Below are 72,089 nucleotides of genomic sequence, written 5' to 3'. Positions count from 1 at the left end.
TGGCTCTACAGATCAAAGGATAAACTTACCAGGTCAGGCCTCTTCTCCTGCTCACCCTCATCCCGATAGTGTCATCAACATCCTCACTTGTGCTGATGTTAAAATGGCAGTCATCTCTCAATGACATCATGTGGACCCTGTTGAACTGTTTTCTTGCTCTTTTTTGTTCTGTTGCTTTAAACGTCAGATTACAGACATACTCAGTTGCAGTAATGGCAGAATCTGGTCTGTATTTAAACTTCAAACTACACAAAAAAATGTATGAAAGTTACTAAGACATACACTTCGATTCCAGTGCATGCTGCTTGCTCATGCGACACACACATACCAATTCTACTCCCTGCTCAAACAGTGTTACAAAAGAACATAAGGACATAAGAAATAGGAGCAGGAGTAGGCCATACGGCCCCTCGAGTAGAAAATGTGGCTGTAGGATGAACCTTGAAACAGAGCTTGCATTGCAAGATACTGTGTGTTTCTGTGCTTGTGTGGGAGTGAATGAGAAGGGGAGAAGACGTAAGAGCTGGGGTTAAAGGAAACTTGCCATATACACTCAGTTTAGAAAGAAAGAAAAACTCACAATTATTTAGCAGCTTTAATGACCACCAGATGTTTTGAAGCGCTTTACAGCCAATGAAGTACTTTTGAAGTATAATCACTGTTGTAATGTGGGAAAAACGGCAGCCAATTTGCGCACAAGGTCCCACAAATAGCAGTAATATAATGACCAGATAATCTGTTTAGTGATGTTGGTTGAGGGCTGAATGTTGGCCAGGACACCCAGGGAGAACTTTGGCGAGTGCTGTGGAATCTTTTATGTACACCTGAAAGTGCTCCTTGGTTTTATCATCTCATCTGAAAGACGGTTAGACACAAGGAGGTGCTCAATGGCCTCTTCCAAGGAAGTGAAGGACAGGTAATATTTGAGTCATCCTATTCCCTTGTATTAATGTGCCATCTTAACTGCAAGCAGAGTAGTTGTCCTGAGATTTTTGTAAGTTTAAAGAACATATAGTGTGATAGATATGTGCCCAAAATGTAGCCCATCCTTGGTGTCAGTAGGGGACCAATAATATGGTCCTTGTGATGCATGTGCCTGCAGTGCAGAGAGCTGATCTCATGTTATAAAGTCAGGTCAACTCATCACCATGTTATTGTAGTGCTTTTGGAAGGAGATTCTCTTGCCATGACCCATTAAATGTGGCAAGCAACAGATATCAAGCAGGCTGCCAGCACGAGGCACCTGCACACTCTGTTCACAGACTCAGAAATGGTCTGGCCACCTGGGTGATATACATTTCTCATGGTCCTCATTCCAATCTCTGTTCCTCATCTATCTATATGTAGAAGAAGACTGTAAATGGATGGAAAGACTGTGGAGGACACCTTCACCATTAACAAGGAGAAAGCCCTGGAGATTCAGAACCAGGAGGCGATAGAGAAAGTGGAGGAGAGTGAGATCAGATGTCTCCTGAAAACCATATGGCTAGTGTCTTCTTCTGCTTTACATTCTTTATTTCCTTATTCACTCACTCACTCTCTCCCACACAGATATAAACCGAGGTGTCCCAAAATTTAAGTTGCAGTGCCTCCTGCTGGAATACGGATATGCATGATAAGCAATTAAAGAGATATAAATATTTTCTGGAGACTTTGCATGTATCCTCAGTAATGGTGTAACAATTCAGAGAAAAGTATTTGTAGCTGGCAAGCTTTGGCCAAGAATCTACTTGGTACAGGAATACACTAGCTAAACTTTCCTTGGTTACCTGCTTCAGGTCAACTTGTTTCAATAGGTAGTACTCTTGCCTCTGAGTCACAACTTAAGGTTTTGGATTCTAGCCCCCCTATACACTTGAGTATATAATCCAACACTGACATTGCAGTACTGAGAAAAAGCTGCAATTTTGGAGGTGCTGTCTTTTAGATGAGATGTTAATTATGGCCTGCCTGATTGGTCAGGTGGGCAGAAGTGATCCCATGGCATTATTTGAAGTTCTGTCCTGGCCAACTTTCCTCCCTCAATCAAAAACTGGTCAATTATTAATTTGCTGTTTGTGGGACTGATCTGTGTGCAAATTGACTACTGTGTGTGCCCATATGACAGTCACTGCCTTTGAAGTAACTTATTAGCTGTGAATTGCTTTGATACGCCGTGAGGAGGTCAGAAAGCACAATGCTATGCAAGTTCTTTCTTTCCGCTTTCCTGAAGCTATTAAACTTTTTCCTTATCTGTTATCTGTGCTTTGGGAGTAGGGTATGACATTAACCTGTTGGGTCACCTCCTCACAAGCAGAGTGTACACTTCTTCTGTGGAAGATTGTTCTGTGAAAGAATATGTAAATGTTCTCCAGCCATCTATACTTTGCTCCAGCAAAATTTTCTGGCCTACAATATCCTCAAGAAATTGCAGCTGGCCATGATTCCCCAAATCCTATTAACAGCGAGCTTCTGCTGGCAACCTTAATCCATGCCTGGAGCTCATTATAAACGTTTATTTTGACGGACTTCAGAAAACTCTGTAAAATGTACCCTCATTTTACACTGATAGAATAATAACACTCTCCTCTAACCTCAGAATTGATGATAGATGCACAAAAGGCTAAATGAGTGCATTGTGCCATGCCATGCACCTTGGAGATGCCTGCAATCAATTTGGCCTGAGCTGCTTCTATTTTTTTGGAGCAACTAGTTTAGAATGGAGCATCTTAGAAATTGCAATTCTCGGCATTTAGTTTGCTCCAGTTCTAGTGAGTTAGAACAGATTTTTTTTTTCAAAAGGGGGTGTGTCCAGCCACTTATGCCTGTTTTACAAGTTTAGGCAGTAAAAACTTACTCCAAACTAACCTAGAATGGAGTAAGTGTAGATTTTTGTACGCTCAGAAAAATCTTGCCTCCACTCATAAATCAGGCATAGGGAACGAGAGATGGTGGGGGTGAGGGGGTGGTTGGAAGGGAGGTTTACAAGCATTAAACACTTCACTTTCACAAATAAAGAACCATCATCAATAATAAATGATAAATAAATCAATAAATCAACCAATAAATCAATCAAAAAAAATATAAAATAAAAAAACTAATTAAAAAATCAATCAATAAATACAAAATTAAGTTTCTACTTACCTACTGTAGCATCCAAAAGCGTGCTGGGACAGGGCCTCGCCAGTGTCTCTCTCTCTCTCTCTCTGTCAGTGTCTCTCTGTGTTTCTGACAGCGAGGGATGGGGGAGAGAGGAGGCGCAGGGGAGAGGGGGAGGGGGAGGGAGTGGGTGGAGGAGGGAGGGAGGGAGAGGAGGGAGAGAGAGAAAGGGGAGGGGCAGAGGGAGGAGAAGAGAAGGGGAGGGAGGGGGAGAGGAGGGGAGGGAGGGGGAGAGGAGGAGGGGAGGAGGGGGAGGAGGGCGAGGAGGGATGGAGGGATGGAGGGGGGAGAGAGGGGGGAGAGAGGAGGAGGGGGGCTGAACGGGAGGGAGGGGGGGCTGAATGGGAGGGGGGTGGGAGGGGGAGGGGGGAGAGAGGAAGGGGGCGGGAGGGGCTGAAAGAGGGAGGGGGGCTGAAGGGGGGGTGGCTGAATGGGCCCTGCTGACGCCTCCACCGCCGGGCCGCCACGGAGGACTTTGGGCGGGGCCCGCCTCCAGTGAGATGCCGGGCAGGCAGGTTCCGCCGCCGGCGAGGTAAGAGGTGTCAGGCCACTCGGCTCGGGATAAGGGCGACGTCCCTTCAGCCTGGGATAGGGTCGTCGCCCGGAGACAGGACGCGCTGGGAGGGCCAGGAGCTACTGCGCATGCGCAGCCTCCATTGCGCATGCACGCAGCTGTCGACATTGTTTTTGGTGCATTGCTGTAGCTCCACCCCCAACAGCTCCTGCTGCGCCGTGCCGAGCTGTAAACGGGTCTACAGCTATCGGAGAGTAATCGGCGCAATTTTTGTTCTACAAATTAGGCAGGCCTTTCCGATGTGTGCCGTTCTAGCGGGGGTCTGAAACTTGAGCCCATAGAATGGTTACAGCACAGAAGAAGGCCATTCGGCCCCTCGAGCCCGTACCGGCTTTCTGCAAGAGCACTTCAGTAAGTCCTACTCCTCCGCCCTTTCCCCGTAGCCCTGCAATTTTTTTTCCTTCAGGTACTTATCCAATTCTATTTTGAAAGCTACAATTGAATCAGCCTCCATCATGCTATCAGGCAGTGCATTCCAGATCCTAATGACTCACTGCGTAAAAATTTTTTCTTCATGTGGACTTTGGTTCTTTTGCCAACGCCTTAAATCTGTGTCCTCTGGTTCTCGACCCTTCTGCCAATGGGAACAGTTGGTCTCTATCTACTCTGTCTAGACCCCTCATGATTTTGAACACCTCTATCTAAGATTCCCAAAATTATCGCCGGCAAAATATTCCCCTCAAAAAAGAAAAAAATCCGGCCAGTGAAAAAAATGAGTGTTGCACCCCAATTCTCAGCGAAAAAATGGAATCTTAGGCCGATTGGGCGGTTCTTTAAAAAAATGGCGATAGTTACTTAAATTACTTAAAATTTACACCTAGGCTGTGGGTTGGGCATAGGAGGAGAAAAAATCAAAAAATATTTTTTCAAAAAACATAAAATAAAAAATCATAAAAACATTTTCAGGACCCTTTTCACTTAAATCACTACAAGAGAATTTAAAAATAATTAGTAAAAAAACAATTACTTACCATTTTCTTGCAAGGCTACTGCTGATTCTTGTGGGCTTTTTTTCTCAACTTACCTACGGGTCAACGTTGAGCCAAATATCTCGCCAGGGTGATCTATGGACAATGCACGCCAGAGGTACGCTCCCCAGCAGTACCTCAAAACCGGCAGCGGAACTCAGCTGGGGAATTTTTCGCCAACCCGGTTCTCGCCCAAAATGGCCAATACCGCCCAGAAACCGGGTGGTGAAGCATTGGAAATTCTAGTCCTATGCCTCTATTTATGAAACCCAGGAACCTGTATGCTTTTTTAACCTCTTTCTCAACCTGCCCTGCCACCTTCAATGATTTGTGCACATATGTCCCCAGGTCTCTCTGTTCCTGCACCCCCTTTAGAATTGTACCCTTTAGTTTTTATTGCTTCTCCTAGTTCTTCCTACCAAAATCTATCACTTCGCACTTTTCTACGGTAAATTTCATCTGCCACCTGTCTGTGCATTCCACCAGCCTGTCTATGTCTTCTTGAAATCTATCACTAATCTCATGATTGTTCATTATACTGTGTCATCTGCAACTTTTGAAATTGTGCCCTGTACACCCAAGTCTAAGTCATTAATATATATCAAGAAAAGTAGTGATCCTAGAAAACCACAGTATACCTTCCTCCAGTCCGATAAACAATTGTTCACCACTACTCTATTTCCTGCCAATTTCATGTCCATATAGCTACTGTCCCTTTTATTCAACTTTACCGGAAGGCTATTATATGGCACTTTATTGACCGTCTTTTGGAAGTCCACGTACACCACATAAACCACATTGCCCTCATCAACCCTCTCTGTGAGTTCATCAAAAACTCAATCATAAGAACATAAGAAATAGGAGCAGGAGTAGGCCATACGGCCCCCCGAGCCTGCTCCGCCATTCAATAAGATCATGGTTGATCTGATCATGGACTAAGCTCCACTTCCCTGCCTGCTCTCCATAACCCCTTATCACCTTATCGTTTAAGAAACTGTCTATTTCTGTCTTAAATTTATTCAATGTACCAGCATCCACAGCTCTCTGAGGCAGCAAATTCCATAGATTTACAACCCTCTGAGAGAAGAAATTTCTCCTCATCTCTGTTTCAAATGGGCGGCCCTTTATTCTAAGATCTAGTGCTAGTCTCCCCCATCAGTGGAAACAGCCTCTCTGCATTCACCTTGTCAAGCCCCCTCATAATCTTATATGTTTCGATAAGATCGCCTCTCATTCTTCTGAATTGCAATGAGTAGAGGCCCAACCTACTCAACCTTTCCTCATAAGTCAACCCCCTCATCTCTGTAATCAACCTCGTGAACCTTCTCTGAACTGCCCCCAAAGCAAGTATATCCTTTTGTAAATATAGAAACCAAAATTGCACGCAGTATTCCAGGTGTGGCCTCACCAATACCCTGTATAGCTATAGCAAGACTTCCCAGCTTTTATACTCCATCCCCTTTACAATAAAGGCCACGATTCTATTGGCCTTCCTCATCACTTGCTGTACCTGCATACTAACCTTTTGTGTTTCATGCACAAGTACCCCCAGGTCCCGCTGTACTGTGGTACTGTGGCACTTTGCAATCTTTCTCCATTTAAATAGTAACTTGGTCTTTGATTTTTTTCTGCCAAAGTGCATGACCTCACACTTTCCAACATTATACCCCATCTGCCAAATATTTGCCCACTCACTTAGCCTGTTTCTGTCCTTTTGCAGATTTTTTGTGTCCTCCTCACACATTGCTTTTCCTCCCATCTTTGTATCGTCAAGTTAGTTGAGCACGATTTGCCTTTAACAAGTCTGTGCTGACATCCCTTAATTAATTCATACTTGTACAAGAGACTGTTATAAAAAACAGAAAATGCTGGAAACACTCAGCAAGTCAGGCAGCATCTGTGGAGCGAGAAACAAATTGAACGTTTCACGTCGGTGACCCTTCATCTGAACAAGTGACTGTTAACTTTATCCCTGATTGTTGTTTCCCCACTACCGAGGTTAAACCAAGGTTTTTCTGCTGCTGCTGTTCTGGGTCTGTGCTAAAATGTTTACATTACAACAGTGACTACACTTCAAAAGTACTTCATTGGCTCTAAAGCACCTTGAGACTTCCAGTGGTCCTGAAAGGCGCTATATAAATCCAAGTCTTTCTTTTATTGCTGGTTGGCAATAAAAAAGGCTTCAGTAACTTTCTTAATTGATCAGTGCACAGTTTAGTCACTCAGTCCTGATATCTCCCCTGTGTTTACTTGCAATGAACCTTATGCATAGAAGCCGACCACAATGGTGACTTTAACTGCGAGAGGTAAGCCAATACAGATGCTGAAGGCCTTTTCAGATCTTCTAACAATAAATGGCAGATCTCTATGATGGCCTGGCTCCTGAACCTGATGATGTATTGTTCCTCTGACCAGCCCAATGTAGCTGATGTGATTACTTTCACACTGTAGACATGTGAGCGAAACAAAGAGCAGTATAAACATCAACTAATCTTTGTTTAAGTGCTTTGCTCTTGGATTTGTATAGTATATTTAGGGTTAATCTCCCATTTCTGCTAGTAGCACTGAGGAAATCTCTCTGCAACATCTAATATCTGTGAGCATTGAGAGATTTGGGCAGTAACTGTAACAGTTTTACCTGTAGCAAAACACCGTGATGGCTATGAGAGAAAAACAAATGGGGAGAAAGACAGACAATCATGAAAGGCAGACAAGCAGAAAGGAAGAAACTTGAAGAAGGTAATAGAGTGCCCAGGGGATGGGAAAGATGAGAATCCAATTGGTTGTTTAGTGAGCAGAAGGAAATGTATATTCCATTAATGTTAAAAAAAATAGCCTCTGCAGTGGCAATGAGACTTATAAACCATGCTTACAGAATTCAGTGGTAAACAGTTATATCCACTGTCTAGGTCTCTCGAGTCGAATTGATGTCAGATGCTCAATTGCTAAGAAGCTTCATATAAAACCATCTGTAGATTTTATATTACTCTGCAAAAAGACTTAAAGAAAGACTTACTTTTATATAGCGCCTTTCATGACCATTGGCATCTCAAAGCTCTTTATGGCAAACAAAGCTCTTTTGGAGTGTAGTCACTGTTGGAATGTAGGAAACGCGGCAGCCAATTTGCGCACAGCAAGCTCCCACAAACAACAATGTGATAATGACCAGATAATTTGTTTTATTGTTATGTTAATTGACGATAACTATTGGTCAAAGTTGTAAATTCTAAAGTTCTGGAGGAAAACAGTCATTGATATATAGGATACGGTAGCATGGTGGTTATGTTACAGGACTAGTAATCCAGAAAGCCCAGACTAATGATCTGGAGACATGAGTTCAAATCCCACCAAAGCAGCTGGGGAATTTAAATTCAGTAAATGAAATAAATCTTGAATAAAAGGCTAGGATCAGTAATGGTGACCATGTAACTACCAGATTGTTGTTAAAACCCATCTGGTTCACTTAGGTCTGTTTGGGAAGGAAATCTGCCATCCTTACCCAGTCTGGCCTATATGTGACTCCAGACCCACAGCAATGTGCTTGATTCAGCAGAGTGGGAATATTGGGTAAGTAGAAGCTGTACATAGTAAAATCTAGTTTAACATTTTGATTTAAACCTAGAACTTTAAAATTATAGGTAACAGAAGTTGTTTGCCAGTGGCAGTTAACTGTCAGTCAGCTGAAATTGTTTGTCTTGAATAGGTGTTAATCATAGACAAAAGGTGTGCTGAGTCAAGACTTGTAAATTGGGTGTGCCTTGAAAAATGTTTGGAGTGTCCCCCAGATCGGCGGGGGGGGGGGGGGGGGGCACTTAATTTAATGTTTACTTTTTGTCCCCAAAAGAGTTGTAAATTGGGTATAGCTCCTAAGGATATAAAAGTCAACAGTTTTTCAGTGCACAGAGTGATTTGCTTCCAGAGGTCTAAAACAGAGTGGTTTATTTAGGAATTTGGAAAGAGTGGGAATTTGGAGAAGAGGTGGAAAACTAAACTTGATTAAAAAAGTAAAAATAGGTAAGTGATATTTCATTAGCTGCTGGGTTGGTCAGTTTGGTTGATCAGTTTTTCTCTCTTTATTTGGGGCATTGGTTTAAATTAAAAGCTGGGATTATAAACTAAACGTTCAAAACTTCAAATCTTAACTAATTGAATACATTAGAGATGGCAGGGCAGTTGGTGTGTTTCTGCTGTTGCATGTGGGAGCAGATGGACATCATTGAGGTCCATGGCAACCACATCTGCAGCAAGTGTCTGCGGCTCGAGGAACTTCGGCTCCGTGTTGATATATGTATACACATAAGTTGTGGATGCTGCAACACATCAGGGAGGGGGAGAGTTACCTGGACACTGTGTTCCAGGAGGCAGTCACACCAATTAGATTAATTAGCTCAAATTGGGTTTGTGGTCAGGGACAGGAAGGTGTGACGATAAGTGAGGCAGGTATGGGGACCCAAAAGATAATCATGGAGGAGCCTCAGCCCTTGCTCTTGTCCAACAGGTACGAGATTCTCGTTCCCTGTGTGGATGAGAGCAAGGATGGCAGGGAGGATGAGCCAGCTGACCACAGCACTATGGTACAGGGGGCCATTCCAGTGGGGGGAGTAAAAAGGAATCTTGTGGTGGTCAGGGACAGTATCAGTAGGGGGATAGATATGGTTCTCTGCAGCTGAGAGCGTGAGTCAAAAAGGCTATGTTGCCTGCCTGGTGCCAGGTTTAAGGGCATCTCTTCTAGGCTGGAGAGGAACTTGGAGTGGCCGGGGAAAGATCCAGTTGTCGTGGTTCACGAAGGTGCTAACGATATAGGTAGAACAAAGAAAGAGGTTATGCTGAGGGAGTGTGAACAGCTAGGGATTAATTTAAAAAGCAGAACCACAAGGGTAATAATCTCTGGATTATTACCTGAGCCATGAGCAAATTTGCATAGGGTAAATAGGATAAGAGAGATGAACGTGTGGCTCAAAGATTGGTGTGGGAGGAAAGGGGTTCAATTCATGGGGCACTGGCACCAGTACCGGGATAGGAGGGAGCTGCTCCATCAGGACGAACTTCACTTAAACCAGGCTGGGACCAGTGTCCTGGCGAATTAAATAACTAGGGCTGTAGATAGGCCTTTAAACTAAATAGTGTGGGGGAGGGGGGGGAGTCAGAGAAAAGAGAATGCAAAAGTGCAGGGTAGCGATAGGTTTAATGATAACCAGAGTTGGACAAGTAGGGACAGAGCGTATACACAAGACAAAATGAAAAAGTCTATATCTGAACGCACAAAGCATTCGTAACAAGATAGATGAGTTGATGGCACAAATAGAAATAAATGGGTATGATCTGACTGCCATTACACATATGTGGTTGCAAGGTGACCAAGGCTGGGAACTAAATATTCAGGGGTATTTGATATTTCAGAAGAATAGGCAGAAAGGAAAAGGAGGTGGGGTAGCTCTGTTAATAAAGGATGAGATCAGTGCAGTAGTAAGAAATGATACTGGCTCAGAAGATCAAGATGTAGAATCAGTTTGAATGGAGATAAGAAATAATAAGGGAAAGAAGTCACTGGTGCGATGTAGTGGCAGCAATTTATTTCCCTATAAATGATCTATGGATGTGGATTCAGTGGTGGAATGTATTCCTGAGCCTATAATTTGTGCTCCTTCTCGCTGCTTCCCAGTGGAGTGAGCAAGTCAAATGCTGTAGGGTGTCCATGGGAGTAACTTGGGAATCAGATGGCCCTGTGGTCCCTGCTGGTCCCTGAATTGCTGCTCCAAATGTTTCTGCCGTATCTTATGCGGTGGAGGCTGGTTGATCCTGCTTTCATTCTGGTACATCTTCTGTTGCTTGAACAGTTAAACTAGATGGCCCAAAATTGCTGTTGCCCTGAGAGAAAGCAGCCTCATCTATCCGTGTCATATGAGGATATCTAGATGATAATCTCATCTATCGCCTGTCATCTAGATGTGTCAGCTGTGGCTCAGTGGCTCTTGCCTGAGTCAGAAGGTTGTGGGTTCAAGTCCCACTCCAGGGCCTTGAGCACAAAAAAAAATCTCGGCTGACACTCCCAGTGTGGTGTTGAGGGAGCATTGCACTCTTTTGGATGAGACGTTAAATGTTTGCTCTCTCTGGTGGATGTAAAAGATCCCATGGCACTATTTTGAAGAAGAGCAAGGGAAATATCTTTGGTGTCCTGGCCAAAATTTATCCCTCAATCAACATAACAAAAAAAGTGATTATCTGGTCATTATCCTTGAGAGCTTGCTAGTGAGCAAATTGACTGCCATGTTTCCTCCATTACAACAATGACTACACTCCAAAAGTATTCATTGGCTGTGAGATGTCCGGTGGTTGTGAAAGGCGCTCTATAAATGCAAGTCTTTCTTTCCGACACTTGCTGAGCCATCCCTTACCATGCCCAGTATGGGAATACACCTCAGGGCAGCAATGAGGTTGGCAAAGGCCTGTGCAATAGCTCTCTCAATTTGATCCTGCAGCATCTTGAAGCCAGACAAGGGAGTCTGCTGTACATCAGGGTGCAAGGCCTCCATGCCAGTAGTGTCAGTGTTCTCGAAAGACATTTCCACTGTGCACAAGATTCTGCTGTAGAAGCCCGTGGAGGTGCCACGGCTGTTTTGAGAATCTGGCGTGTGCACCTGGACACATGCTGGCAGTGGACTCACCCAGTCAGTGCTGGACCTTGCTAAGAGTTTCGGGCAATCTCAAATATATCCATCAGATGTCCATCTTTTAAGCTGTCAATATGGCAAGATTTTTTGACCTGACAAATTCTGAGCTACTTTGGTTCTGCAGCTGGTTAAAGATTCAATTTGCCCTCAGGGTGTCAGCTGTGGCTTAGCACTCTCTCCTCTGAGTCAGAAGGTTGTAGGGTCAAGTCCCACTCCAGGGACTTGAGCACAAGAAAATCTAGGCTGACACTCCAGTGCAGTGCTGATAAAACACTGCACTGTCGGAGGTGCCGTCTTTCCGACTGTTTAGGGGGTCGGGGAGGGGAGGTTGTTGGGGTGGAGGGATTTAGGGGGTTGTTGGGCGAGGGGTTTTTGGGGAGTTTGGGGGGGGGTTTAGGGGTTTGTTTGTGATGGGAGGGGGTTTAATAGGGGTCAATCTTTGCCCCTGTGAGTGGGCGGGTTTGCTGCTGTGATTGGCGGGTAGACAATAGGTCAGAATATGAGGTGCGGCGAATGTTTGTGGTGGAGGAGCGGTGAGAGATTGTGGCGGAGGTGCGGTGAATGAGAGTACGGGGCCCACAAGAGCCGAGGGCCCAGGGGCAGGACAGGCCAGCCCACACTGCGATATGTGTGCGCACTAGGTCCGTGCAGCAGAGCAGGTTTCCAGTCATCCTGGTTAACCCTTGCCTCTGGATAAAGGCCTAGCTCTGTCAAGCCTGTGTGGTGGCTGGTGTGTAACAGTCACCACACGTTAAAAAAAATTCACGCACCGGCACCTTCCAATTGGAGTTCAGGACTGGAATATCATGTCCTTCATTGAAACATCTCTGAACCCATGTGGAAGCAAGTCATCCTTGGTCGAGGGACCGTCTATGATGATGCTTTCGGATGAGACGTTAAACCGAAGTCCCATCTGCTCTCTCAGCTGGACGTAAAAGATCCCATGGCACTATTTCGAAGAAGAGCAGTGGAATTATCCCCGGTGTCGTGATCAATATTTATCCCTCAATCGACATTACAAAAAAACAGATTATCTGGTCATTATCACATTGCTGTTTCTAGGAGCTTGCTGCGTGCAATTTGGCTGCTGCATTTCCCACATTACAACAATGACTACACTTCAAAAGTATTTCATTGGCTATAAAGCACTTTGAGACATTTGGTGGTCTTGAAAGGCACTATATAAATCTAAGCCTTTCTTTTCTTTCTTTGAGAGAAGCCATGTGTCTGCTCTTCAACTGCCATCTACACTTACAGTCCTTGACTGATTTTCAGCACGTCATCCAGGTCTCCCACCTCAAGTTAATTATTTGTATCTTCTGGAGTGGATGTACCTGTGTTAATGTTTGTAATAATAAATGGACTATTGCAAGGTACAGTCAGGTGCCAACTTCTTCTGTGGCATTGGGAGAGGAGAGCATGTGTTAGAACGCTCAGTGCAAAACAACACTTCAATATTACTTATACGGTAATATATCGGGCCAAAAATTCAGGCCTCGTTGGGTCCATACGAAGTGCGCATAGACCCGACAAGGCCTCACAAAAGCCGGTTTTCGTGGTGCGTTGCGCATGCACCGAGAACCGGCTGTTCAGATCTGTCAAGATTTCTCCATCCAGATCCTACGCTTCCCCACAGGAAGGACATCCGCGGGGCAGAGATTGGGATATTTGCCCAACTCATGCTCAGCGAATGTCCTTCAACCTTTTATGCCAGGTGAAAGCAAGCGCATAGCTTACTTTGACCAGCGTAACACTTTTTTAAAACATATATAAAAATTAAATTTAAACACACTTTTATATTAAAAACCCTATCCATTAAGTTAAGTTTATTTTTAACCCTATTAAAACATTTTTTTAAATTCCAAAAAATATATTTTTTTTCGAACACATTTAATTACATTTAATTTCAATTAATTCTAAATATGAGGTATTTTATTTATTTATGCTGTTTTTCTCATTGTATGCGTTCCCATTACTATCAGAGTTCCCTTTTTTATCAATGAGAAAACTGCATGGTGATTGGTGGTCCAGGCCCATGTGACTCCAGCATATACGTACATGAAAGATTGTATGCTGCGCAGGAAATCTGGGCAACCAGAATCCTACATTCCTCCAGGGCCACCAGGTACTTTCGTAGATTTTTTTTGAGTCGGAGGCGTTCGTATGAAGGAAGCTGCCGAGCACAATTTTCCCCCCATTATAATCTATGGTTGTGCTTGAGAGTATGCCTGGATGATTGTTAATCAGTAGACAGAGCAGAAAGAACATGATTAGGAGTCCTGATCTTGGCAGAGGACTTTGAGCTCAACTTGTCCCACTCCCACTACACTCTCAATCCCAAGAGATTCCAAGGTTGCTTCTTTGAAGGTCCTTATAAGTATATCAAGATTCAACTCCAGTTTGGGTCTGTTCCCTCTGTGATGAGCTGATTTGTTTAATAAGCAGAACAATGGAATTGTGATGTTGGAAGGGTCAGGAGCACATAATGCTCATCATGCAGTTAGGTTTTGTTCAAAAATCATTAAGATGTCAATGTACCAAGAGTTTCAATGACAACTTGCAGCTGGAATTTGATAAGGGAATAAAGGGTTATGGGGAGCAGGCAGGGAAGTGGAGCTGAGTCCTTGACCAGATCAGCCATGATCTTAATAAATGGCGGAGCAGGCTTGAGGGGCCAGGTAACCTACTCCTGCTCCTATTTCTTATGTTCTTATGTGTCCTGCTGCAGTATGTACGTGCATGATAAATACTCAAAGTTCTGTAAGGTTCTGAGTATTTTGCATGGGGCAGTAGTCAATGTCAAGGAAATAGTTTTCACATCTGTGGTGCAAGCTACTGATGGATATCCTTACTTCAGCTTTGAGCATGACAACCTCTCTTTGGATTCTTACACCTCCTGCTTCTGGACTGCTACCTTGCGAGGACAGTGCCCTGCATTGCGAAGCTCAACTACTCTTCTTTTCTCTGCTTCTTACTTCAGTCCCTCTGTGAACCTAGCTGTACTTCCTCAGTTTTACTCCAAAATATAAGAACAACAGCGGTGCTAAGTTTTAGACGGCCTCAAAAAAATCCCTCCCCTTTAATAGGCTGCTACAGTTCTTTAATATCCGCAGCCATGCTAACTATCCCATCTCCAAACTGAGCAGCTCCCAGCAACTGAGGGAATTGCAGGCCAGGAGATCACCAAGAATATGTTTGTTATTTCGAGCAAAATTATAAATGTCTTGTAAAAGAACAACAGGTAAGCAATTGAGTATCGACCCATTTGGGGGGGCGGTAACAGTCGGGAGGCAAGAGACTTTGTGCCAGGCGCTGAAGTCTCTCCCCTCTCCAAAGATTCGGGTTACTGCCCCCGGAAGGAAGTGGAGCTCTAAATCAAGCGCTCCACTTCCTTCCTGGGACGCTAATGGGACGGACGCTTCAGTAAGCGCTGCACACTGGGCTGCACAGCACTGCTGCACCTGAGGGGCCCGTCCCTCACTTAAAGGGAAGGGCCCACGCTGCAGACTCTGCAAAGTAAAGAGGGACCTATCTGGACCACCATGAAGTGGGAGTGCCGCGCAATCAGCCCAGCATTCAAGCAGAGTGCCAAGCTGAGCGATCATGGCCAGGACCCCAAGAAGAAACTGGATCAGAAGCAGCAATAATAAGGTAAGTTTAAAAAAAAATGTAACTCTGCCACCTCGCCTTTAATTTTCGTCCCGGTAGCGGCAGGCCGTCTGAGCCGCGCCTCCTGCAGCTGCTCGTGTTTTCGCCCGGTGTCGCAGGGGGGGAAAGTGACTTTTGAGACCGGGCGCTAATGGGGCAATGCGCACAGCGATGACATCACAATCTCTGGGCGCAGGAGTTCGGGGCACAAAGCTATAGTGCCGCCGCTAAACTCCCACCCAATATGGTGGGAGTCGTTAACAGTGCCGCGCTAGGTCAGTAACTTATTTACGCCCTGTCAGCACCTCTCGTGGGGCGTTAACAGAAGGCACAAATGCATTGAATTTCTAGCTCAAAGTTTGTTACAAATAGTGACCATTGGAAACCTTCACACTTCATGCTTTACTGGAACTATAGAAAAAAAATAGTATGTAAGGGTTGATTGGCCTAATCAGTAGCTCTTGGCGAGGAAACAGGGAAACATTGTTTCTCACAGGGAACACTGTGGAAAATCGGCACCCTCTGATTTTCTGACCATTAAACTAAATGGAAGGAAAATGAGGTATTGTTCGCCCATGATTTCCCTCCAGCACTCTGCGAGCATCCTGCACTTCAGCAGTTTCAATTGTTTTCAATTCCTGCTCATTTTGTGTTACTTCTTTTCACTTCTCATGCTGACCCTAGCCATATTGTTCAGTGTCGCTGCTTAAAACTTGCACACCTGGTTGGGTGGTTCGACACAGGGCACCAGATGATCTGGAAAGTGTTACAAGTGCATGCATCACAATGTCTACAAGGCTATAATCTCATCCAGGCCTTCAAAATAATGTGTAAACCCATAAGAGAGAAGCTTGAGTGGTTGATAAATGTTATCCAAGCAGGAAATTAGATTGTAGCCTTGACATAACTCCAGGTTTGTGATTTTCAATGCCTTGTAGTGCTAGATTTATATGCGGGATAACACATATGCTAGAATGTGTTACAAGGTCATAAAACACCGAATGGTTTCAATAACATCATAACTTGTAAGATCATAGCTCAAGCAGTTTATTGACCTCATCTGAACCCTGAGATGTATTAACATTCATAAATTGCAGGGCGGTGTGAGAGCAGCTTAATACAGTGCAGGGAACTGAATGACAACAGCAACAACTTGTATTTATATAGCACTTTTAATGTAGTGAAACATCCCAAGACCCTTCACATGAGTATTATGCGATAAAGCATAGTGATATTTGACACCAAGCCGCATAAGTAGAATTTGACCAAGCAAAAGCTTGGTCAAAGAGGTAGGTTTTAAGGAACGTCTTGAAGGAGGAAAGAGAGGTAGAGAGGTGGAGAGGTTTAGACAGGGAATTCCAGAGCTTGGGCCCAGGCAACAGGAGGCAAGGACACCAACGGTTGAGCAATTATAATCAGGGATGCTCAGGAGGACAGAATTAGAAGAGTGCAGACATCTCGGAGGGTTGTGGGGCTGAAGGAGATTACAGAGATAGGGAGGGGTGAGGCCATGGAGGGATTTGGAAATAAGGATGAGAATTTTTAAATCGATGCGTTGCTTAATCAGAAGTCAATGTAGGTCAGTGAGCACATGGCTGATGGGTGAGCGGGACTGGTGCAAGTTAGGACACAGGCAGCTGAATTTTGGATCACCACTAGTTTAGTAAGGTAGAATGTGGGAGACCATACAGGAGTGCGTTAGAATAGTCAAGTCTAGAGGTAACAATGGAATGGATGAGGGCTTCAGCAGGGGATCAGCAGCATACTGACGGGAATTGGGAGCAGCTTAATACAGTGCGGAGAACTGAGTGACAGCAGAGTATTGGCAGAGCCAGAGGAATTTTTAATTGTCAAATTTTAGCTATAATACTGATTAAGAGGCTACTTAACTTCAAAATAACAAATAATGGGCAAGGGTAAAAAAAACTAAGAAAATAAATAAGAAAGTACACCTAGTAGGATAAATATCCTTTTAAAGATGTAAATAGACTGAATGTGATAAATTTACTAAGCAGAGCAGTCGATGAATCTATTTTAACATTAAAGACTATTCAGTTAGCACTTGAGATTAATAAGTAACTGCAATATAAAAACAAAGGGTTAGACTTTCGAAACGCGGCCATATAAGCGTTGAGATTCAGGCTATCGTCCATATTTTATGAAAAGTGGAAACTTGCACCCGATTATAGCCCATTTATCACCGGCCCAACCTTTGGCACATGAATGAGCTGCATCACCCGGCCTAATTTTTAAAAAATGGCATCATCCTCATACGAGGCCAAGAATAGTGTTTATAATGGAAACTTGTGCCCAGATTATCGGCGAACGCTACTTTCAGCATTTCGCCCACAATTCATCTAAATGATCGCTGGCCGAAAAAGACGCTGAAGAAAAGCTGCAATCACCTGGCCTTAAGTCGGCAATACTCGGCACTACAGACGCCATTTTTTAACTCTGAGCATCTGTACTAAAAGGCTGCTTCAAGTGCTTGTGAGGAGAATCAATTTGAGTGATTTTAAGGGCCTTTTTGACTCTTGCCAATCATCTAATCACATTTGTATCTGTTGAGGACAAATTAAGGGCATTTATAGCGATTTATAGTGATGGGGCCTGTCATTTCTCAACCAGTATTGGTCACTAATCACATGCTGCAGAATACAGATGGGAGAAGGTATACTGAAGAGCATTATGTGCCCAATCAAAGAGTTGGCAGATTGCTGCGGAGGAGGAGACGTTACACCCAACGCATTTACAGGGATAAGCGATCATACCAGAACTTGTCCTATAACATGTGCGTTAGGAGGCTGTGCTTCCGAAAGGAGGTCATCAGTGAGATATCCCAGCTAATTAAGGGAGATCTGTAGCCTACCAGCACCATCAGGACCGCACTGCCCATGAAGGTTAAGGTTACTGCGGCACTTTCCTTCTAGCATCAGGCTCCTTTCAGGCCTCAGCTGGCGACATTTGCAGTATCTCTCAGCACACCACACATTGCTCCATTCGACAGGTGACTGAAGGCCTTTACGCACGCAGGATGGACTTTATAAGCTTCCCTGTGACCAGGGAGGCATAATAGACTGAGAGGGCTTTGGGTTTCTCGCGAATAGCAAACTTCCCCAAGGTGCAGGGAGCAATAGACTGTATGCACATTACCCCGAGAGCACCTTTACAGGATGCAGAGGTGTTTCGGAACCGAAAGGGATTCCACTCCCTTAATGTTGACCACAAGCAAATAATCATGGCAGTAAATGCAAATTTTCCAGGCAGCATCCATGATGTGCACATCTTGCATGAGAGCACCGTCTCTGATCTGTTTAAGAGTCAGCCACAAAGTCACGGTTGGATGCTGGGGGATAAACGATATGGTCTTGCCAGCTGGCTCAAGGCCCCCCTGCGTAATCCCCAGACAGAAGCCGAAAAACGCTGCAATGAAAGCCATATAGCCACATGCAATATCGTCAAAGACAATTGGAGTGCTCAAGCAGCGCTTCAGATGCTTGGACCTACAATATCACCCTGAGCAGGTCTCTGAATTCATTGTGGTATGCTGCATGTTGCATAACCCAGCTATAAGGAGAGGACAACAATTGCCAGATGGGACTGCCGGTGCACTTCAGGAGAGAGGGGAGGAGAATGAGGACTTGGGGAGGACAATCAGCCTGGTGATGAACCCATGCCCCTACGTCCACCCGCAATACTGGAAAAGCCCCATGGTGTTACGCAGCTGCAAAACTCTTGTGTCAGGAGCTCATAAATGAATGCTTTTCGAGAACTTACATTGATGACAGTTACAGTTGCGTTACGTTTCATTCTTGCCTGGCCATGGCCATTGTTTCCAACCATTGTATGATGTTTTACCTTGCGTTATTAAAAGACACTTCAGGACAATTGTAAAGTTAAATAAAAATGTTTAATAATTGAAGACGAATGTGAATCTTTTTTGAACAAACATATATATAAAACACCCCCCCTACCCTCCCCCAATCCCGAACAGTCAACAACATTTTTAACACAACAATAATATAACAACACCCTCCCACCATCCCAAACAGTGAACATTTAACAAAAATATATTTTTAACAACAACAATAACTATATCCAGCATCCCCCCCACCACAACCTATTTCCCTCCTGCACCTTGACCCGCCCGTGTATTAAACCTCCATTTCCCAGTAATTCCCCGAGTAATGGGACCAAGACGTCTTGCAGCAGGCAACCTCAAGGTCTGCTGCTGTGTGGGTTGGGGGGGGTCGGGGTGATGTCGGCAGAATCTCCTCAGTGGATGGAGGAGAAGATGTTTGTGAAGAAACATCTTCTGAGTCAGAAGGAAGTTCTTCCTCCTGTCTCGCATCTGTCATGGTGCTTGGTGGGACAACACCTTGGGGTGCAGTGCCCTCTTCCGAAACTATCGCAAGCCACAAGGCATCGACTGAGTCGGTCATTCACCCCATTGCCACGACTATCCGATCCATGCCCTCCGTTATTCATGCAGACATTGTGGCAATGTTTCCGGTCAACCCACCAAGCACCTGGAGGAGCTCTTGACCTGTGTCGATGCTTGCCCTTGACAGTGAGACCATGTCCTCGTTTGCATCTGTCCATCGCAGCATGAGCCTAATTCGCCGACTCGACGTGGGCACTGGACGCCTTGGAGTGGCCTGCTGCAAGTCACTTGGCCCCGCTACTTCATCTGTAGATGAAGACGTAGCCGCAGGTACCACAGATGACAGCTGCTCATCTTCCCCCTCTTCGATTTCATCTTCTGCACCCATCTTCATGACTGATAACTTTCACAATAAAAGATGAAACTGTACACAGTACTCAATTAGCATGTGTGACCTTAGCTCCTTCAATAAGACTCCAGAGTGCAGGTACCGCATAGGTGGCCTATTTATATACCATGCTTCCAAGGGATGCTGGGATCCCTTGGGACTCCAACAGGTAGGCTCTCTGGTGGTAATGTAATACAGGTTACAAGGGGTTAAATACATAACAATGACCACCTGCAGCGGCAAAGGAGTTATTGCAGCGGCCTTGGGAGTCTGGGTAGCTGCAAAACATAATTGAGGTTATTAGAAGAGAAGGGTAGACATGAGAATGCTCGCGCTACGCTGACATATGTACGAGGGGCAACACTACTGCAATAAATGTGAACGAGAGACATTACATATGATTAACGTGAGAGTACAGAAGTTGCATGCATAGCATTACATCATTCATATATTATAATGAAATGCCATTAAATTAGTTTAATTTACCACTGCTTTACACATTACTCACGTGGTGCAATAACAGGATCTGCATCACCACGAGAGGCAGACCGGCTGTGGGTGCCCATTAGTGCTGCGGCACATTCTTCCAAATCAGTGAGCAGGTGGAGCTCAGCAGGGCCTCCTCTGGGTGCGCCTCTGCTCCACATGATTCTTGTCACGTTTGCAGAGGAAGACATCCAAGAGCATGGTATAAGCTAATTGACCAGGTACTATTACGGAAACACAACAGATATTGTAATCCAAAATTAGTCACCCCATATTCTATTCTTAACATTATATGCTAATACAGTTTGTATCCACAATGGAAGCATGGTTATAACATCCACGTTCAGAGAAAATATTTAGTAAGTTCGTGTTTAGGAACTAATGCTTGACACCAAACATCTCGCGTACAATCTCCAGGAAAGGCCCCATCCACAGGCCATGCCATTCGGTGCCTATGGGGAGGTACACGGTTTATTTGACTTGATGGAGGTTCCCCCAGGGAGGGGGGTGGAGAATCAGGACCGCCGGTGAGCTCGGCATTGACAGGAATATAATGGGAGGGGGAACCATGTGCATGGGCTGTGCTCGGAGACCTCTGTGTGGCCAGAGCTAATATCCCAAAGTGTCCCAGGGCAGACAGTGAGCCAGGGCAGCTCTCTCCCAATCCAGGCTGGGTCACTGTGTGAATGACAGCAGCCAGAGAGACTCACACAGTCTGCGTAAAGGCGACCGGGCCCCTCAGTGCTCAGTCATGCCCCATCCACCAACATAACCGTAAAGAAGACGGTGCCCAAGTTAAAGACTTCCTCACAGCACACACAAATTCTCAAACTAAAGTGGTACAAATGCTGAATGTATGCGGTCTGTCTGTTTCCAATCATTCTTTTAAATAATAATAATTAATACTGTTGATTAAATGTAAGGCATCTGAGCAATATTAGACTTAAAGGGCGCAGGTTCCGACCCCAGTCCAAATCTTAGCAGGGAAGCTATCCAAAATTACCCAGCTTAATTACAATCTGGCAGATTTACATTCTAATTAATTCAGTGGATCATTAAAATTTAAAATGTAATCTTGCCAAAGCAACCAAGCTGTTCCACCTCTTCCGGCATTGGTCTGCCTCACACCTATCGTGGGCCACTGAGGATAAAATCACTGCGATATCGTCCCATATTTTCTGATCGGTACAGGGGGGAGGTTTCCCATGTCCACCCCGAGTTAATTGACCCCACCAACTTTCAACCTTATTTATGAGGGCCTCATTGCTTCGTCGGAAAATGCCTGAGCTCTCCTCCTCCTCGTGGACACTTGTATCGGATGACATTGCTCCAAGATTTAAGAATAAACACTCCAATTACAACTATCCAACACAATACTCAAATTACAGTGCTCCAACTCTGATCACTGCTCCTCTTTCTCTCTCCTTCTCTCTCTCCCTCATTTTGACTGTTCTGAGCTGGCGCAGATGACCCCTGAACTCCCAAATTGCGGGAAAACTTCTTTGCTTAAAAAAAACGCGCATGTGCAGAACGGCCGTTGCTATGGACGCCAACCTTGCACAACTGAATAAATCGCTAAGGCGCATTTCACATCGCTAAGGCTACCGCCCAAAATAAGAAAGCCAAAACTAGCAGTCTTTAAAATGGGCGATATTCCAGCGATCCTGAAAAATAAAAAAACACTAAGGCCGGAAATATCGGCCATTTTTGGGCGATAGCGATCATAGTAGAAAGTCGAGCCCATAATAAATATAGAATAGAAAATGGCAGCACAGGCTGTGTATTGGGACTGCAGAATGTGAACATTTTTGGACAGAGATACTGCCCCGGAAGACCACACCTGCAGAAAATATCTTTGCCTTGAATCGCTCCGGCTCAGAATCGTTGAGCTGGAGCATGAGATAAAGACACTCCAACACATAAAGTACAGGAGCAAGAATGTGTGACTGACAGTCAACATGGTAAGAAGATAAGAAGATAAGAACATAAGAATTAGGAGCAGGAGGAGGCCATTCGGCCCCTCGATCCTGTTCCGCCATTCAATAAGATCATGGCCCATCTTATACCTCAACTGCACTTTCCTGCAATGTCCCCATATCCCTTGATTTCCTTAATATCTAAGAATCTATCAGTCTCTGACTTGAATATACTCAAAGACTGAGCTTCCACAGTCGTCTGGGATAGAGAATTCCAAAAATTCACCACCCTCTGAGTGAAGACATTTCTCCTCATCCCAGTCCTAAATGGCCGACCCCTTATTCTGAGACTGTGACCCTTGGTTCTAGACTCCCCAGCCAGGGGAAACATCCTCCCTGCATCTACCATGTCAACCCCTGTAAGAATTTTGTATGTTTCAATGAGATCACCTTTCATTCTTCGAAACTCAAGAGAATATAGGCCTAATCTACTCAATCTCGCCTCATGGGAGAATCCCCCCATCCCAGGAATCAGTCTAGTGAACATTTGTTGTACTCCCTATGTGGCAAGTATATCCTTCCTTAGATAAGGAGACCAACACTGCACACAGGGGAATTTAGTCGAGGCAGGGAAGGAAGAACAGCAGAAATTGATCCTGTCAAACAAGTAATAATATGAAATTCAGCTTCCATGCGAGGTGGGGGAAATACTTTGGTGAAACCCGGAACTCAAATGATTGGGTCGGAATCTGCGATCTCAACTCAATTGTACCGATTAATTTTAACTTCTAATGTTTTGCATCTCCAAGCTGCGCAGTGGGTGTGACGTGTGATGTGATCTCAACTGTATTTCAAGGGACAGTCCGCAAATGGATGGTGGCCACTGAGCAAGGACAGAACACAGATTTAATGACGGCTCACTGCAATTACTGCTGAGTGCAGTCAGGAGCAGGAGGGACAAACTTTTCCCCAGCTATGGGAGGAAGAAAGCTGCAGCTCTGACCAAGAAGGTGTGGTTGGAGAGAGCTGAGGAACTGAGCAACAGGAGTGGGTTGGGGGGGCGTCGGGGGTGATGTCGGCAGAATCTCCTCAGTGGATGGAGGAGAAGACGTTTGTGAAGAAACGTATTCCGAGTCAGAAGGAAGTTCTTCCTCCTGTCTCGCATCTGTCATGGTGCTTGGTGGGACAGCACCTTGGGGTGCAGTGCCATCTTCCGAAACTATCGCAAGCCACAAGGCATTGACTGAGTCGGTCATTCGCCCCGACTATCCGATCCATGCCCTCCGTTATTCATGCAGACATTGTGGCAATGTTTCCGGTCAACCCACCAAGCACCTGGAGGAGCTCATTTTCCAACATTCCATAGACTCTGGATCAGTTCTTATGGAGTGGAGGGTAGCCAATGTAACCCCACTTTTTAAAAAAGGAGGGAGAGAGAAAACAGGGAATTATAGACCGGTCAGCCTGACCTCAGTAGTGGGTAAAATGATGGAATCAATTATTAAGGATGTCATAGCAGCGCATTTGGAAAGAGGTGACATGATAGGTCCAAGTCAGCATGGATTTGTGAAAGGGAAATCAAATCTTAAGGAATTTTTTGAGGATGTTTCCAGTAGAGTGGACAAGGGAGAACCAGTTGATGTGGTATATTTGGGCTTTCAGAAGGCTTTCGACAAGGTCCCACACAAGAGATTAATGTACAAAGTTAAAGCACATGGGATTGGGGGTAGTGTGCTGACATGGATTGAGAACTGTTTGTCAGACAGGAAGCAAAGAGTAGGAGTAAATGAGGACTTTTCAGAATGGCAGGCAGTGACTAGTGGGGTACCGCAAGGTTCTGTGTTGGGGCCCCAGCTGTTTACACTGTACATTAATGATTTAGACGAGGGGATTAAATGTAGTATCTCCAAATTTGGGGATGACACTAAGTTGGGTGGCAGTGTGAGCTGCGAGGAGGATGCTATGAGGCTGCAGAGTGACTTGGATAGGTTAGGTGAATGGTCAAATGCATGGCAGATGAAGTATAATGTGGATAAATGTGAGGTTATCCACTTTGGTGGTAAAAACAGAGAGTCAGACTATTGTCTGAATGGTGACAGATTAGGAAAAGGGGAGGTGCAACGAGACCTGGGTGTCATGGTACAGTCATTGAAGGTTGGCATGCAGGTACAGCAGGCGGTTAAGAAAGCAAATGGCATGTTGGCCTTCATAGCGAGAGGATTTGAGTACAGGGGCAGGGAGGTGTTGCTACAGTTGTACAGGGCCTTGGTGAGGCCACACCTGGAGTATTGTGTACAGTTTTGGTCTCCTAACCTGAGGAAGGACATTCTTGCTATTGAGGGAGTGCAGCGAAGGTTCACCAGACTGATTCCCGGGATGGCGGGACTGACCTATCTAGAAAGACTGGATCAACTGGGCTTGTATTCACTGGAGTTCAGAAGAATGAGAGGGGACCTCAGAGAAACGTTTAAAATTCTGATGGGTTCAGACAGGTTAGATGCAGGAAGAATGTTCCCAATGTTGGGGAAGTCCAGAACCAGGGGTCACAGTCTAAGGATAAGGGGTAAGCCATTTAGGACCGAGATGAGGAGAAACTTCTTCACCCAGAGAGTGGTGATAAACCTGTGGAATTCTCTACCACAGAAAGTTGTTGAGGCCAATTCATTAAATATATTCAAAAAGGAGTTTGATGAAGTCCTTACTATTCAGGGGATCAAGGGGTATGACGAGAAAGCAGGAATGGGGTACTGAAGTTGTATGTTCAGCCATGAACTCATTGAATGGCAGTGCAGGCTAGAAGGGCCGAATGGCCTACTCCAGGATCTATTTTCTACGTTTCGATGTTTCTATGAGCATGTGCCCAGGTCATGGATGCAATGTAGGCAGCAGTGTAATGATCTAACCAGATCAGGAAAACTGGATACATTTGCTGGTTCAACTACTTCCTGTGCTTTAAGCACCCTCCCCTTTCACTGTCTTTCCAATTGCTCTCCATTATATCATTCCTCACACCCACCCAACTTTCAACAGCACCTAGGCTTGACTTTCTACACAATTCATCACCTCCCCATTTATCCACTCATCGTTCACTCTCATCCCAATCCTTATGCAATGTGATGCATATAACTCATAGTCACCCTCACCAGATGCACTGCATCCATCGGTGAACACCTCACCTTCAAAAACTTACAGGTCTGTTTTTTTGCTTCTTGGAGAGGAGAGTGCAAAATGCAATGTGAGAGGGAGAGGACTGGATGTGGGCCATGAAAAATAATCCAGCTCACAAATGCAGAGGCTGCCCTGGAGATAAGTGGCACATCTGCGTCCCTCTCAGTCAGCGATGGAGAGACTGGGAGCTCGCAGATAACTGGTGACAGAATTACAAGTACTTCAGACACACATATGCTGACTTCATTTCATCAAAGACTGAATTATGAGAAGCCTGAGTGTGGTGATTGTCAAGATTGTGACATTGCCACAATTAAATCTATCATGTTCCTAACACAGATGAGGCTGCACACAGGGAGGTTAAAGTAACAGTGACCTCAGTCTTTAATAAGACACTCCAGAGTGAGGAACAGGCCTTAGGGGCCGGCTTATATACAGTGCTCCCAAGGATGCTGCGATCCCTTGGGACTTCAGGGGATGAGCTCCCTGGTGGCGGAAGATGGGAGTGCATGCTTTACAGATACACAACATCACTCCCCTCCCCCCCCACCAAAGTCAAAGTGAAAACTATTTACAAGGTGAGGCGGGCGGGAGCCTTTCTTTCCCTGGTGGACCGCCTCGGTACAAATGTCTGTTCTGGTGTGTTGGCTGTGCCCTCGCTGGGTTGGCGTGTTGTTGGCCCTGCAAGGCTGCTAAAGGAGCCTGGCCTTGCTGGGCTGTTGGGTGTGATGGGTTCGATTTCCTGGTCTGGCATGGTGTCGTTGATCCTTTGGGTGTGTGTTGTGGGCTCGAAAAAGGTGGTGTCTGCTGTGGGTTGTTCAGGGCAGTCTGTGAACCGCAGCCTCGTTTGGTCCAGGTGCTTTCTGCAAATGTGTCCATTGTCTAGTTGACTACAAACACCCTATTCTCTTCTTTAGTTATCACCGTGCCTGTGATCCACTTGGAACCATGTCCATAGATTAGCACATGCACAGGGTCATTCAGATCAATTTCCCGTGACACGCTGGCGCGACCATCGTTTACATTTTGTTGCTGCTGCTGCTCTCTACCTGATCATGCAGGTTGGGGTGAACCAGCGAGAGTCTGGTTTTAAGTGACCTTTTCATGAGTAGCTCAGCCGGGGGCACCCCTGTGACTCATGCGACAGCTGAGCAGTACTCGGGACAGGCGGGTTTGGAGTAAGCCTTCTGTGACTCGTTTAAGGCTCTGTTTGATTGTTTGTACAGCCCGCTCTGCCTGCCCATTGGAGGCTGGTTTAAACGGTGCTGAGGTGACATGTTTGATCCCATTGCGGGTCATGAATTCTTTAAATTCGGCACTGGTGAAACATGGCCCGTTGTCACTGACCAGTATGTCAGGCAGGCCGTGGGTGGCAAACATGGTCCTCAGGCTTTCAATGGTGACGGTGGCGGTGCTTCCCGACATTTTTTCACATTCAATCCATTTTGAAAAAGCATCCACCACCACCAGGATGATTTTACTTAGAAAGGGGCCCGCATTGTCGACATGGATCCTCGCCCATGGTCTGGAGGTCCAGGACCACAAACTTAGCGGTGCCTCTCTGGGCACGTTGCTCAACTGAGCACATACGCTGCATTGCCGTACATAGGACTCTAAGTCAAAGTCGATACCGGGCCACCACACGTGGGATCTGGCTATCGCTTTCATCATTACTATACCCGGGTGTGTGCTGTGGAGATCCAAGATGAACGTCTCCCTGCCCTTTTTTGGTAGCATTACGCGGTTACCCCACAACAGGCAGTCTGCCTGAATGGACAGCTCATCCTTTCGCCGCTGGAACGGCTTGATTGACTCTTGCATTTCAACGGGGATGCTGGCCCAGCTCCCATTCAGTACACAGTTTTATACGAGGGAAAACAGAGGATCTTGGCTGGTCCAAGTCCTAATCTGACGGGCTGTGATAGATGATTTATCATTTTCAAACACTTCCATCAACAAGTCTGCGGGCTGTGCCACCATCAACAATTTTGCAGGCTGCGCCATTTCCACCCCCGTGGTGGACAATGGTAGCCAACTGAGAGCATCCGCACAGTTCTCGGTGCCTGGTCTCTGGCGGATGGTATAGTTATATGCTGATAGTGCGAGTGCCCACCTTTGTATGCGGGCTGAGGCATTAGTATTTATCCCCTTGTTTTCAGCGAACAGGGTTGTGAGGGGCTTGTGATCGGTTTCCAGCTCAAATTTGAGGTCAAACAAGTTTTGATGCATTTTCTTTACCCTGAACACACACGCTAATGCCTCTTTCTCAATCATGCTGTCGGCCTTCTCAGCCTTAGACAAGCTCCTGGAAGCATAGGCGACAGGTTGCAACTTCCCCGCAACGGTAGCTTGTTGTAATACACACCCGACTCCGTTAGACGACGCGTCACCTGCTAGCACAAGTCTTTTACACGGGCTATACAATACAAGCAGCTTGTTGGAGCAAAAAATGTTTCTGGCTTTCTCAAAAGCAATTACTTGTTTTTTTCTCCATACCCAGTTCTCACCTTTGCACAATAACACATGTAGGGGCTCTAAAAGGGTGCTTAACCCCGGTAGGAAGTTACCAAAATAGTTGAGGAGTCCCAGGAATGACCGCAGCTCCGTGACATTCTGTGGCCTCGGCACATTCCAGATAGTCTCTCTCTTGGTGTCTGTGGGCCGAATGCCGTTTGACGCGATCTTTCCCCCAAAAAACTCCACTTCTGTTGCCATGAAGATCATTTCGACCTCTCAGCCGCAGCCCTACGCGATACAGTCGCTGGAGGATATCCTCCAGGTTTTGTAGGTGCTCGGCGGTGTCCCAACCTGTGACCAATATATCATCTGAAAGACCACCGTGTGTGGTACCGACTTGAGTAGGCTCTCCCTGTTTCTCTGGAAGATCGCTGCAGCCGACTGAATTCCAAACGGGCATCTGTTGTAAATGAACAGTCCCTTGTGCGTGTTGATGCAGGTGAGGCCCTTCGAAGACTCCTCCAGCTCCTTTGTCATGTAGGCCGAAGTCAGGTCGAGCTTGGTGAATGTCTTGCTTCCTGCCAGCGTCGCAAATAGGTCATCTGTTAGGTAGCAGGTATTGGTCCTGTAGCAAGAAACGATGAATCGTTACTTTATAATCGCCGCAAATCCTGACCGTGCCATCACTTTTGAGTACTGGAACAATCGGGCTGGCCCACTCGCTGAATTCCACTGGGTAGATGATACCCTCGCGTTGCAGCCTGTCCAGCTCGATTTCCACTCTCTCCCTCATCATGTGAGGTACCGCTCGCGCCTTGTGGTGAATAGGTCGTGCCTCTGGGACCAAGTGGATCCGCACCTTCGCCCTGGAAAAGTTTCCAATGCCTGGCTCAAAAAGGGAAGGAAATTTGTTCAGAACCTGGGTACATAAGGCCTCATTGACATATGATAGCGCTCAAATGTCATCCCAGTTCCAGCGGATTTTGCCCAGCCAGTTCCTTCCAAGTAGTGTGGGGCCATCGCACGGGACAATCCGGAGTGGCATTTCAAGCACCGTGCCCTCTAGGTGACCTTGACGATGGCGCTGCCCAGGACAGTGATAAGCTCTTTGGTGTACATTCTCAGTTTTGTGTGTATGGGGCTCAGGGCTGGTCTGAATGCCTTGTTGCACCACAGTCTCTCAAACATCTTTTTACTCATGATGGATTGGCTAGCGCCAGTGTCCAGTTCCATGGCTACGGGTTGTAAGGGGTGGTTTGCAGGGGGTCAGCTTTCCCTTCTGACCTAATATGAGCACTTCAGAATCGCTCCCACACCCTTGGTTCTAGACACTGGAATTATGAAGGGACTGTGACAGACTTGGACAGACAATCGGTTTCAAGGTAGGAAGCAGGTATGGCTTTTGTGTTCAAAAAGAAGTAAAAGGCACACCTTTAATAACACACACAGACCAATACACACTGAGGGGTACAACACATTGAATAAAATGTCAAATTACAGCCTGTGGGGAAAAGAATACAGCTTAAACTCTAAATGGGGTAAAGAGGAGAATGCAGATACATTTACACAAGTTATCCCAGCCTCCCCCCTCCCAATTCCCCTAACTAACTAAGTTATAGCTCTGAGGTTTCAGGGGCTATGCTCACCAATCCCTTTAGACAGTTGCCGGTGAATCGCGGTTTTGGGGTTCGCTGCACTTGGCCTTCTAGGCGAGCCGCACCCCAGACGGAGGAGGGGACTTCGGACTTCGTAGTCTTCGGTTGGGGTGCGTCCGTTGATGCGCTAAGTTGCATTTTGGATGTATGGGTTAAGTACCCACTTTCTTTGGTCAGGAATAGTTTTAGCTAATCCCTTTTGGTAATTTCTCACCCGTTGGGTCATTCAGAAGTCGATTGTAGAATGGAAATAAAGGTCGATTCTTCGGTTTTTGCTGAGTTGGTTTCGGTTGGTCGTTTCGCTGGTTGTAGTGGCCCGGGTTGTCAATTTGGTTGCTGAAAACCTTCCGTTTTGTGGGCCTCGTGCTCAGTTGTTCCTTGACGATATCTTGTAGTTTCCTTCACTACTCCATTTCTTCACTCCCCAGCTCCGGCTGCTTGTGTCTGTGTCTGTGTTCCAGTCTGTTCCTTGTTAAACTGGGAGATAGATATATCCCCAAAAAAAGGCTCTGTTATCTCCCATCAAATCTCTTGGGCTCTGTTTAAGCTGTTCTGTCCATTGATTTTCAAATGTCTCCTTTGTCAGCAGTAACTCGATTAGGGTGTGAGAATGTGCTATCACTGGTTTTGCATTGTTTTAGGATTGTCCAGTTTTTCTGACCATGATTTCCATTGTGCTTGATTGGGTAATTCGATTATCTCTTTGAGGGTGAATACTTCCCCCAGACAGCCTGGGATCCTTAATATACGAATTTGCTTCAGACGTTGGCTCCATCTCCTGTATTTGGTAACTCTTTTTCGCAGCCAAAATGTTGTAGAATCTTAAAATTGATATGCTCCTTCCCATAGATGTTTAGGGGATCTCAAGCTTCTGTAATTTAGGTCCATTTTGAATTCCCTTTCCTATGAGTCCAAACACTGGGGGGTTCTCAATAAATGCATCCCCTTTTATCCCCCGCAGGCTTCGTCTGCCCCCTTAAACTCATTTTAAAAGCCCAGAAAGGAATTCCTGTCCTCTGCAGGGGAAAGGTACCTGGAATCTTTATGAGATATTGGTAAATTCTACAGGGTAAGCCATTCAATTTTACATTTAGCATTCTAGTTGGACATTTCATTGACAATGTATGCACCCCGTGTACTTCAGCATCTGCTTCCTCTCTCTGAGGATCAAAATTGCTTTGATCCACCATGGACTGGTCTTCCTCTGCCATGTGGTGGTTAGCAGGTTTTGCAGAGCTTGCAGCTCGTTGGAGGTGCCCCATTGTTACACAGCTCTTGCAAATATACCCTTTGAAGCAGCATGAATAGGCTGAATGGAAGCCTCCATAACGCCGACAAGGTGTGAATTGCCTTGCATTCATCCTTTGTTGGTGACTCTGAGTCATCTGGGTCACCTGAGGCCTGTTGGCGGTTGCAAACTCATGGGTTCTGCTCTGTACATTTCTGCTCGCAAACACAGTTCCAGTTAATTTACGAACATTGCTAGCACCTGTGTGCTGAGAGATTTGTTTGGTGTTATCACTGGTGGACATAAATGCCTGTGCTATCGCAATGGCCTTACTGAGGGTCGGTGTCTCTACAGTCAAAAGTTTTCGTAGGATGGTCTCGTCGCCAGTGCCCAGTACAAAAAAGTCTCTGAGCATTTGCTCCAGATAGCCATCAAACTCACATTGTCCTGCAAGTCGCCTTACCTCGGCGATGTAGCTCGCCACTTCCTGACCTTCAGATCGCTGGCACGTGTCGAACCGATACCTCGCCATCAGCACGCTTTCCCTCAGGTTAAGATGCTCCTGAACCAGTGCACACAGCTCCTCATATGACTTATCTGTGGGTTTCACCGGAGCCAGAAGATTCTTCATGAGGCTGTAGGTCGGTGCCCCACAGACCGTGAGGAGGACCGCTCTCCTTTTTGCAGCGCTTCCTTCTCAGTCCAGCTCGTTGGCTACAAAATACTGGTTTAGCCGCTCGACATAGGCTTCCCAGTCCTCACCCTCCGAGAACTTATCCAGGATGCCTACAGTTTGCTGCATCTTTGCGTTGGATTCGTATTCTCGTCGCCAGTTACTGTGTTCCTAACACAAATGAGGCTGCACACAGGGAGGTTAAAGTAACAGTAACCTCAGTCTTTAATAAGACACTCCAGAGTGAGGAACAGGCCTTAGGGGCCGGCTTATATACAGTGCTCCCAAGGGATGCTGGGATCCCTTGGAACTTCATGGGATGAGCTCCCTGGTGACAAAACATGGGATTGCATGCTTTACAGATACACAAAAAAATCATATCCCTTTGTTGGTCTTCCTGGGTCATCACACATACATCAAGTGTCACAGAACATCCATGATTACAATTCCTCAGAAGACCTCATTCCTCCTGAAGCCGCACCATCACAGGATGTACAGCCATATATCAGCGCAGATTGTCGCACTTTGGTGGGTCCACTGAGACAGTTAGTTGAGTTTTCACCCGGTGATTCACACCTCACAAGTGAGCACATTTAGTGCCAGTGGCCGGGGCAGCTGTGGAGAGTCTGCATTGGGGGGAAAATCCTCTCCACGTTCTGCTCAGCTGGACACAGAGGCTGACCCGTGGGGGCCATCATTGAGAAGGAGAATGCTCGAGATGCATCAGCAACTTTGCTAGGTATTGACAGACGTGCCACACACACTCTCCATAATAGCGGAGGAAATGGAGGAGTGGATCACTAGTGGATTGGTGACGCAGGCAATTGCGTGAATGTTTGCCATGGATCGAGTGACCATCTCCACAGAGCTTCAAGCACGGTTCGCAAATGGATCCATGCAAGTCATGAGAACAGTTATGCAGGAGATGCCTGCCATCTTAAACAGGATAACAGATACCTTATTCATGGCCTTACAACACGTCACTGATCTTCACCAATCTGGCCTGCAGCAGAATCGTAGGAGTGATGTGGCACTGGCCCAGGAGAGGGAGGGATGATGGGGAAAAGGTACATAGATGTGTGCTCTCCACTCAAAGCACTTCCACTTCTCACCCATTGCCCCTCCTCAGTCAGTACCCGACCTATTGCCTCATCTCCCGACGGCCATGTCTGCCCCAGGTATAGGTTGTGCAATCTTTGGCAGGGCCCTCAGAGGCTCCAAAACCCAGAGGGAATAGGCCAAAAGCATCTCAGCAGTCAGGGCAGGGACCTGAGCAGCCTGCCTCGACCTCTGCTGATTTTGTTCGACTTACCGTCGGCTGTCGGCAAGTTTTCTCGGTGGTCTCGATGTTTTTTGGGCGCTCTCCCCTCCGAGCGAGTTTGCTGAGGTCCTCACACCGGCGGTGAGAGAAAACCGCTGGGGAGCATCTGCTGGCGTGTGCCAGCGTCCAACGCCGACAAAAGTCCTCCCACCCACGAAGTCCCCAGATTGGTCCGGGCAGTCCTCCGCTCCAGCAGCAGAAGAGAGCACCGCGTGAAGGCAGGTCTTACCTGAATGGTAAGTATGAAGACTTGCAAGTAAAGGCTAGTGCACTTCTGTTCTTTACTTCTTTTGCAGGGATTTAGGTGGATGGGGTCCTTTGAAGGATTTCTAGCGTTTTTTTTGAATTGTTTAAAAAAATATATATTTTTGCCATCCCCCCCTCCTTGTCTATCGTCTATTCTCGACGTTACTTTGCCGAGGATCGCATTTGCTGCCCAGAATGCGACCTACCACCTGCTGCCACCCATAATCGGCGTGTAAGGCCCATTTTTTTCTGCCAGGCGGTTTTCCAAATTTTTTGGACCAAACTTTTGCCCAAAGTACTGTCAGGATCTTAGCGGTTCTTTCGACGGTACATGGACGGAATTTAGGTTTCACCAAATTCGGGCCCTATCGTTGCTTAAATAAGGCTGGAGCAATTTTGAGGCCTTTGGATAACCTGTACAAATCTGCGTTGGTAGGGAATAATCTTCTAACTTTGAGAAAGTAAAATATTTCTGCAAAATTATATTTGACAGATGGTAACTTTTAAAGTGGCAGTGCAAAGGAGCAATATTTTGCCATAGATTGCAAACTGTTAAGTTTACTGTTATCAGTGAAGAGGGCTGGTCACATAAAGGCATCCTGTTTTGGTGACAAGGCCATTGAACAGTTGCGGGCTTTAGAACAGAGGCGGGATGTCCTAATTCTACATCATGGAGAGTGTAATTTATGCACCTGTGAGGGTGGTCACAGTTTTGTGGAGCTGTTGATCCATTATTTAAAGGGGCTGCTCCTCAATTTCTGGTTGCACTTCAGTCCCACACTCCTGATCTTTGGGCACCCTGTGCGGAGGGGAGCGGGTAGGTCCAAGGGCCTTCTCGTAGGACTGCTCCTGGGCACGGCCAAGAGTGCCATCAGCCGGTCCAGGCAGCGGGTGGTCGAGGGGGTCGTTCAGCCTGACTGCCAGCCTTTCTTCCGCGCGTACATCCGCGTCAGGGTGTCCTTGGAGATGGAGCACGCGGTGTCCACCGGTACGCTCGCGGCCTTCCGCGAGAGGTGGGCGCCGGAGGGACTGGAGTGCATCATCACCCCCAGCAACCAAATTTTAATTTGATTTTATGTTTTAAAGTTTAATTTGTTTTAATTGCCGATGTTTTTAGTGTCCCCCTCCCCTTTTAGAGGGGGCACTTGAAAAATTTATGATTTTATTGCCCAAAAAAAATCACAAAAAAAACAAAAAAAATTAAAAACAAAAAGAAAGGGCAGTTGAAAAATGTTTGGAGTGTCCCCCAGATTGGAGGGCACTTGACTTAATTGTTTTGTTTTCTAACCAAAAGAGTTGTGGAGCTGTTGATCCATTACTTAAAGGGGCTGCTCCTCAATTTCTGGTTGCACTTCAGTCCCACACTCCTGATCTTTGGGCACCCTGTGCGGAGGGGAGCGGGTAGGTCCGAGGGCCTCTTCGTAGGACTGCTCCTGGGCACGGCCAAGGGTGCCATCAGCCGGTCCAGGCAGCGGGTGGTCGAGGGGGTCGTTCAGCCTGACTGCCTGCCTCTCTTCCGCGCCTACATCCGGGCCAGGGTGTCCTTGGAGATGGAGCACGTGGTGTCCACCGGTACGCTTGCGGCCTTTCGCGAGAGATGGGCACCGGAGGGACTGGAGTGCATCATCACGCCCGGCAACCAAATTTTAATTTGATTTTATATGTTTTAAAGTCTAATTTATTTTAAATGCCGGTTTTAGTGTCCCCCTCCCCTTTTATAGGGGGCACTTGGAAAAAATTATGATTTTAGTGCCCAAAAAACCCCACAAAAATCACCATAAAAACAAACAAACAAAAAAAAAGGCATGTAAAAAGTGTTTGGAGTGTCCCCCAGATCGGGGGGCACTTGATTTAATGTTGATTTGGTTTACTCCAAAAGAGTTGTGGAGCTATTGAGTGGGAGTGGCTTAGCCAGTCACATGATGTTCACAAGCCTCAATAAAACCCCACCCAGTTGGGTTTGGGGAATCCATGATGTAGCAGGTGGTTGTGAGCCACCTGCTACATCATGGTTTTCTTCTCCCAGAGGGTTGTGAATCTGTGAAATTCTCTGCCCAAGGAAGCAGTTGAGGCTAGCTCATTGAATGTATTCAAGTCACAGATAGATAGATTTTTAACCAATAAGGGAATTAAGGATTACGGGGAGAGGGCGGGTAAGTGGAGCTGAGTCCACGGCCAGATCAGCCATGATCTTATTAAATGGCGGAGCAGCCTCGAGGGGCTAGATGGCCTACTCCTGTTCCTAATTCTTATATTCTTATGAGCCTGGTGGATGAACTGGTGATGTGTAGTGTGATTGTTAAACCTTTTGCTAATAAACCAACTAGTTCTTAATGCAATTTGTTGCAAAGGACCCATCAAGCAAATACATTGCAGAGAGAAAGAAAGAAAGACTTGCATTTATATAGCACCTTTCATGACCACAGGACGTCCCAAAGCGCTTTACAGCAAGTTAAATACTATTGGAGTGTAGTCACTGTTGTAATCTAGGAAATGAGGCAGTCAATCAGTGCATAGCAAGGCCATCAACAGCAGCAGTATATTGTCAAGGGCAAGGTTGCAATGCCGAAGGAAGTTTAATGATCTCACCATGCACAAGGGGACATGGTTATGAATCTTTACACCAATTTTAAAAATGACTGTGAGCTATATGACAAGTACTTAGTATTTTCTACACTCAGTGTAACAAGCTGGTTAAAATAGCATCATGTAATGATGGACTGTCTCATGCATAATAACGATTGACGCACCAGTTACTCATCACAACCACTCCACTCAAATATCTGGAAGGATCTAATGCACACAAGTTCAGTCACACAGTGCCATCTGGGCAGTGATTGCAACTACTTCTGAATGCAAAAGGAAAAGGGGCTACTAATGTTACAGGAGGTTATGATTCAGCAGCATTTCATGCAAGTCTTTATATGTCTCTGAAGAAAACAGTGGCATTCAACAGCAGGCAGGCCACAACTACTGGAGGAGAACTTGCCATAGATCAGGAAGTCACCTCATTTGAGGAGCTCCAGTAACACAAATTAAGAAAGGTGACAGGAGATGATGACATTGGTGGGCATGTCGTGACTAAGGGTTTCTTGTTCCCTTTTCTTCCGTCTCTCCCAGTTCTGGCCAATGTGTCTGAAAATTCCAACTTTCATGACCTTCCCGTGTAGACCACAGTGCTGGTGAAGCCCATGAAATAGACATTCACCTTACTATTAATTGTCTTTGTGTCTTCACAGGAATGGCAGGGTAATCAGAAGCTGGACCCTCCATGGAATCTGGCACCTCACCATAATTCCCAGACTTGACATGCAAAAACCAGTTGCATCCACTCCAGGTGATAGACATAGAAAGTGTGACAGGTGCACTGAGGTGGAATTACTGAACGTAAGAGAGCAGGAATAGGAAAAGTAGAAGGAAGAAAATAGGCACAACCTGAGGTTGATTGTGGATTAATTCCTCATCAGCGTTGGAGGACAGCTGATTCTCTGTAGCTTGGTAGCTGGTTGTGAATTACTGATTCGTCCACAAGGTCAGAAAAACAGCAGGAAATGTCTGTTTTTTTTAAGATTGCTTTTCTTCTGTGATGTAGTATGATATCTGAAGCTTGACAGACTTAAAACATTTATATATACTCATCTGGTATTTCATAACAACAACAACAACTTGTATTGATATAGCGCCCCAAGGTCCTTCACAGGAGTGTTATCAAACAAAATTTGACACTGAGCCACATAAGGAGAAATTAGGGGAGATGACCAATAGCTTGGTCAAAGAAGTAGATTTTAAGGAATGTCTTAAAAGTGATGAAGAGGTAGAGAGGTGGAGAGACTTAGGGAGGGAATTCCAGAAATTAAGATCAAGGCAGCCAAAGGCACGGTGGAGCGAATAAAATTGAAGATGTACAAGTGGCCAGAATTGGAGGAATGCAGATATCTTGGTGGGTGTACTGCCGGAGGAGGTTACAGAGATAGGGAGGGGCAAGGCCATGGAAGAAATAAAAAACAAGGATGAGAATTTTTAACTCGAGCTGTTGCTTAACCGAAAGCTAATGTAGGTCAGCGAGGGCAGGGGTGATGGGTAAATGTGGCTTGGTGCGAGTTAGGATACAGACAGCAGAGTCTTGGATAAGCTTAAGATTATGGGGGGTAGAAGATGTGAGTCTGACCAGGAGTGTGTTGGAATAGTCAAATCTAGAAGAAACAAAGTAATGGATGAGAGTTTCAGCAGCAGATGAGCTGAGGTAAGGGAAGAGTTGGCCGACGTTGCGGAAATGGAAATAGGCGGTCTTAGTGATGATGCGGATATGTGGCCCGAAGCTCATCTTTGGTTCAAATACAACACCAAGGTTGCGAACAGTTTGGTTCAGCCTCAGACAGGCAGAGGGATGGAGTCAGTGGCTAGGTAATGGAGTTTGTGGCAGGGGCCGAAGACAAAGGGCTAGACTTTCCACTTCACATCGCCCATCTATGGCCCATATATGGCTCAAAACGGACCTCTATCGCCCATTTTGAGCAAAAAGTGGAAACTAAGCCCAAAATATCGCCTGAAAAACAGGTGCCTAAGTTTCCACTTTGATCACTGAGAAGATCGCCAAACTTATAGCCCACACAAGGCCCATCCCAAGTTTCAGCACCTAGCATGCACTTCACTGGGCCGATGTAAGGCCCAAAAGAGTGCTGAGAAATAGTTGCTTTTTCTGGGCTTAAGAGACGGAATATGGGCACTACGGGACACCATTTTGACTTCAGAGGAAGGGTGGAGCATTAGTTGTGAGTTATTTAGAGAGTTGGTTGTACTCAGAGTATTGGTACAGGGAATATAATTAGGGTATTATTATGTTATTTTTGGTAAATATTGAATTCATTAAATAGCTTTTATACAGTGAAGTTGTTACTAAAGTACTTGTATATTAAAAGAATAAACAAATATGGATTAACAACTGTATAGTTGATAACTAATGTAACTAAGAGAGAAGACACACACAATTTATTGAATCAAAGACAATTATTTTATTAACAAATATGAGGAAAAAAATTGATAAACTATCCCTCCAATCCCCTCCCCCCCGCACCAACTCACCCTTCCTTCAAATACACAAAATCTTAACAATTAACAATGTACAATTAACAAATAACAACGAACAAAACAAGAACAAGAACAATTGAACAAGTGAAAAATGAACAAAAATACAAACTTTGTGAAAAAACGCCCCTTCTCCCTACCTGTGGCCACATTTCCCTCCAGGTCCAGTCCTACCCCGTGTTCGTACCCCACCCACTCGTTTTGGTCTATGCAGACCGACACCAAGACGTCGTGCAGAGTGGGACAACAAGACTTCCTGCCGTGGTGGAGGTGACGGACCGGAAGCGGAAGCCTGAAGTTCCACTTCCGCGTCAGGAGGAGCTGTGTCCTCCGTACTCGCTTGCGTGCTCCGGGTCTCACTGCGAGCAGACACGACACCTTGGGGTGCAGCGCCGTGTCCAGCCAGCAACACATGCTGTAGGGCATTGGTTGCGGTTGTCTGCTGACGAAGGGCCTTCAACATCTCCCTTGCAGTCTGTGCTTGCTCGGAAGACCAGGTGGAGAAGTTCGTGCAGAACTCACTCCAGGATGCTGGAAACTGGCTCCAGTTCACGGAGAACTGGCTCCAGTTGGCAGAGTATCCCGCGAAACCCTGGATAAGGTCGCGACCAATCGCGACAGTCTCCCTGCACAGGGATATTAAGCTCTCTGTCTGGCCCTCCATGATAGGCAGTTGCTCACCACACTGACCGGACCTCCGTGGGGTCGGCGTTTGCAAAATTACGTGCCTTGGCGTCGCCACCTGCACACCGCTTTGTCCCGGTGCCTCTTCCATCTCAATGGAGATGTCCGCAGGTTGTTCCCTCTCCACAAAAACAATCTCATCCTCCTCCTCCTCCTCCTGCTCCTCCTTCTCCTCCTCTTGCTCTGCCTCAAATTGACTGACGGAGTGCATTGTGACGTCGTCCTCCTCCTCCATCTCTTCCCCCTGCGAGCTGTTGGAGGGGTCGATATTTGCGGATGTCTCCACTACCTTGCAATGCTCAACAGACACTTCACCTTAGAAAGATGAATGAAATATTCTAAACAACTCATAACAATACATATCAATATATATCAATATTTCAATATCAATACCAATATCAATATTTCAATAACCCAAAACATTGCAATACTTTTCAAAACCCCATATGCACAAGAGTTCACCAGGGTTAACATGGCCTCATTCGTAGATCAAGACTACATCGAAATTATTGAATTATAATTGCATAACATTACATGCATAACTACGATATTTTTCTTCTGTATTTAGTAATGTTTGACACATTGCACAGTTCCCATTTCTCTCAAGACTGAAGGGTAGGCTCGGCCATGCCACGGGTCGTGACCAAACGGCTTTCAGGCCCCACCAAGGCCACCACAAGCTCCTCGTATTGAGTAAGAATGTGTACCGTCGCGGAGCTATCACATATCCTCCTTTGCTCCGTGCGGTTGATAGTAATCTTCTTCTGTAAGTGATAATGTAACATTGCATGGCATAAGCTAATGAACTTGACAATAAACATTGATGACTGACAGATTTAAATGTTCAATTATTACATAATTACACAAAAACAATCTCATCCTCCTCCTCCTCCTCCTGCTCCTCCTTCTCCTCCTCTTGCTCTGCCTCAAATTGACTGACGGAGTGCATTGTGACGTCCTCCTCCTCCTCCATCTCTTCCCCCTGCGAGCTGTTGGAGGGGTCGATATTTGTGGATGTCTCCACTACCTTGCAATGCTCAACAGACACTTCACCTTAGAAAGATGAATGAAATATTCTAAACAACTATATCATACATATAGTGCATATGAATAATTTTTAATACTATAAGATTCAACTTAGCGTTACGGAGAATAAATTAATTTTTAATTATTTTATATTATACATAAATGACATTGAGGATTCTAATTACAATTTATAAACAGCAAGTAAATAATACATATGTATGGTTTTAAATATGATTTTTAAATATGTTTTAAATATAGAATTTAAAATGCAACTTACTCTGGTAGCTGCATATGAATAATTTTTAATACTATAACTATATCATTCAACTTATTGTTAGGGTGAATAAATGTCATTTTTAATTTAATGTAATTTTTAATTTAATTTCATTATTTTACATTATAAATAAATGACATTGAGGATTTTATTTACAATTTATAAACATCAAGTAAATAATACATATGTGGGATTTTAAATATGACTTTTAAATATGTTTTAAATATAGACTATATAATCCAACTTACTCTGGCAGCTGCCAGCAGGCTGTTCCATCTCTTGCGGCACTGGTCAGCAGTGCGCACTTCATTCGATGCCGATGTCACAACATCCACAATCTCCAGCCAAATTCTACGATAGGCACGGGGTGGAGTTTTCTCATGCCCACCCCGTGTCAAGTCCTCCCACCTCGTTGTGACCATATTTACAAGGGCCTCGTTGGCCTCCTCACTAAATGCTTTGGCCCTTCTCCTCTCCATCTCTCTTTGTTTTTCCATTTGCATTTGCATTGACATAGATGCTAGATGCTAGATAATAGCTAGATAATAGGTAGATAATAACCAGATAAAAGGTAGATAATAGCTAGTTAATAGCTCCTATACTAGCTATTAGATCAATCAAATGTAATCAAGTTGCCAAAGTTGTCAAAGTTTAACCGATATTTTCCTCACTGCAAACTATCAATTCCTCTCTCCTCTCTCTCCCGCTCTCTCTGACCCTCTGTGCTTCTGAGCATGTGCGATGACCCATGAACTCTACAAACGCGGCAAAAAAAATCAACCCAAAAAAAAAATCCCACAAATGCACACAATAGCGTTGCTAGGGAAGCTTCTTTTTCTATGACTTCCGTTTCACTTCCACTTTTTTTGGGCGATCATGAGATCGCCGAAAAATCAGATCGCCCATTTGACATCGCCAGGGTAAGGCCGAGTGGAAAATCGCAAAAGAAAAATGGACCTTGTGCTGGCGATCAGCAAGGGTGAGATATCCCACATCGCTGGAACAAGGCCCATTTTTTGGGGACTTAGCCACCTAGTGGAAAGTCTAGCCCCATAACAAAGGTTTCATTCTTCCCAGTATTTAGGAGGAGGACATTCCTGCTCATCCAGTACTGGATGTCAGACAAGCACTGTGACAAATTAGAGACAGTGGAAGGGTCGAGAGCGGTGGTGGTGAGGTAGCGCTGGGTGTCGTCAGCGTACATGTGAAACCGAATGTGTTTTCAGATGATGTCGCCAAGGGGCAGCATGTAATGAGAATTAGGAGGGGCCAAGGATAGATCCAGAAGTAAAGATGCAGGAGTGGGAAGTGGAACCATTGCAGGTGATTCTCTGGCTAAAGTTGGATCGGTACGAATGGAACCAGGCGAGTGTAGTCCCACCCAGCTAGAGAACAGAGGAGAGGCATTGGAGAAAAACAATGTGGTCAACCATGTTAATGGTTGTAGACAGGGCGAGAAGCACGAGCAGGGATAGTTTACCACAGTCAGATTTGTGACTTTGATCAGAGTCTCTTCAGTACTGTGGCAGGGGCAGAAATCTGATTGGAGGGATTCAAACATGGAGTTGGGTGAAAGATAGGCACAGATTTAGGAGATGACAACATGTTCAAGAATTTTGGAGAGAAAAGGGAGGTTGGAGATGGGGCGGTTGTTTGCAAGGATGGGGTGGGGAGGTGTCAAGGATTGATTTTTTTATGAGTGGTGATAGAAACATAGAAACATAGAAACATAGAAAATAGGTGCAGGAGTAGGCCATTCGGCCCTTCTAGCCTGCACCGCCATTCAATGAGTTCATGGCTGAACATGCAACTTCAGTACCCCATTCCTGCTTTCTCACCATACCCCTTGATTCCCCTAGTAGTAAGGACTTCATCTAACTCCTTTTTGAATATATTTAGTGAATTGGCCTCAACAACTTTCTGTGGTAGAGAATTCCACAGGTTCACCACTCTCTGGGTGAAGAAATTCCTCCTCATCTCGGTCCTAAATGGCTTCCCCCTTATCCTTAGACTGTGTCCCCTGGTTCTGGACTTCCCCAACATTGAGAACATTCTTCCTGCATCTAACCTGTCGAACCCCGTCAGAATTTTAAACGTTTCTCTGAGGTCCCCTCTCATTCTTCTGAACTCCAGTGAATACAAGCCCAGTTGATCCAGTCTTTCTTGATAGGTCAGTCCCGCCATCCCGGGAATCAGTCTGGTGAACCTTCGCTGCACTCCCTCAATAGCAAGAATGTCCTTCCTCAGGTTAGGAGACCAAAACTGTACACAATACTCCAGGTGTGGCCTCACCAAGGCCCTGTACAATTGTAGCAACACCTCCCTGCCCTTGTACTCAAATCCCCTCGCTGTGAAGGCCAACATGCCATTTGCTTTCTTAACCGCCTGCTGTACCTGCATGCCAACCTTCAATGACTGATGTACCATGACACCCAGGTCTCTTTGCACCTCCCCTTTTCCTAATCTGTCACCATTCAGATAATAGTCTGTCTCTCTGTTTTTACCACCAAAGTGGATAACCTCACATTTATCCACATTATACTTCATCTGCCATGCATTTGCCCACTCACCTAACCTATCCAAGTCGCTCTGCAGCCTCATAGAATCCTCCTTGCAGTTCACACTGCCACCCAACTTAGTGTCATCCGCAAATTTGGAGATACTACATTTAATCCCCTCGTCTAAATCATTAATGTTCAGTGTAAACAGCTGGGGCCCCAGCACAGAACTTGCGGTACCCCACTAGTCACTGCCTGCCATTCTGAAAAGTCCCCATTTACTCCTACTCTTTGCTTCCTGTCTGACAACCAGTTCTCAATCCATGTCAGCACACTACCCCCAATCCCATGTGCTTTAACTTTGCACATTAATCTCTTGTGTGGGACCTTGTCAAAAGCCTTCTGAAAGTCCAAATATACCACATCAACTGGTTCTCCCTTGTCCACTCTACTGGAAACATCCTCAAAAAATTCCAGAAGATTTGTCAAGCATGATTTCCCTTTCACAAATCCATGCTGACTTGGACCTATCATATTACCTCTTTCCAAATGCACTGCTATGACATCCTTAATAATTGATTCCATCATTTTACCCACTACCGATGTCAGGCTGACCGGTCTGTAATTCCCTGTTTTCTCTCTCCCTCCTTTTTTAAAAAGTGGGGTTACATTGGCTACCCTCCACTCCATAGGAACTGATCCAGAGTCAATGGAATGTTGGAAAATGACTGTCAATGCATCCACTATTTCCAAGGCCACCTCCTTAAGTACTCTGGGATGCAGTCCATCAGGCCCTGGGGATTTATCGGCCTTCAATCCCATCAATTTCCCCAACACAATTTCCCGACTAATAAGGATTTCCCTCAGTTCCTCCTCCTTACTAGACCCTCCGACCCCTTTTATATCCGGAAGGTTGTTTGTGTCCTCCTCAGTGAATACCGAACCAAAGTACTTGTTCAATTGGTCTGCCATTTCTTTGTTCCCCGTTATGACTTCCCCTGATTCTGACTGCAGGGGACCTACGTTTGTCTTTACTAACCTTTTTCTCTTTACATATCTATAGAAACTTTTGCAATCCGTCTTAATGTTCCCTGCAAGTTTCTTCTCGTACTCCATTTTCCCTGCCCTAATCAAACCCTTTGTCCTCCTCTGCTGAGTTCTAAATTTCTCCCAGTCCCCGGGTTCGCTGCTATTTCTGGCCAATTTGTATGCCACTTCCTTGGCTTTAATGCTATCCCTGATTTCCCTTGATAGCTACGGTTGAGCCACCTTCCCTTTTTTATTTTTACGACAGACAAGAATGTACAATTGTTGTAGTTCATCCATGCGGTCTCTAAATGTCTGCCATTGCCCATCCACAGTCAACCCCTTCAGTATCATTCACCAATCTATCCTAGCCAATTCACGCCTCATACCTTCAAAGTTACCCTTCTTTAAGTTCTGGACCATGGTCTCTGAATTAACTACTTCATTCTCCATCCTAATGCAGAATTCCACCATATTATGGTCACTCTTCCCCAAGGGGCCTCGCACAACGAGATTGCTAATTAATCCTCTCTCATTACACAACACCCAGTCTAAGATGGCCTCCCCCCTAGTTGGTTCCTCGACATATTGGTCTAAAAAAACATCCCTTATGCACTCCAGGAAATCCTCCTCTACTGTATTGCTTCCAGTTTGGTTAACCCAATCTATGTGCATATTAAAGTCACCCATTATAACTGCTGCACCTTTATTGCACGCACCCCTAATTTCATGTTTGATGCCCTCCCCAACATCACTACTACTGTTTGGAGGTCTGTACACAACTCCCACTAACGTTTTTTGTCCTTTGGTATTCTGCAGCTCTACCCATATAGATTCCACATCATCCAAGCTAATGTCCTTCCGAACTATTGCCTTAATTTGCTCCTTAACCAGCAATGCTACCCCACCTCCTTTTCCTTTTATTCTATCTATCCTGAATGTTGAATACCCCTGGATGTTGAGTTCCCAGCCCTGATCATCCTGGAGCCACGTCTCCGTAATCCCAATCACATCATATTTGTTAACATCTATTTGCACAGTTAATTCATCCACTTTATTGCGGATACTCCTTGCATTAAGACACAAAGCCTTCAGGCTTGTTCTTTTAACACCCTTTGTCCTTTTAGAATTTTGCTGTACAGTGGCCCTTTTTGTTCTTTGCCTTGGGTTTCTCTGCCCTCCACTTTTCCTCATCTCCTTTCTGTCTTTTGCTTTTGCCTCCTTTTTGTTTCCCTCTGTCTCCCTGCATTGGTTCCCATCCCCCTGCCATATCAGTTTAAATCCTCCCCAACAGCACTTGCAAACACTCCCCCTAGGACATTGGTTCCGGTCCTGCCCAGGTGTAGACCGTCCGGTTTGTACTGGTCCCACCTCCCCCAGAACCGGTTCCAATGCCCCAGGAATTTGAATCCCTCCCTGTTGCACCACTGCTCAAGCCACGTATTCATCTGCGCTATCCTGCGATTCCTACTCTGACTATCACGTGGCACTGGTAGCAATCCCGAGATTACTACTTTTGAGGTCCTACTTTTTAATTTAGCTCCTAGCTCCTTAAATTCTTTTCTTGGACCTCATCCCTTTTTTTACCTATGTCGTTGGTACCAATGTACACCACGACAACTGGCTGTTCTCCCTCCCTTTTTAGAATGTCCTGCACCCGCTCCGAGACATCCTTGACCCTTGCACCAGGGAGGCAACATACCATCCTGGAGTCTCGGTTGCGGCCGCAGAAACGCCTATCTATTCCCCTCACCATTGAATCCCCAATCACTATTGCTCTCCCACTCTTTTTCCTGCCCTCCTGTGCAGCAGAGCCAGCCATGGTGCCATGAACTTGGCTGCTACTGCCCTCCCCTGATGAGTCATCCCCCTCAACAGTACCCAAAGCAGTGTATCTGTTTTGCAGGGGGATGACCACAGGGGACTCCTGCACTACCTTCCTTGCACTGCTCTTCCTGTTGGTCTTCCATTCCCTATCTGGCTGTGGACCCTTTCCCTGCGGTACGACCAACTCGCTACACGTGATACTCACGTCATTCTCAGCATCGTGGATGCTCCAGAGTGAATCCACCCTCAGCTCCAACTCTGCAATGCGGATGGCAGATTTGAAGGAGAGAGGGATCGTATCTGAGAAGTTAAGTGGAAACAGTCAATCAGGGGCTGATTTTCAACTGGCAGCCACCTGTTTCTCACCTGGAAAAACTGGCAGCAGGCAGTTGAAAATTGCGGGGTTGTGGGGTGGGGCAGTTCAGCCATCCCACTGACACCCAAGGCCTGTTTGATGGAATTTTCAGGCGGGCCTGTAAATGGGCAAGCAACATGCCTGGGTATTCAGGCAGGCGGTTGTTCAACTGTGCAAATCGAGGTCCTACGCCAGTTGTGTGTGCTACGTGCACTCTGCTCCTTTGTACCAGACATTGAGTGGCCTGAGCAGCAGTTCTCAAAGGGACCGCTGGTGTCTGCTCAAGTTAGGGGTCCACCGATGTCTTTGGGAGATTATTTGTGGAGGCAGGAAGAGTAGGAGCCAGCCTGTGCTCAACCCTCTCTAGGATTGGCTCCTACCATCACCGCGCCCCCCCCGCCCCCTCCAAACCCTGCCCACCACACCGGGCCTTCCGGCTCACACAGTGTGGATCTGGCTGATGTCCTGCCCTTCCACAACCGGCGTGCAGGAGCGGGCCACCTGCTTGGTGCCTGCATCTCATTAGTAACAGTCAAATGAGGCCCACACCGGAAGTGGTTCGGGCTTCTCGACGGTGGCCGCACTGACGAAGTCGGGCCTATTTCAGACGGGAGTTGAAAAATCACCCCCATTGATTAATGATAAAGGTGTGTTTAATTAGAATCAAATTCAGCCCTTTCCTTTTTTTTTAAAGCCCAGGATACAGAGGAGGTGGTTGGGAAGATCTTCTGTGATAGATTTTTTAGGAGCTGTTTGTAGCCATGGGGAGGTGAGGGACACGTGTAAGTTGGTGAAGTTTGGAGGGTGGACTGGGGTTAGGAAGTAGTGTGAGAGAACATTGGAGGGTTTGAGTGTTTGAGAGCATCAGAAAGGGATTGCAGGATGTAAAAGTCTCTGAGATAGGTGGTTGTGGTATTTGGAAACTGGGAAGGCAGCATGATAGTCTTATAGGAGTCGGAAAGGGGATGTTAAGATATGAAAACACTGAGCAAGTCCTAGGGTGCAGGAGGAAGGGAGCACTGGGCACGACTAGGGGCGTGGCTGTACTGGAATGGCAGTGGTGTGAAGTCAGAGCATTAGAGAAGGTAGTCGCTGGGTGTGGGCAAAGAGGGAAGGGGTTGTCGGGTGCTAATGACAAAGCTATTTTATCATGAACTATAATCATTTAAAATAAACAGATTAATGTATGTTTTAAAACAGAGGTCAAAGGATATTATTAGCATTCATCTGTTAATATTGCCAACAATAACTTCTAATACACTGACTGGGTTACAGATAGGCGCACCAATATCAGTGTTCTCTCTCAGGCCAACATCCCCAGCATCGATGCATTGATCACACTTGACCAGCTCCGATGGGTGGGCCATGTAGTCCACATGCCTGATACAAGGCTTCCGAAACAGGCACTCTACTCCAAGCACCGTCATGGCAAGCGAGCCCCAGGAGGGCAGAGAAAATGTTTTCAGGACAGAATTCAGGAAGGCGTCGAACACTTTGAGATTTTTTGTCAGGAGCACGCGATAGTCAAGTACAAACAGCAGAAGGAGCGTACGACAAACCAAGCACCCTTCCCACCCGTCCCTTCAACCACCAGCTGCCCCACCTGTGACAGGGTCTGTAGATCCCACATTGGACTCATCAGCCATGTTAGAACTCATGTTATTGTGGAAGCAAGTCATCCTCGACTCCGGGGGACTGCCTCAGAAAAAGAATATTCCTGTCAAAATACATAAATTATTCAATTCAGGATACTTCTGTTTCATCCTGTTTGCCTCTGTTTTATCATTTGTACTTGAATCTGTGAGCTAACCGAGTGTGCTTTGTCTTTACTCCTAGTTATACAGTCTTCAACGATGAACTCATGAGATTTTGACGGCTTCCTATTGACCAATCTCGCTATTAACTTACAGTTTTACCAATTGAGTGATGGGATCTATTCATAAAGATTTTGCAGATCCACAGAAAATGTTTCCCCCACGTGCACCATCATGTACAGAATTGTGAGGATTTGTGAATAGAGGCCCATAGTGCTCCTCGCAACATCACAGCTCCGTTTACCTTGACCGCTCAAGCTCTAATCTCAGAAGAATACCAGGAGTTACAAGAGCATTCTGTTTTCATTTCTTACACGAGAAATCCTTCTGGCTTCTCTGAGTGAATTCGAGGCAATTTAGTGCCAGAGACTTGGATGCACTCAGAAACACTGAGTCGAGACTCCCCAGACTCATTTAATTCAGAACCCTTAGCAGTTATCAGTGAGAACCGTTCTTCATCCCAGCTGTCGGGATTAGAATTCAAATTCATAAATGAAAGAATGGAACTTTAAATGCTGTCAAGACTCCAAAAGGAATATTTAAAGGACAGAAACACCTTATGGCACATCCTTTAGAATGCTATCCATTAGTCGATAGATTATTCTTAAAATGCATAAAGCTGATTGATTATCGAGCAGAGATTAATCTTTGTTAAAATTCATATTCACAGAATGTGCTTTGAATTTTAAAAATGATGCTGCATGGGTCCTGTCGACTAATAGCTGTAATAAATGATCTGGTAATAATATTAATACTAGATCATCAGCCTATTAAAGCATGAACCAATTAGTTCCCTGTACTCCATTTCAGGATATAGGTTGTTTCATCATTCATTAAGCTTTATTAAAAGCTGCAAAATTAATTTCCTTATAATTACATTCAACAACAAAAATTCATTAGTAATTATGTCTAATTGCCATTATTGTAAAAAAATTACCTAGTATAATAAGATGATAATTTAATTTTGTCAAATGCTGCTGCAGTCAATAGTTTTTCTTTTCCCTTTTAGATCCGCGGTTGCTGTGATTACTGTTTCTCTTTTTACCTTCAGCTGTAAGGGACTGTAGACCTCCCTAAACACCATCAATTCTGTGATTGGCCGATAGGAGATAGCTTTGATGGTGCAGGACTGATCCGAACAGTTTTCCCACCTGTAATGTATGAACCTGTGAGTAAGCTCAGAGGTTTGTAGAGCTGTTGAACAACAAAAGAGTTATAGAGCTGTTGAAAACAGCACTGGGCCCTGACTCTGTTCGGTTTGTCGAAGAGGCTCAAGCATGTGGGGAGATCCCATCCAAACTGACCCCCGTCCGGACGGAATTCCTCATCGGCGCCAAGCCCCGAAACCTCCCTCGGGAGTCGGCACCTCACAACTGGAGCCGCCTCGGGGAAATCCCCTCCGTGCCTTTCAGTTCCGCGCGGAGGGGTTTCCTGTACGGGCTGCTCCTGCACACTCTCAACCTTGCCATCCTCGCCTGCCGTCCGGACACGCCATGGCGTACCATCTTGCCGTCCGGAGGAGGCGGAGGTCCCCGAAGGAGTGCACTCTACACGGGAGTCCTCCCACTATTCATCGGGGACTTGGCCTGGAGGGTGGTGCACGGAGCAGTTCCATGCAACAAATTTCTAAGTCGGTTCATGGGCTCCCAGGCCGCCTGCAATTTCTGCGGTCTGGAAGAGTCCGTGTTCCATGTTTTTACTGAATGTGCGAGGTTGCAGCCCCTGTTCAACTATTTAAAGGGGCTGCTCCTGAAATTCTGGCTGCACTTCAGTCCCACACTCCTGATCTTTGGCCACCCTGTGCAGAGGGAAGTGAGTAGGTCCAAGGGCCTCCTCGTAGGACTGCTCCTGGGCACGGCCAAGGGTGCCATCAGCCGGTCCATGCAGCGGGCGGCCGAAGGGGTCGTTCACCCTGACTGCCTGCCTCTCTTCCGTGCGGACATCCGAGCCAGGGTGTCCTTGGAGATGGAGCACGCGGTGTCGACTGGTACGCTCACGGCCTTCCACAAGAGGTGGGCGCAGGAGGGACTGGAGTGCATCATCACCCCCGGCAACCAAATTTTAATTTGATTTTATATGTTTTAAAGTTTAATTTGTTTTATTGCCAGGTTTTAGTGTCCCCCTCCCCTTTTATAGGGGGCACTTGTATAATGTATGATTTTAGTGCCCAAACAAAACTAACATCAAAACCCCACAAAAAACACAAACCCCCCCCCCAAAAACAACAAATAAAGGGCCTTGATAAGTGTTTGGAGTGTCCCCCAGATCAGGGGGCACTTGATTTAATTGTTTAATTTTGTTCTCCAATCAAAAGAGTTGTAGAGCTGTTGGAAACAGCGCTGGGCCCTGACTCTGTTAGGTGTGTCAAAGAGGCTCAAGCACGTGGGGAGATCCCATCCAAACTGACCACCATCCGGACGGAATTCCTCATCGGCGCCAAGCCCCGAAACCTCCCTCGGGAGCCGCCGCCTCACAACTTGAGCCGCCTCGGGGAAATTCCCTGCGTACCTTTCAGTTCTGCGCAGAGGGGTTTCCTGTACGGACTGCTCCTGCACACTCTCAACCTTGCCATCCTTGTCTGCCATCCGGACACGCCATGGCGCACCATCTTGCCGTCCGGAGTAGGCGGGGGTCCCCGATGGAGTGCACTCTACGCTGGAGTCCTCCCACTATTTATCGGGGGCTTGGCCTAGAGGGTGGTGCACGGAGCAGTCATAGAAACATAGAAACATAGAAAATAGGTGCAGGAGCAGGCCATTCAGCCCTTCTAGCCTGCACCGCCATTCAATTAGTTCATGGCTGAACATGAAACTTCAGTACCCCCTTCCTGCTTTCTCGCCATAACCCTTGATCCCCCGAGTAGTAAGGACTTCATCTAACTCCCTTTTGAATATATTTAGTGAATTGGCCTCAACTACTTTCTGTGGTAGAGAATTCCACAGGTTCACCACTCTCTGAGTGAAGAAGTTTCTCCTCATCTCGGTCCTAAATGGCTTACCCCTTATCCTCAGACTGTGACCCCTGGTTCTGGACTTCCCCAACATTGGGAACATTCTTTCTGCATCTAACCTGTCTAAACCCGTCAGAATTTTAAACGTTTCTATGAGGTCCCCTCTCATTCTTCTGAACTCCAGTGAATACAAGCCCAGTTGATCCAATCTTTCTTGATAGGTCAGTCCCGCCATCCCGGGAATCAGTCTGGTGAACCTTCGCTGCACTCCCTCAATAGCAAGAATGTCCTTCCTCAAGTTAGGAGACCAAAACTGTACACAATACTCCAGGTGTGGCCTCACCAAGGCCCTGTACAACTGTAGCAACACCTCCCTGCCCCTGTATTCAAATCCCCTCACTATGAAGGCCAACATGCCATTTGCTTTCTTAACCGCCTGCTGTACCTGCATGCCAACCTTCAATGACTGATGTACCATGACACCCAGGTCTCGTTGCACCTTCCCTTTTCCTAATCTGTCACCATTCAGATAATAGTCTGTCTCTCTGTTTTTACCACCAAAGTGGATAACCTCACATTTATCCACATTATACTTCATCTGCCATGCATTTGCCCACTCACCTAACCTATCCAAGTCACTCTGCAGCCTAATAGCATCCTCCTCGCAGCTCACACTGCCACCCAACTTAGTATCATCCGCAAATTTGGAGATACTGCATTTAATCCCCTCGTCTAAATCATTAATGTACAATGTAAACAGCTGGGGCCCCAGCACAGAACCTTGCGGCACTCCACTAGTCACTGCCTGCCATTCTGAAAAGTACCCGTTTACTCCTACTCTGTGCAATAAATTTTTAAGTCGGTTCACGGGCTCCCAGGCCGCCTGTAATTTTTGCGGTCTGGAGGAGTCCGTGTTCCATGTTTTTACTGAATGTTCCAGTTTGCAGCCCTTACTCCACTATTTGAAGGGGCTGCTCCTCAAATTCTGGTTGCACTTCAGTCCCACACTCCTGATCTTTGGGCATACTGTGCGGAGGGGAGCGGGTAGGTCCGAGGGCCTCCTCGTAGGACTGCTCCTGGGCACGGCCAAGGGTGCCATCAGCCGGTCCAGGCAGCAGGCGGTCGAGGGGGTCATTCAGCCTGACTGCCTGCCTCTCTTCCGTGCCTACATCCGAGCCAAGGTGTCCCTGGAGATGGAGCACACGGTGTCCACCGGAATGCTCGCTGCCTTCCGCGAGAGGTGGGTGCCGGAGGGACTGTAGTGCATTATCACTCCCGGCAAGCAAATTTTAATTTGATTTTATATGTTTTAAAGTTTAATTTGTTTAATATGCCAGTTTGAGTGCCCCCCCACCCCCTCTTTTAGCCTGGGCGCACTTGTATAATTTGTACTGCCCTCAAAAAAAAACAAGGGGGCACTTGTTTGAAAGTGTCTGGAGTGTGCCCCCCCTTTAACCTGGGGGCACTTGATTAATGTTGTCTACAAAAATAGTTGTAGTGCTGTTGCCCTGACTCCGTTAGGTGTGTTGAGGATGCTCAAGCATGTGGGGCGATCCCTTCTGAACTGACCCCCGTCCGGACGGAATTTCTCATCGGCGCCAAGCCCTGTAACCTTCCTCGGGAGCCGGCGCCTCATAACTTGAGCCTCATCTGGGAAATCCCCTCCATGCCTTTCAGTTCTGCGTGGAGGGGATTCCTGTATGGGCTGGTCTTGCACAATGTCCATTTTGCCATCCTGATCTGCCATCCGGACACGCCATGGCATACCACCTTACCATCCGGAGGAGGCGGGGGTCCCCAATAGAGTGCTCTCTACACGGGTGTCCTCCCACTATTTATTGGGGACTTGGACTGGAGGGTGTTGCATGGAGCAGTCCCGTGCAATCAATTTTTACTTCGGTTCACGGGCTCCCAGGCCACCTGCAATTTCTGTGGCCTGAAGGAGTCTGTGTTCCACATATATGATCAATGTGTGAGGTTGCAGCCCTTCTTCCATTATTTGAAGGGGCTGCTCCTGAAATTCTGGTTGCACTTCAGTCCCACTTCAGCTCCTGATCTTTGAGCATCCTGTGCAGAGGGGAGCGAGCAATTCAGAAGGCCTCCTCATAGGACTGCTCCTGGGCATGGCCAAGGGGGCCATCAGCCGGTCCAGGCAGCGGGCGGTCGAGGGGGTCGTTCAGCCTGACTGCCTGCCTCTCTTCCGCGCCTACATCCGGGCCAGGGTGTCCTTGGAGATGGAGCATGCGGTGTCCACCAGTACGCTCGCGGCCTTCCACAAGAGGTGGGCACCGGAGGGACTGGAGTGCATCATCACCCCCGGCAACCAAATTTTAATTTGATCCATTAACGTCTAAAGTTTAATTGGTTTATTTTGTCGGTTTTAGAGCCCCCCCCGCCATCCCCTCCCCCCCCCACCCCGCCCACCCCCGACCCTTTTAGCCAGGTGACACTTAATTTACTGTTCAATTTTAAAATAGTTGCAGAGCTGTTGAAAACAGCACTGGGCCCTGACTCCGTTAGGTGTGTTGAGGATGCTCAAGCATCCCGTGGGGCGATCCAGTCCGAACTGACCCCCGTTCAGATGGAATTCCTTATTGGCGCCAAGCCCCAAAACCTCCCTCAAGAGCCGGCGCCTCACAACTTGAGCCTCCGCCGGGAAATCCCCTCCGTGCCTTTCAGTTCTGCATGGAGGGGATTCTTGTATGGCTGGTCTTGCATACTCTCCTTTTTACCATCCTCGTATGCCGTCCGGACACGCCATGGCGCACCATTTTGCTATCCAGAGGAGGCGTGGGTCCCCAATAGAGTGCTCTCTCTGCGGGAGTCCTCCCTTTATTTATTGGGGACTTGGCCTGGAGGGTGTTGCACCGAGCAGTCCCGTGCTATCGGTTTTTAAGTTGGTTCACGGACTCCCAGGCAGCCTGCAATGTCTGCAGTCTGGAGGAGTCCGTGTTCCACATTTATGTTCAATGTGTCAGATTGCAGCCGTGCTTCCATTATTTGAAGGGGCTGCTCCTCAAATTCTGGTTGCACTTGAGTCCCACACTTCTGATCTTTGGGCACCCTGTATGGAGGGGAGTAGGTAGGTCCGAAGGGATCCTCATAGGACTGCTCCTGGGCATGGCCAAGGTAGCCATCAGCCAGTCCAGGCAGCGGGCGGTCGAGCTGCCTGCCTCTCTTCCACAGTTACATCTGAGCCAGGGTGTCCCTGGAGATGGAGGATGCGGTGTCCACCGGTACGCTCGCGGCCTTCCGCAAGAGGTGGGCACCGGAGGGAGTGGGGTGCATCATCACCCCTGGCAATCAAATTTTAAATTGAACCATTTTTGTTAAAAGTTTAATTTGTCGATTTTAGTGCCCCTTTAGTGAAGGGGCACTTGATTATTGTTTCAACAAAATAGTTGTAGAGCTGTTGAATCAGTTAAGTTTCCTTTAAAATGTTATTGTTAATTTGGGGGCTCTGGTGTCCCTTTTAATAAGGGGGTACTCGGCTTTATTGGTTAATTAAAATAGTTGCAGATCTGTTGAGTTGGGAGTCACATAATGTTCACAAGACTTTATAAAACCCCAGCCAGTTGGGCTCAGGGGATCCATGATGAGGCAGGTGGTTGTGAGTCTGGCGGATGAATTGTAATGTGTAGTATGATTGTTAAGCCTTTTCTAATAAACCAACAAGTTCTTAACAGCAATGTTTTGCTATGGATTCTTAAGCAAAGAACCCATGAAGCAAATACATTACACCACCCATCTCTGCCTGAATGCATCTGTCGGAATTAAGATATTGACCCAGAATTTGCTGGAACTAGGCATCTTACAGCATTCCCTGTTATTTAAACTTGTTCCTGTACATTTAAGCGCAAAATATTTTTTGCCTACAAAGTTGCTGGAAGTGTGAGCTGATAACATGGGTAATGGAGCATCTTGGAGCTTGGTGAACAATGGGACAAAGAGAGTATCTCCTTAATCAATGGGATTTAAGGATTGAGAAATAAACAGAGGAAGGACTGAGAAGGAGGCTGAATACATGGACAGAAAAATAAATAATGAGAGGGAAAGGAAGATTGGATTAAAGAAGAAAATAAAAAAAGAAACAATAAAAAAGTAAGCACTGTCTTTTAAATTAAAAAATGTTAACTTTATAAAATCTCCAACAATAACTTACGACCAGAAGGAATGAGACTCCACACTTTTAATTGTTCACGGTCTGGTCCACTGAGGTTAATTAGCAGTCATTAACAATTCTCACATCGTCAAAAGGGTCCTTACACTATTAATTACTAGACTTAACTTTCTGCAGCGAGTTTAATGGGCAGTTAATGAGCAAATGCAGTAATTTAATGAAACTCATGGGGAGGCTGAGGGCAAGCTGCTGATTTCGCGAAGCTAATGGTGGAGCAGCGCAAATTGGCCAGTGTTGTATCTGTAATGAATGACTCCACGAGGCAATGTGTTGTACTCAAACTGTAGTGACCTTGGTCCTTTATTCATAACTCCAGAGCAGTGCACAAGCATGGTGGGCAGCCTTTTATTCTGGGCCTTGTACACCTATGCAGGTGACCCTCAGGTCTCCCACCGCAGTGCCCTCTGGTGGACAACCTCTGCCACAGGGACAGGAAACCCTGGAATGCACCAGTTGTACCCTCTAGTGGTGACAGAATAATATATACACAGTGTAAACCTTATTGATAGTGCATCAGGTAACAAGTCTCCATCTTATGCAACTATACAGTGACTACACAGAGAGTATATCTATAGTCTGCATATATAACATCACTCTCCCCCAAGTCCTTTGTGCCGAATACCTTTGCACTATGTGCTCTAGCTTAACTCTCCCCAGACTTAAGTGCCAATAGCCCTTGCACCTTGGCTGTGCTTTGGCTTGGCTCTCTCCCTGTTAACCCCCAAGTCCTTTTGCCACAACCTTGGGTACTGGTTACCAGTTTGGATGGTTCGATGATGCAGTGGAGGTTCCAGTTGGGTCTGGGTGTGATCCATGTGTGTGTCCATGGCTACATAAATCCATTTCCCCCCCGTCCACCCCCCACAGCGAGATTGTGCAGCAGGCCCGTTACATTAACATACAGGATCAGACACAGTGCAAGTACAAAGAAAGGAAGTTACAATTTGTATCATGACACCTTGTTCCAGTGACTTACATTCGTTACGTTTTATGGTCGTGCACCAGGATTGCGTAGATTGCATTCATGGTTCCGTCATGGTAAGTACTGAGGTAGCAGTACAGGTATGCAAGGACGCAGGTTCCAGAGCAACCGGACGGGGTCCTAGTCGCCTGATAGCGGTGCTGCGCCCCCTGCTAGCAGGGTGGGCTTGGTTCGCTCAGCTAGCCAGAACTCCGGGCCTTTGCCATTGCCGAGTGTGTGGCCTCCCTGTCCTCCTTTGAGGGCTGCAGAATCTTCTGCCTGCTCTCTAATAGTGTTGGGAACCTGGCTGTTCCAGGTCCCGTTTGGGGAACTCATTGGTTTTGACCTTTCGCTGCCGGACATGGCCGAGGTAGTGACTGGGTCTGGGGGCTGCGCCACTCCACCCGGGTGGTGGGCAACGGCGGCTGACCACGCGTATTGGCGCCGTTTTTGTTTCCAGCTCTATGGCGAATAGTGCCATCGGGTGCCTGTAGCATGGGATAGACCTGGGGCAGGGTATCAGGATCAGTGCCTTCACCCTCCTGAGGTCGCTGGCCTATAACTTGTGGGGACACCTTGCATTGCCTTGTATTCAATGTCTCTAAGTTCAGTTGGTTGCAGGTCTCCTTTACGAGAACCCTGCTGGCTTTACCCCAATCAAATCCTTTGTTAGACACCATGTTTTGGTCCCTCAGCGTTGCACCTCGTGATATGGCCATGGCCATCTTTTTTTTCAGCCATGCTGCACTCGCTGCAGCAGGGACGCCATCTTGCCGCTGTCCTCAAGGTCGACTGCCCTGTTCCTTCTCTCCCGCGATTCTGCAACAAAAACTGAAAGAGTGCCTGTGAATTCGATCTTCCTCCCCAGGAGTCCTGCCACTGGAGCCGGGAAGGTACTTTTAGATCCTTCTGGTTGGACCATTGCCACGCAGTCATGATGGATGGTCTGTGCCTCAGGTGCTGCGCTGGTCTGTTCTCTGGTGTCTGGCCCAAGCGAAGGTGAGGTTTTGCTCTGCCTCTGAGCACGGGGGGCATTGATTGCTGGAATGAAGAGGTCTTCCCATTTCCACTGGATCTTCCCCATCCACCACCTTCCGAGTAGCATTGGACGATCATCTGCAACAATCCACAGAGGTAACTTGTGCACCACACCATTATGGATTACACTTACATCCACACTACCAAGGACTACGATCAGCTCCTTGGTATAGGTGTGCAGCTTTTCCTGTACTGGAACCAGCTCGGGTCGTTTTTTGTTCCATAGCCTCTCAAAGGCATCCTGGCTCATCACTGACTGGCTCGCTCCCGTGTCCACTTCCATGAAGACTGGAATTTCGTTTATCTCGACTTCACTGGAGAACAATCGGTGGTGCAGGTATACAATCCATACACTTTTTCTTGGGGCTGAGCTGTCTCTCTGGCCAAATCATCATACTCCCCGCTGGATTCAAAGTCATCTACCGACTTCTCTGCTAGACAGTGAGCCGTATTTCTTTTACACGTACGGTGGAAGTGGCCCGTCGTGTTATCGGTTTTGCATACGTACTCAGCAAACCGACACTGGTGAGCCCTATGGTTTCCTCCGCAACACCAGCAAGGTGCTACTCGATTAGCACCCCTCAGCGGACTCTGAGTTCTGGAACCCTGAGGTCTGTGCTCTCTGCCCTGGGCGGAGCCACGTTCTATGAATGTAAAAAGCACCATTCTGTGTATAGTACTTGCCGGGTTTGAGTCCAAAGGATGAGTAATTTGCTTGGTGCTGCAGGTCGAGGTCATGAACGCCTGACTGATGCTGATGGCCTTCTGCAGGTTGACTGTGGTGTCGGCAGATAATAGCTTATGACGGAGGCCCTCGTGGCCAATTCCCATAATGAAGATGTCCTGCAATGCTTCGTTGAGATGCGTGCCGAAATCACATGGTGCCGCAAGTCTCCTGAGGTCGGCAGCATATTTTGCAATCTCCTGGCCCTGAGTTTAGAATCTGTGCCTGGCCGTGAGGATGCTCTGTTTTGGTTTTAGTTGGTCACGAATTAGTTCAGTCAGCTTATCGTCTGTCTTATCCTTGGCCTTCGTGGGTGCCAGCAAGTCCCTGACGAGACGGTAGACCTCAGGCCCACAACTAGTCAGCAATATAGCCTTGCGCTTCTCCGCCAATGTGTCCGTCTCCCCTGCCAGGTCATTTGCCACGAAATATAGCTCGAGCCTTTCCGTGAAAGCATCCCAATCATCACCCTCTGTGAAGTCTTTTAGTGTGCCAAAGGTAGCCATAATCATGTGAAAGTCCATATTCTCATCGCCAGTTGTTGTGTCTGTAATGCACTTATGAATGACTCCATGAGGCAATGTGTTGTATTCAAACTGTAGTGACTTTGGTCCTTTATTCGTAACTCCAGAGTGAGGCACAAGCATGGTGGGCAGCCTTTTATACTGGGCCCTGCACACCTATGCAGGTGACCCTCTGCTACAGTGGCAGGAAACCCCGGTCTCCACCAGTTGCACCCTCTAGTGGTGCCAGCATAGTATATACACAGTGTAAACCTTATTGCAAGTACATCAGGTAACAAGTCTCCATCTTATGCAACTATACAGTGACTACACAAAGAATATATCTATAGTCTGCTTATATAACAGCCAGCAACCTGTGGTGATTTGAAATTCATGTTGTATCTCTTCCCTAGCCATGTGTTGCAGGCCAACTTGCGCTTTAATAACAACGTTTGTTGTTCACACACCATTATTTTTCCAACAAATTCTGGGCTTGTTATTGTTACAGTATTTATATGGAGAGAAAAATGTGTGAAACTGTCACACCAAGACACTCGTGGCATAAATGTATTAATGCCAGCAGGACTCACATGTGAAAGATACAGAATATGAATTTAAAAAAACATTGCACACAATCAGTATAGTTTCATGCTGGAGAGTGATCTGACCATGCTGTAAAATCCATTTATGTATGAAATTGGATTGAAAGATTGGAATGGAGAGCAAAAGAAAAGACACTGGAGATATAATTAGGAAGAATAAATCTTTTTAACTTTAAAACCTATGTATGATTAATTTTAATTATTTTCAGTACAAGCTGAGGTCGTAAGAAAAATACCGCATGATATGCGCCATGTCTAAAATTACGGTTACAGAATAGCCAGTGATGTTAACATGGCAATACTGTATCATGGATGTCTAAGCTAAATATGCATGATCACAGAAATAACATTGTTATTTTCTTCTATTTACCTGCTTAAGGAAAGTTGTCTGCTGAGCTTTGGGAGTGCCTATCCATTGAAGGATGATTCACAGTCTGGCTGATTGGGAGGAGAAAATACTTAAGCTACAGGAGAATTAAATGCAGATCTGCAGAACCCCACAGAGAGGACTTAAGATGTTTCAGGGAATCTTTGAAGAACTATAACCTGGAGCTGTGTGGAGGAGCTTTGCTGATGGTATGCTGACCATCTGCTTCACCAGCCCTTTCTAATCCAAATAGGTGCAGTGTCAACTTCATTACAATAGCATTTCCCTACGTTACAACAGTGACTGCACTTCTGAAATGCTTAATTGGCTATAAAGCACTTTGGGACATCTTGAGGTTGTGAAAGGTGCTATATAAATGCAAATTTTTTTTCTTTCTTTTTAAACTAGGTGTTTCCAAATCGTGGGCGGGCAGGGAAATTGATAATGGTCCATTTCAGCAGCTACATATCCACTTCAGCAAGGTTTGGAGATGGAGGTACAGATGAAGGATGGTACTGAAGTGTGAGCATTTGACTCATGGCTGCTGATGTGTCCCTTGATCCCTGTTCCAGGGCGTACACAATTCTCGCAGTACCTCACAAAAGGCTCTATGGAGAGTCTGGCAACTGGTGATGGGTTCTTCCTCTTGATAGCATGCGCCTGGGGTGACAATTATTTGGTGGTCCACATCAGTGGATTCGTTACATTTATGTGCATTCTTTGTGCTCCAAAATATCTAAGTTAACACTCCAGTGCTGTGCTGAGGGAGTGCTGCACTGTCAGAGGTGCCATCTTTTGGATGAGACATTAAACCGAGGCCCGGTCTGCTCTCTCAGCTGGATGTAAAAGATCCCGAGAGCACTATTTCGAAGAGGAGCAGGGGAGTTATCCCTGGTGTCCTGATCAATCAAGATAACAAAAAAAAACAGATTATCTGGCCATTATCACATTGCTGTGTGTGGGAGTTGTTTGTGCACAAATTGACAGTCGCGTTTCCCACACTGCAACAGTGACTACATTCCAAGAGTACTTCATTGGCTGTAGAGCGCTTTGAGAAGTCAGGTGGTCGTGAAAGGTGCTATATAAATCCAAGCCTTTCTTTCTTGTTGCTGTCCTCTGAGATGATTATAACATTGTAACTAAATACTGCAGATCTGGATGAAGAACACTCTCCTGTGGAGAAAGGAAAAACATTGTGCAATTCAGGACACAAGAGTATCCATGGACTGGGAATAATAAAACACTGTTTTACATTCTATGACACAGACCATGGTATATGTAGGTCAAGTGCTGCTGTGGAATATTTATAATAGACTTTCTGTTTGCGTATTATGGGCTTTACAAACAGCTATGGGCATGTAACTTGATGTAAACAAAGTGATTTTCTAACTATTTTTAATGCACTGGTTGTTATTTAGCTGAATGTAATTTAATCTTTCGAGACCACTGTTACTCTGGGGACTGACTTTCATCCTCTGGCCAATCTTGAATTGTTTTTTAAAAATTCATTCACGGGTTGTGGGCACCACTGGCAAGGCCAGCCCTTATTGGCCATCCCTAATTGCCCATCCCTAATTGCCCCAATTGTTTACGATCACACAACTATTTATGGGACGGAGCGTCTCCTTAAGTGCACTTTGTACCTTTGAGCACATGCTAGTTTTTGAAGCCGCCTTTGTATTGATCTGTTTAATCTTTTTTGTGTAACTATACCAGGTGCTGGAATATTCAGCCATGTGGACTATATTTTCATTCTTTGCAGCCTTCTGTCACAAATATAGAATTAAGCAGAAATTACATCACAGAAAAAGGCAGTTCACTCCAATCAATCTGTGTTGGTGTCGCCCTCCATTTGAGCTGTAATCCTAATTCCAGGTGCCTGTCTTGTTTCCATATCCTTTTATTCCCCTTTTCTTCAACCACCTATCTTACCTATTCTTAAATGTTGTACTACAATCTGCATCAATCACTAACTCCAGCCGTGAAATTCACAGCCTCACAATCCTCTTTATAAAAAAAAGTTTTCCCTGATATCTGTCCTAATTCTCTTACATTTCATTCTATGCTGCCGCATTCTAGATCCCTCATTAATGGAAACAGTCTCTTTGCATCTACTCTGTCCCAACTCTTCATAATTTTAAACAGCCTAATCACATCACTCCATCATCTCTTCTGATATATTCAGGTACCAATGATCTATAAAAATAAAATGACTGGCTTTAATTTATACTCAGAAACCCTTGAGAGGGATCCCAGCAGCTGATTAGATATTGAATTGATAATGTTTTTCTTCTTTAATTGCAGAATATATGGAGAGCTGTGTTATTTCCCAGTAATTGCAGCAATTCTGCCCTCGCTCCTGTTGCTAATAATTATCTAAACCCCTGGATGAAAGCATTTTCTGCTAACCGATAATTTTCACCCATTATTCTCTGTAGACTTTTATTTGGCACATATTGTTCGTGCTTAAATTACAATATTAGCAATTCTAATATTGATAATGGGTTGCTCATCGTGCAACAATGGGAAAATTGCAACTGGTGATGACATTGGAAGCAGAGGGAGGAATGCAAAAACATGATTTAACCAATTTCAGCATCAATCAGAATGATCCCACAATGATTGCACTCCGTAGAACAAGGGCCTGCAGCTGCTTTAGTCAGTACAGAGCAGAGGGCACTGGAAAAAATAGACCAAAGAAAATAGCTGGTATTTCAAAGTGTACTCCGTCATCATCACCAGTCTGAGCATAGAGCCTAACATTTCAGTCAGAAAGTTACTCACTCGTCCATTTTGCAGCTCACTTTTCGGCATTCAATAATTCTCTCAGAAAAACAATTACTGGTGATAATATGGTAGATTTTCCATCATGGTGCACAGCAACGAATCTATCCAACATACTACACTCCAGGTTTAGCTCTAATTAACTATGCATTGCAAGCTCCCATTCACTCGCTGGACATTATTGGAAAGCATGGGGGAGTGGGAAGGCGAACTCGGAGATCACCCCCAAAATCAGAGTTACTACCATCCTTCCCTTGTTACAGCTTCTTGCCGAATCACTCACTCACTCACTCACTCACTCCTTCATTCATACTTACTCACAAACTCATGCACTAACTCATGCACTCATTCTCTCACTCACTTACTCTCTCACACTTTCTATCACTCTCTCACTCACACATTCACTCACTCATTCATTCACACACTCACGCATTCACTCACTCACGCACTCACACTCACTCACTCCCTCATTCATTCACTCACTGATTCACTGTCACTGATTCACACTCACTCACTCATTCACTCTCACTCACTCACATAATCACATAATCGCACTCACATAATCACTCTCACATTCACTCCCTCACTCACTCACGCATTCACTGAGTCACTTAGTCACTCACGCATTCACTCACACAATCACACAATCTCACTCACACAATCACTCTCACATTCACTCACTCACTCACGCGTTCACTCACTTAGTCACTCACGCATTCACTCATACAATCACACAATCTCACTCACACAATCACTCTCATATTCACTCACTCACTCACGCATTCACTCAGTCACTCACTGTAAGGGATTTAAATTGTAGCAGGCAAAAGAGCAGACAGATAGGTGGTCAGAACAAAATGCTGAAGGTGGTGAACTAATCAGTATTAGGAGGTCTGAGGATTTGCCTATTTATGTAACATTTGCTTATGTAGGGATAGCACACTTATAACATATTAAAACTGTACGGTTAACCATAGTAACACTTAAACAGCCAAAGTCAGTTATATATGTATACTTGTAGTTACTCTGTACAGCCACCAGAGGGCTCATCCCCTGGAGTCCCAAGGGATCCCATAATCCCTTGGGAGCACAGGTATTTTAAGAAGGCTTCACAGGTTGCAGAAGCAATCTGGAGACCTGCAATAAAAGACTAAGGTCACACTTTACTTTGAGCTCACAGTGTTCATTCTGACTCTTTCTCCATACATAACAACTGGCAACGAGATACAGATAGCGAACCCGAAGATGCAGAGAACAGTGGGCATCCTGGAGAAATTCTCGGAGGGAGATGATTGGGAAACTTTTGTGGAGCGACTCGACGAATATTTCATGACCAACGAATTAGATGGGGAAGAGAGCACTGCCAAATGAAGGGCGATCCTCCTCACCGTCTGTGGGGCACCAATGTATGGCCTCATGAAGAATCTGCTCACTTTAGCGAAACCCTCGAAGAAATCATACGATGATTTGTGCACACTGGTCTGAGAGCATTTGAACCCGAAGGAAAGCATTCTGATGGCGAGGTATCGGTTCTACACCTACAAAAGGTCTGAAGGCCAGGAAGTGGCGAGTTATGTCACCGAGCTAAAATGCCTTGCAGGACATTGCAAATTTGAAGGACATTTGGAGCACATGCTCAGAGACTTTTTTGTACTTGGCATTGGCCACGAAACGATACTTTGCAAACTTTTGACTGTAGAGACCCCAACCTTGAGTAAGGCCATAGCGATATCCCAGGCGTTCATTGCCACCAGTGACAATACGAAGCAAATCTCTCAGCACACAAGTGCTGCTACAAATACTGTGAACAAAGTGATGTTGTTTTCAAATCATAACGTACAGGGCAAGTCACACATACCTGCAGCTACAAATCCACAGATGTCTCAGAGTCCACTATCAAAGGTGATGAATGCAAGGCCATTAACACCTTGTTGGCGTTGAGGGGGTGATCATCGTTTCCATTCATGCCGATTAAAAGAGTACGTTTGCAAGGGCTGTGGAACAATGGGACACCTCCAACGAGTGTGCAAGCAAGCTGCAAAGCCTGTTAAACCTGCAAACCAGCATGTTGCAGAGAAGGACAGATCCACGGGGGCTCACGATGAACCAGAGCCTCAGATCGAGGAGACAGAGGTACATGGGGTGCACACAGTCACCACGAATTATCCCCCGATAATGCTGAATGTTGAACTAAATGAACTCCCGATGTTAATGGAGCTGGACATGAGCACGAACCAGTCCATCATGGGCAAAAAGATTTTCGAAAGGTTGTGGTGCAACAAGGCCTCAAGGCCAGTCTTAACTCCAGTTCACACAAAACTAAGAATTTACACGAAAGAACTGATTCCTGTAATCGGCAGTGCTACCATAAAGGTCTCCTATAATGGAGAGGTGCACAAGCTACCACTCTGGGTGGTACCGGGCGATGGTCTCACGCTGCTCGGAAGGAGCTGGTTAGGAAATATATGCTGGAACTGGGATGATGTCCGAGCGCTATCGCCCGCTGATGACACTTCGTGTGCCCAGGTCTTAAACAAATTTCCTTCGCTGTTCGAACCAGGCATCGGGAAATTCCAAGGAGCAAAAGTGCAGATCCACCTAATTCCGGGGGTGCGACCCATCCATCACAAGGCGAGAGCAGTGCCATACATGATGAGAGAAATGGTTGAGATCAAAGTAGACCGACTGCAAAGAGAGGACCTCATTTCCCCGATCGAGTTCAATAAGTGGGCCAGTCCTATCGTCCCAGTCCTCAAGGGAGACGGCACCATCAGAATCTGTGGCGATTACAAAGTAACTATCAATCGTTTCTCCCTGCAGGACCAATACCCACTACCAAAGGCTGACAACGTCTTTGCAATGCTGACGGGAGGAAAGACGTTCACGAAGCTGGATCTAACTTCAGCCTACATGACGCAGGAACTGAAGGAATCATCGAAGGCCCTCACCTGCATGAGCACGCACAAAGATCTTTTTGCTTATAACAGATGCCCATTTGGAATCCGATCGGCAGCGGCGGTATTCCAGAGAAACATGGAAAGCTTGCGGAAATCAGTCCCACACAAAATGGTCTTCCAGGACGACATCTTTGTCACAGGTCGGAACACAGTCGAGCATCTGTAGAACCTGGAACAGGTTCTTAGTCACCTCAACCGCGTGGGGCTCAGGTTAAGATGCTTGAAGCGCGTTTTCCTGGCACCTGAAGTGGAGTTCCTGGGAAGTAGGATTGCTGCGGACGGCATCAGGCCCACCAACGCAAAGACGGAGGTAATCGAGAACGCACCGAGGCCACAGAACGTGACGGAGTTGCGGTTATTTCTGAAATGTCTATACAGGCAGACTGCCTTCTGTGGGGAAATCGAGTAGTGGTCCCCATGAAGGGCAGAGATTCCTTCATCAATAACCTCCACAGTACCCACTCAGGCATCGTAATGATGAAAGCAATAGCCAGATCCCACATGGATCCCCGGTATCGATGCGGACTTAGAGTCCTGCGTTTCCAGATGTAATACATGCTCGCAGAAGGCAATGTACCCAGGGAGGCGCCGCTAAGTTTATAGTCTTGGCCCTCCAAACCATGGTCTAGGGTACACGTCGACGATGCATGCCCATTCTTGGGTAAAATGTTCCTTGTGGTTGTAGACGCGTACTCTAAGTGGATTGAATGTGGGATAATGAGGGCTAGCACGTCTGCTGCCACTACTGAAAGCCTGCGGGCCATGTTTGCCACACACGGCCGACCAGATGTCTTGGTGAGCAACAACGGGCCATGTTTTACCAGTGCTGAGTTCAAAGAATTCATGACCCGTAATAGGATCAAACATGTCACATCTGCCCCATTTAAACCAGCATCTAATGGTCAGGCAGAGAGAGCAGCGCAAACCATCAAGAAGGAGGGTAACTGAAGGCTCACTGCAGAATCGCCTATCCCGAGTCCTGCTTAGCTACCGCACGAGACCCCACTCACTCACTGGAAACCCACCTGCTGAACTGCTCATGAAAAGAGCACTTAAGACAAGGCTCTCGTTAGTTCACCCTGATCTACATGAACAGGTAGAGAGCAGGCAGCTTCAACAAAGTGCATACCATGAGAGCGCAAATGTGTCACGCGAGATTGAAATCAATGATCCTGTGTTTGTATGAAATTATGGACAAGGTCCCAAGTGGCTTCCCGGAACTGTCGTGGCCAAAGAGAGGAGCAGGGTGTTTCGTGTCAAACTTTCAAATGGACTCATTCATCGGAAACACTTGGACCAAATTAAACTCAGATTCACAGACTATCCAGAGCAACCCACCTTGGACCCTACCTTTTTTGATCCCCCAATTACACACCAGTGGCAACCAGCACCACGGTTGACCACGAAGCAGAACCCATCATCCACAGCAGCCCTGCAGGGCCCAACACACCAGGCAGCCCAGCAAGGCCAGCTGCACAGTAGCCCAGCAAGAGCCCAACAAATGATTCAACAACACCAGCTTTCACACCAAGACGATCAACCAGGGCAAGAAAGGCCCCAGATCGACTCACATTGTAAATAGTTGCACTATTGACTTTGGTGCGGGGGAATGTTGTTACATATGTATACTTGTATTTATTCTGTACAGCTACCAGAGGGCTCATCCCCTGGAGTCCCAAGCGATCCCACAATCCCTTGGGAGCACAGGTATTTTAAGAAGGCTTCACAGCTTGGAGAGGCACAGACCTGCAATAAAAGACTAAGGTCACACTTTACTTTGAGCTCACAGTGTTTATTCTGACTCTTTCTCTTTCTCCATACATAACAGTCAGCAGTTGCAAATTTTGATTAGATGTCTCTGCGGAAGATATAAGAAAGCCAATAAGTTGGGAACAGTTACTTCTGGCGACACACAAACTGTGGCAAAGTGCAAATGGGAGAAGGACAATTGCATGTAGCACTCAGAGCCAGTCTGATAAGAGACGACAAATCAATGTAACTCCGCTGATAGCAATAGACCTATTGATGATTTTGTGGGAGGGTGGCTCCTATCCACTATCCAAAACCTGCATAAATTATACTCGAAACCGCTTGTATTTTGAAAGTTCCACGATTGAACCTTCCCTTGCATTGCTCGAAATAAAGCCGGTTGAACCTAAGGTTTTGTTTATTTACTTCTGTGGTCGTTAAAAGGAGGGCAGCGGACGAGGTGTCGATTACCCATATCAGATAGTCCGCCCCGAGGAAGAGAAGCCTTCCTTTTACTCCAATGACCACTCACTTAGTCACTCACTCATCCATTCACTGACTGACTCACTCTTTCTATCACTCACTCACTCACTCACTGACTCACTCAAGCATTCACTCACTCACATACACACTCACACTTTCATTCACACACTCAAACTCACTCGCTCACAATCACGCACTCACTCACGCATTCACTCAGTCACTCACTCACTCAGTCACTCTTTCTTTCACTCATTCACTCATTCACCCAGTCAAGCTCACTCACACACTCACTCATACATTCACTCACACACTCACAGTCACTCATACATACTTACTCACTCTCACTCACACACTCACTATCACGCTATCAGTCTGTCACTCTATCACATACTTATTCACTCACACTTTCTATGACTCACTCACGCATTCACTCCATCACTCACTCACACATTCACTCACACACTCACACACACATTCACTCACACTCACACACATTCACTCACTCGCTCACTCACTCTATCAATCACTCACTCATTCACTCATGTACTTACTTACACACTCATGCATTCACTCATTCACTCACTCATTCACCCACTGACTCTTTCTATCACTCACTCACTCACCCATGCACGCTCACTCACAGACTCACTCATGCAATCACTCACTCACTCACCCACTCGCTTGCAGTCACTCACACACTCACACAATCACTCACTCATTCACTCACACACACACTTCCATACACACTCACTCACTCACTTTATCACTCACTCTATTACTCACTCACTCATACATTCATTCACTCACTCATTCACCCTTTCTATCACTCACTCACTCACATATTCACTTACTCAATCACACTCATTCACTCACTCACTCTTTCCGTCACTCACTCACTCATTTACTCATTCACTCACTCACTCACGTATGCACTCACACACTCACTGACATATTCACTCACACACTAACTCACTCACAGACTCACTCACACACTCACTCTTCACTCACACAGTCACTCACACACTCACACATTCATTCACTCCCTCATTCACTCACTCACTCCTTCACTCTCACTGATTCACACCCACTCACTCACTCATTCACACTCACTCACACAATCACTCTCACATTCACTCACTCACGCCTACTCAGTCACTCACTCTTTCTGTCACTCATTCACGCATTCACTCACTCACAAACTCACTCACACATTCTCTCACTCACACAAGCATTCAATCAGTCACTCACACAGTCACTCTTTCTATCACTCACTCACACACTCATACATTTACTCACACAAGCATTCACTCATTCACTCACTCGCTCACTCACAAACTCGCACACTCACAAACTCACATAATCACACATTCACTCACACACTCACTCACTCACGTACATACTCACTCACTCACACACGCATACACACACACTCACTCACTCACGCTCATACCCATTCATGCATTCACTCACACACACTCACACACTCACTCACACACTCTCAGACTCACTCTCTCACTCACTCTCACTCATTCACATTGACTCACTCGCGCAAAGAACCACTCACATTCTAACTCACACAATCACTCACACATTCACTCACTCACTCATGCATTCACTCAGTCACTCACTCACTCATACATTCATTCAGTCACTCACTCACTTAGTCACTCACTCATTCTTTCACTCACTCACTCACTCTTTCAATCATTCACTCATTGACTCACTTACACATTCACTCACTCACACACACCATCACACTCTCACTCACGCATTCATTCACACACTCAAACTCAATCATTTGCTCATACTCCCGCACTCACTCATTCACTCAATCACTCACTCACTCAGTCAATCTTTGTATCACTCATTCACTCACTCATGCATTCACACACTCACACTCACTCACACACTCACTCACACATTCACTCACTCATAAACGCTCACTCACTTACTCAGTCACTCAGTCGCTCACTCACCTACTCACTCACTCACTCTATCACTCTATCATTCTATCACTCACTCACTCACACTTTCGATCACTCACTCATGCATTCACTCTCACTGATTCACACTCACTCAGCTGACTCACTCATTCACTCTCACTTTTTCACACTCACTCAATCACACAATCACTCACACACACACACTCACACACTCAGTCAATCACGTGCATACTCACTCATACTCTTTCTATCACTCTCACTCTTTCTATCATTCACTCACTCACTCATTCACTCACTCATGCACTCACACATTCACTCACACATTCACTCACATGTTCACTCTAATGCAGCAATATGTGGCATGCTGAGACAAACCTCAAATGTCGCCAGCTGAGGCCTGAAAAGAACCCGAGGCGTAGAACGACAGTGCCATGGTGACCTTGACCTCGATGGACAGTGCAGTCCTGATGGTGCTGGCAGGCTGCAGATCTCCCCTTATGAGCTAGCATACCTTAGTGATAACGGCCCTGAAATTCCGATGTCCCGGATACATATGAAGTTCCTACGGACTCGGGAAGGCATCGGAAAAGCTAGGTTTCAGCGCGCAATGTGCATGTGCTGAAAACCGGCTTTTCCAATCTGTCAATTTTCTGCCTTGACAGATCTTGGGCATATCGGGAGCGAGGACACTTGCAGGGCAAGATTTCCGATATTTACGAATATCTTGCCCTGCAAATGTCCTTTAAAATCTTGCACCTGAAAAAGCTCGCATATAGCCTTCTTTTACAGGCTCAAGTGTTTAAAAATACATAAAAACATTAAAAGTAAATTAAATAAACACATATGAAAACATACTTTATTGTTAAAAATCCTTCCCATTATTTTAAGGCATCTTTAAAAAAAGTCAGTAAAATATTATTTTTTATAAGAACTTTAATTTAAATGATTCCTAAATATGTTGTATATTTTTCTATTTTTTTTGGATTTTTTTGTGTGTTTGGGGAGGGTTTCTCATTCATAATAATGGGAACTCCAACTTACGGAATTCCCATTATTATGAATGAGAAAATACTGTACCTTGATTGGCTGCCAGAGCCATGTGACTACAGCTCCAGCCTTGCGCACGTCCCAATGTGCACGCGTTCTGATGCGTAGGAGTGAAAGCCTTAAGCTCGGAAGTTCAAGCGAGCACAGCAGCAACAGTTAAGTGTACAGTTTTTTACCTTTTTTCTTTAGTTTACCCACGGGAAGACCTCTAGCGGAATTTCAGGCCCAACCTCTTTGTGGAAGCAAACTCTCCGAACGGTATCAGACAAGTCGCGGTAAGACTGCTTCTTCGTGTACTTGTGGGGGGTGTAACTTCTGGTCCTCCTCATCAGTCTGGAACGTCTTACATTGGGCACATAATGCAATGGAGTGTAACTTCGGCCATCTCAAGTCTGCAGCATGTAAGTGGCCACCAAGAAAGGGTGAGAAAGGAAAGGCCCTATTGCAATAGCTCTCTGTTTTCCACCGATTGGTCATAAACAATGAATGTCCTGACGAACGCACCCATTCAATTCCAATCGGTCACAGTATGGTCAAGATGTTTGTGCAGATGTTCACATCAACTCTAATGACCTCCAGTGTATATCCGAACTCCCCCGAGGTTGAAGCACGGCAGCCTTTTAAAGGATGTGACATGAGTTGTCGAACATGACGTCCATAACGCTGTGATTAGTTCTGGTTTGATCCACTTTTTCTGGGCGGATTTTTGGGCGAGCGATATTGTGTGCAATATGCGTGCGAGGTGGTGAAAGTGAAGCTGGGCGATCTCATGGCGGCTAGTTTCAGCAAATGTGATCTTTACGACAAAAAAAAGTGGGTGGGTGGTATTATTAAATCTCGGTGTTAATTCCATGCGGAAAGTAACGCTGGGCAATATTATGGGCGTTGATTTCGACCATTCTGATGATTCCGCCCCCAAAAACTGGGCAGGCGATATTATTTTTTCCCGGCATTACGCATATGGGGAAAGTAAAGCTCAGTGATAAGTTTCAGAAAATTGCCCGTCAGTTTCCATTTTGTGGCTAAATGGGCGATATATGGGCATTATACGTTATTTTAGCGGTAAAATGGACGTTAAGTGGGCGTTCAGCATGCAAAAAACGAGGAAACTCTAACCCTATATCACTCACTCACTCACACATTCACCCACCCATGCTCACTCACGTACTCACTAATGCATTCACTCACACACTCAAGCTCACTCAACATATACTCACTCATTCACTCAATCGCTCGCATACTCACTCACACTCACACACACTCATTCACTCACTCACACTCACACACTCACTCATGTATTCACTCACTCACACATTCACTCACTCACTCTTTATATCACTCACTCACTCACACATTCACCCACGCATGCTCACTCACATACTCACTCATGCATTCACTCACATTCACTTAATCACAAACTCACTCACTCACTTGCTTGCACACTCACTCACACACATTCACTCACTCATACACTCACACATTCACTCACTCTCACTCAAGCATTCACTCACACTCACTCACGCATTCACTCACACTCACTCACTCACACAATCACTCATTCATTCAATCACTCGTACACTCACTCACACTCACTCACTTACTTACACTAACTCATTCACTCGCTCACACACTTACTCACTCACACACTCATTCACTAACACACTCACTCATGCATTCACTCACACACTCACTCACTCATTGACTCACTCATTCACTCTTTCAATTATTCACGCATTCACTCACTCATGCATTCACTCACATTCACTCACTCATTCAAGCAGTCACACACTCACTCACACATTCACTCACACACTCACACACTCACTAACACACTCACTCATTCATACACTCACTCACCCACTCACAAACTCACTCACAAAATCATTCACTCACTCACACACTCACACACACTTTCACTCACTCACTCATAAACTCACTCACTCACACTCACTTACATAAACACTCATTCACTCACTCAATTTTTCTATCACTCACTCATTCTTTCAATCTTTCACTCACTCACTCACTCGTTCACTCATTCACTTACTCGCTCACGTCTTCATTCACACTCAGTCACTCACTCAGACACTCACTCACATTCAATAATGCATTCATTCACGCACTCACACTCACTCACTCACACACACTCACTCATGTATTCACTCACTCATGCATATACTCACTCAATCTCACTATCTCACTCACTCATTCGTTCTCACTGATCACTTCCACTCACTAACTCATTCACTCTCACTCATTCACACTCACTCACTCACACAATCACTCACAAA

The sequence above is a fragment of the Pristiophorus japonicus genome, chromosome 1 (genome assembly GCF_044704955.1).
Source record: "Pristiophorus japonicus isolate sPriJap1 chromosome 1, sPriJap1.hap1, whole genome shotgun sequence".
NCBI classification, from domain to species: domain Eukaryota; kingdom Metazoa; phylum Chordata; class Chondrichthyes; family Pristiophoridae; genus Pristiophorus; species Pristiophorus japonicus.
The sequence above is the reverse complement of the archived record's forward strand: the minus strand, read 5'-3'. Positions refer to the sequence as shown.